Genomic DNA, 72,089 nt, shown 5'->3' on the forward strand with positions numbered 1-72,089 from the left:
CATATTTGTTCAGCTCATTCACAACTACACTTATTCATAAATTAACTCTTTTTTCCAAAGAACTTTACAAGGTTTCTTCTGTTCATTCAACCCATTCTCACTCCCCTTGGCATCAGTGGGTAGCCCCTTAGCGTCATAGTTCAACGCACCTGGGGAAGCCCTGTAGCGTTATTTACGAACGCTAAAAGCAGGTGTAGGATATAAATAACAGAAAAATACAAGTGGTTGGGGTGAATGGGTGCACCAGAAACCAGACTTTCACCCAGGAGAATGGAGTTTGTTTCCCATGTGAAACAAAAAGTCAACATTGATTGTTTTTAGTTAAGTTACGTAGGTTACATAAGTAGCGTAAGTTATGTTACTTATTTTACTTAATTTACAGAAGTTAAGCCACGTAGGTAAAGTAGTTATTTAGACCCAAACCATAAATTTAACCGAGTAATTTTGTTGCCTAAAGCTAGCCAAATTGTGACGTTTCACAACATTAAACATGTGCCATTACATATTTATTATTGCTAACTCAACCGGATGTTGCACAGGTATTCTTGCAAACTTGACCGTGGAGCCCTACACGTCCAAAAATGACGCAAAAGTTGTACCCAGGGCATTAAAAAGCAATTCCAAGGGGTCTTGACCAAGCGTCTGTATGTGACGAGTTGGGAGTGAGAATGTGGCTCATTTACAGGCACACTCATACACCGGTGGCAGCGAGCTGGGTTCAGTGTCTTACCCAAGGACACTTCCACGCGTGGATAGGAGGGAGAGGAGGTCGAACCCTGTGAGCAGTGGACACCCCGCTCTACCTCCTGAGCCAAAGCCGCTCAAATCAGGTTGCATCTGACGGATATTCTTCCACTCTTATAAGTGGTTAGCAACAAAGCTTACCATGGTTGCCTCACCCCCTCACAAAGCAAGCAAATTTCAAAATTCAATTAAATGAGCATAAACATGCAATAAAGCAATCAATAAAAATAAATCGATCAATGTAATTTTCAATATGGTTTTCTCATTGGAATGTTTCTAATGCGCAAAATAAAATATTCAGCACAATGTTTATAAAATCTAATTCACTGTCCTCCTTCTGGTCATCACAGGATGTGTGCCCTGGAACACAGCAGTAGGATACTGTATTGTGGCTATTTTCATTTGGGACAGGCTTGGAAAAAGCCTGAGGGAAGCTATCCACCCTCCTTATGTCCGAACATCCAGCTCATAGCTCACATCCCGCTGCTGACTTGGCTGTTTTCCAGTAGGGTTTGTGGCGTGCTTTTAGCCCCACTAATGTAGCTACCTATGTAGGTTAAAGACCCCCTCATGGTCGACAAACACACCAGTGCCTGGGGAGACATCTCAAGGTGAACGCAGTGTTCTGATCATACACTCCCCCTTCAGAGGTGGCGGGAACAATAAATAGGACATTAACAACAATGTCAGAGATGAACATTTCCGCTGTGATTGATTTATGTGGAGTGGAGCAGGACAAAGAAAACATTTAACCATGACAAACAGGCAAAAGCATTTTGGTTTTCTCTTTCAGATATCATTTATGTTGTAAAATAATATTAAAATAGATCGCTTATTGCAGCCGGTCTGGCACGTTCGTTTTACAAATAACTGTGAGCACATGTAGGAAAGCGAGTTTTGCACCCTGAAAGATGGGACCTCCATTTAATCTTGCAGTCCTGTCTGCTGTGCTTAGGAATTTGCAGGACCCTTAATTCCCTAAATGAGCCAAGAAATCGATAGGAAGACTACTGGCCCATACTCAGTCTAATTATACACATTTATCACCAATCACCGCCTCGGATTTGAATACCAACCTCTGGGACACTGTTGTACTGTGAGGCAAAGTGACAGTCCACTGCAATCCAGTTCATCCGTAAAGCAAGACTCAGCAATGTGATATCAGGATAGGAGCAATTATTTGCAGTGCTGATGGATGAAGATGAGAGAAAATAACCATGAAACCAGAGGGAGAGAACAGAGTAGAGGCCGAATGTCTTCTGGATAATCACAGAACATCCATTTCAGATTGTATGAGACCAGGCAAAGCAGAACAGCACATCGCTTCCCACACTTATAGCCGTTCAAAAAAAAACACTTTAATTGCAGAAATTACTGTGCAGCGGGAAGATGCAGAGATCTGTCCAAAACAATATTGAGTAGCTTTATCGGGCTTTAGAGATGAAAAGCAACAATGTGATGGCGTGCTCTTGGCAATAGAGTTCCTGCTAATACCTAGTCGATATGAACTAAACCTTTACAAGTGCAGACCTTTTGCTTCCAAGGAAGGTGTTTCTTTCTCCACTTAAGATAAATCTAATTTCACACAATGCCAAAGATGGTTGCTCAAATACTTTTGCATGGCTGTTTCTTTCCTTGTGTGTAGTATGTTTAACTTTGTTTTCGTCTCCGTTCCCAACCTGCTTCCTGACAGGTGTTACATCAACCGGTCACCTCAAGCCCATACAACACATAGTTGAAATCTGGGAGGTATGTAAGCTGAAGATCACATCTGTGTATTCTAGCTGCTGCTGGGTAATGTTTATATATTTACACTCCTGGGGCCGTATTACAGAAAGTTCCTATCTTAAGTCTTAAGTTAGATATGATTATGATTAGATAGGAAGAGTCTAAGATAGGATTTTTCTCAATTTGGTATTACAGAAGCAAATCCTAACTAACTTTAGGAATCCTATCTTATCTTACTTCATCCTATGTTATCTCAGGTTAGGAAATCCTAAATACTCAATCCAACATCGGTTATCAACCTTGCGTTTCCCAAAAGCATCGTTGCTAACTACGGTAGCAACTTCCTTGGTTGGAACTATGCAGACACAACTGTTTCCCGAAACCCTAGTTCAAACTACGGAGGTAACTAAGTTGGTAACTTACATGGTACGAACCACTGTTAAGTGACGCAGGTGTTCCCCAAAACCACAGTTCCAACAAACGTTTGCACCAACTGTCGTTAAGTTGCATAGTTCAAACTACAGCTCCTGACCTGCGGTTAGAAGCTTAGTTCATAGTGACTACGTCACAGATAGCAGAAAATGCAGTGGATTTAATGTGTTTTAAGCAGGGATTGTTAGATAATCCTGCTGTACAAACATATTTAAGGTGAAGTTTTTTTTTTAAATGTAGTTATAAAAGTACTTTTAAATGTTGTCGGGTCATGGGTAAGGTTGCATTGATTCAGTACTAAGTATCTTAGTATAGACCATCTACAAACAGCAGGTGTTTTTCTCACAGATTACCCATCTATTCACAATACCTTGATTTAATATTAGTCACCAGTACAAAGATTAAAGGACAAAATGGAGAATGTAAATACATAACTTTTAATATTACCTTCATGTATACATTTCTAGGCCTCTGAAGACCATGGGTGTTCTCTAGTCTTCATTACAAACATAAATATAAAAAGGGACAGCATAAAATTCATGAAAGTACTGTAATGAATAAATCCCTGAGAGCTTTCATTGCCATTATGACAAAGGGCTTTGAACCTGTGTCTGTCTCAATAGAGAACATTCACATGCTCAGTCACTTATTGCACTGAGCTATTCTTAAGACCTTGATACCATTTGCAGCCAAGGGAATCATAATAGTGTTAAATTGTTAAACTGACGATACTTGCGGATTAAATTTATTTCACTAAATGTCTTGTAGGCTAATAGTTCTTAATTTTTTCTTCTAAGTTATAGCCTATATTTAGGTTAAATAAAATGATTAGGTTATATATTATTTATATTGTTGATTTCATTAACACTATTGTTGATTTTCTTGCTTTGCTATACTATAATATGAAAAGCCTAAATAATAAGTTAGCACAATAATGTCACTTAATATCGGTCACAACTGACATAGGCTATCTTGACAAGAATATGACGACGTTTTGTGAGTTTTCTGCTGTGAAAGTCAGACAAACACACCTGGAAACATGTTAGTTCGAACTATGTTGGTTCAAACTAAGTTAGTCTAAACCATGGTGGTACCAACAAAGTACATGGCCATTTCCTACATCTGAAGTACGATGCATCGTACCAACATAGGCTGTGTTCAAAACAGAAGGCAGTTGCCTCGCTGCCTCGATAGCGTAATAGACAGCTGCCTCAGAAGGCATCACTTTCAAGTGAAGGCAGCTCTGTTTACATTAGTTTCGAACAGCCTTCTAGGGCAGTACTTCAGCATGCTTGTCTCTTCTGGCTGTCAAAAGAGACGCTAGCCTTAGCATCAGCTAACAGACGCCTCAGAAATCATACTGAAAACTCTTGGTTGGTTACAGTCACGGGCTAATATTATAGTTCAGTGTTTAGTTCTTGCTAGATTTTCAAAAATCGAAGCGAGAAAACTACTAAAAACTTGTACACAAATATTTGTGTACAAATTCAGCTTGTTTGTCCACCATAGTCAGCATCAAGTCACCATCGATGCTGCCTTCAAAACTGGCCATTACTGGGGCAGCTTGAAGGCATTTCAGTAGACAGGAAGAGATTGTTCGAGCCGTTTCAAACAGCACTCGATGCCTTAGATGACTTTGATGACTTAGAAGTGTCGAGAAATCCAAATCCTCATAACGCTAATCTGGGGAGATTAAAGATAGAGAGGGCTAAAATAGCGGACACATTCAACGCCGCGCTGATGCTGTCAAAAAGAAAATAAGTCCATTTACAATACGATACGAATAGAAAGGCAACTGTTCTGGTCTGAAGAGCAGATGAAACCGCTAGTGGCTCCTCCTGTGCTCCCTCACTGACCGGTGCAGAAACCCGTAGGCTACTCTTCTCGGGAAAGTTAATAATAACGGTAAAAAAAATAGGCTAATATTAATAATAAAGGCTGCGGGTTTTAAGATTTTACTAAGTTAGGATGCTTCTGTAATACACTTTTCTTATCTAAAGTTAGGAAAGTATATTGTCTTGGAGTTGTTAATCTGTAATGGCCTTTTTCCTAAATCAGTTCCTAACCCTTATTACCATGGTTACCAAGCAGTTAGGATAGGATCTGCAGGTTAGGAAGTTTCTGTAATACGGCCCCTGGTGGGGTTGTATTAACATTAAGGAAAGTTGGAAATGGGGGAAAAAAACTATAAACCACCATCAAGAGTGTTTTTGCAGTGATAAAGCGACAATGATTGTTTTGGAAATTGGAGGGCTTAGAAACTGTACAAGAAACAAACTTTTAAGCAATTTATTTAAAACGAGTTCAACAGGAACATTGGACTCCAAAATGTAAATAAATGTGCTTTCATACAAGCAGTAACAACAAAGACCAATAAAGGATGGTTGGGGCTGCTGGGTAAAGACCTCTAAGTTAAAAACTCATTTTCCCAGTCCTTTGTCAGGACACACCAACAGAACTACAAATTGTTTCGACAGCAAGCACGCTGTGGCCTTGAATTGCAAAGGTGCAAAATATAGACATGAGATAAAGAGGACATGTAGGATACTAGGAGTACTAAACTGTGACACTGAAGTCGGCCTGCTTTTTAAGCAAATAAGAACATTCGGGAAAAATGAGCAAAGGCAAAACACTTCCCACTCATCAGTCAATGGAGCAGTTCCCTACCTTCAAAATTTCCTTATTACAACTGAAGACAGAGAGAAGACAGGAAGGGACAAATGGGAAAGAACAGAGCAAAGCAGAGGAACAGAGGCAACAACACATAGAGAAAAGAGGGAACAAAATAGGTTGTTATCTTCAAAGTTGAACCAAAATAGTGTTTTCTGATCACAAACATTGTGCAAGGTACAAGGTAGATTTATCTATCATTTTACAACATGGGTGTTTAACGAGATGAAGTTGTAGTTCCCTTTATGCTACTCACAAAAAGCAAACGTTATGTAGAAAAAAGATGGTGCAAGGCTGAGGATGAATTTAGGACTCTTACAGCCTGAGGAAAGAAGCTGCTCTGAAGTCTGGTGGTGCAACAGCAGATACTTCTGTATCTCTTGCCAGATGGTAGCAGGGTGAACAGGCTGTGGCTGGGTGGGTACTGTCATTTAATAATAATAATAATAATAATCCTTATTTGTAGAGCACTTTTCAAAAACAAGTTACAAAGTGCTTTAACAAGTGTAAAGAATAATACAAAAAAAGATAAGAGCATGAAAATTTAATATAAAATTAGTAAAATACAATAAAATAAAAGGGATAAAATAAAGTCAAATAAGATTGGGAAAAGCTCTCCTATAAAAGTATGTTTTAAGAAGGGACTTAAAAGAGTTCACTGACTCAGCCGACCTGATTTCCTCGGGCAGGCTGTTCCAGAGCCTCGGGGCCCTGACAGCAAACGCTCTGTCCCCTTTAGTTTTCAGTCGAGACTCTGGAACAGACAACAGACCTCTGCCCGAGGATCTCAAGGTACGTGCTGGTGCGTATGGGACTAAAAGGTCAGAAATATAACAAGGCGAGAGGCCATGAAGAGCTTTAAAAGTGATCAATAGAATTTTAAAGTCAATTCTAAAACATACTGGGAGCCAGTGTAATGAAGCTAAAATAGGAGTAATGTGGTCATATTTCTTTGTTCTGGTTAAAAGCCTGGCAGCTGAGTTCTGGACAGTCTGGAGTCGATCAATAGATTTTTGGGTTAAACAGGTGAAAAGGCTGTTGCAATAATCCAGGCGTGATGAGATGAAGGCGTGTAAAATGGTCTCAGTGTCCTTAAAAGTTAACATAGATCGAATTTTAGCTATATTTCTAAGTTGATAAAAACATGATTGAACAAGCTTTGTGGTGTGCTGCTCGAAATTTAAATTACTATCAAACCAAACACCAAGGTTCTTTGCCACAGGCTTAATGTGATTTACTAGGGAACCAGCAGATGGCAGTATTTGATTTGCCATCTGCTGAGACCCGATGACCAGGATTTCTGTTTTGTCTGAGTTCAGCTGGAGGAAATTATTTGACATCCATTTTTTAACTTCACAAAGGCAGTTGTTAAGTGAACTCAGCATTCCAGGGTCTGTGGATCTGACGGGCAAGTATATTTGTGTGTCATCAGCATAAATATGAAAAGAAATGCCATGTTTATGGATAATATGTCCAAGGGGAAGCAGATACAAGGAAAACAAAATGGGTCCTAAGACCGACCCCTGAGGCACACCATATTTAACTGGACAGAATGAAGAGACATAGTTGTTTACAGACACACAAAACTTCCTATTTGACAGGTAGGATGAAAACTATTCTAGGGCAGTACCAGAGATCCCCACCCAGTGCCTCAGTCTGTCTAACATGATGTTGTGATCAATGGTGTCAAAAGCAGCGCTAAGGTCCAGGAGTACAAGGACTGAGCACATACCTTCATCAGCAGACATTAAAAGGTCATTGGTGACTTTAAGCAGGGCAGTCTCAGTGCTGTGGTACTTCCTAAAACCAGACTGAAACTTTTCAAATAATTTGTTATTTTCCAGCACAGTGAGCAGCTGTTTGGACACAATTCTTTCTAGAATCTTTGCAATAAAAGGCAGTTTTGAAATTGGTCTAAAATTATGTGGGAGGGAGGGATCTAAACCAGGTTTCTTTAAAAGTGGGTTCACGCAAGCCGTTTTAAAATAATCAGGGACACAACCAGTAGCTAGGGAGCTGTTGAAAACAGAGATCAAATGGGGCCCAACAGAATCTATTACTTTCAGTAGAATCTATTACTTTCAGTATCCTTTGGGCTCTGTGCGGGAACCTCACCTCACCGATATCACTGATGCTTGGTATATGGGTATGATGCTCTGTGCGATTTTAATTACCCCCTCAAGAGCACCTCACATCCTGGGCCTTGCATATAGCATGCTAGTTTGTGATGTTTCCAGTCAGAATGCTTTCTGTTGCTCCTCTGTAAAATTGAACAGGAACCGGGCAATTTTGCCTTCTGAAGTTTCCTTAAGAAATACAGCCATTTCTGAAATTCTTTACCAGCGTGGAGATGTGAGATGATCACGTCAGGTTCTATGTGATGCTGATTCCCAGGAACCTGAAACTGTTCACCTGCTCCACCTCAGCACCACTGATGTAGACAGGCGTATGTCTTTAACTCCTTCTTCCTAACATCAACGATCAGCTCCTTTGTTAGCAGTAGGTTGTTCTCTGAGCACCATTCAGCAAGATTGTTGATTTCCTCCCGATATGAAGTCTCATTGTTATTTGAAATCCGGCCGATGATGGTGGTGTCATCTGCAGACTTCACAACAGAGCTCTCTCCATGTTGGGGGATGCAGTCGTGGGTGTACAGCATGAACAGGAGGGGGCTGAGCACATAGCCCTGGGGGGCTCCGGCTTTAAGCACTAGATTGATGAGGTGTGTGGTATTTAAAGCCAGAGTGCTGAGTTTGCTGATCAGTTTCATGGTGGAGATTGTGTTGAATGCTTAGCTGAAATCAACAAACAGCATTCTGATGTAGAAGTTGCTTTTCTCAAGCTGAGTGGAGAGCAGTGGATCTGTTGGTTCTGAAAGCAAACTGGTCAGAGATGTTGTTCTTTACATGCTGGAGAACCAATGATAAGTTAAAAATATCAGTAACAACATAAATTAGCTGACTGGCATATGCTTTAAAGCTGATAATATACGGTGCAACTTTTTGAGCAATGTTGCTGGGCAATCTTGCTGGTGGCAAGTCCGACTATGTTTTGAATGCGGTGATAGCGGTGGTGCGGGGAGGGTGGCAGAGTGATGGGGGAAGGGGATTACGGTAGTAATCTTTACTCACTACCATTGACAGCAACATTACCCAGCACCATTGCTCTAAAAGTTGCTCCGTGTATCATCAGCTTGAGTACACGGCCTGTTATCAGGCCCAGCAGATTGTCTCATATTCACTCTCAGCAGGACTTTTGTCATATCTACTGTCTATACCGGCAGTGGCCAGTCCTCTCTGCTTCACCTCCTTGATGCCAGCTTTCCATCAGGCTCTGGCGGTGCTGTGCTTCCTTGTCACCTGATTGAAAAAAGCATCTTCTCTAGCTCTGGATAGAGCCCTCACCTCTCCATTCATCCAGGCTTTCTGGTTGGGGAATGATTTTATTGTCTTTGTGATCACCACCTTTGCTTATGTATGAGGTCACTGATGATGTATACACCTCAAGAATTATGTGGTTCTCCTGGGTGGCAGCCTCTCTGAACATGCCAGTCTGTGTACTCAAACAGTCCTGTAAAGCTGCTGTAGTCTCATCTCTCCAAACTTTGACTGTTGGGTGTAAGTAGGCAGGAGAAGCAGAGAAATATGGTCTGATAAACCAAAATGGGGAAGGGGGAGGGCTTTGTAGCTGCCAGAAATGTTCAAGTAACATAGTCAAGGGTATTGACTGTTACAAAACTGATTCTTATGATCAACTAATAGTAGTTTTTTAAAGTTAGGGAAAGTCATGGTAATGGTTACAATACTGACCACTGGTAGAAAACAGGATGCAAACAGCAATCTTGCGTGTCAAAGTCATACATTTTGTTGACAGTTTTATGATCTGCCACAGCTATGGTTACTCTTTGGTTCGGTTTAGGCACAAAAACTACTCAGTTAAATTAAAATAATAGTGCTCATGGTTAAAAGAAATCATGGGATGCTAACAGTGAAAGTCACATGTCCATCTACCCCAACCTTCTCCTGGATAGGCTTTAACGTCATGTCATTAGTCTGGGCAGATTACGGTCTCCATATATATGTTTTGGGGATTTTCAAAATTAGACTGCTGGGGTCACGACTCAGACATGGTGACATGAACAGCATTATTGATGGGTGATAATTATTATTCATTGGTTTAGGATGGCCAATCAACCTTCCCTTAAGCCTGAAACAGTGTGTATGCGCATTTGTGTGGCTACAAGGTTAATGAATGTGTGTATAAGTGTCTTTGTGTAGATAAGCATCAACTCAAACTTAATTGTATGTAAGCTTGCAGTTCACAAATAGCTGCACATATTGTAGCATATTTAAGTGATTCAAAAGGATTCATACAAACTATATATGGCCAGTTTTTAATTTTAAAAATCGAAATACAGTATTGCCTAATGTCTGTTTTGAGCTGCTAGTTCTACTGTTTAAACTGGGTGTACATTTAGCATAAAACTATGCATAAGAAGAAAGTGCCAAATTCTTCTCTGTCCTCTGGCAAACCCGACCTCGTTCGTGGATAGAAAATGTCGACTAGACACTGGCAGAGACATTTTGAGGGAAACAGCGAGAGACAGGAGAGACCTCTACTCTCCTTCAGAGCCAAAGCCATGAGAGGCAGTGAGCAATGTGTCTGTCCTGAGGGAATTATGGGAAATGAACCGTTTTCTAAAGGCCTAGTATGTCCAACGGGACACAACTTCAGGCGTTGCTGCCAAAGTGTCACAACAGTGGCAGGCCACAAAACATCGACCAACATAAACACGGACTGTACAGAAGCTACTAAAACATACAAAGAGCAGTCGAGCTACATTCTGGTTCGAAACATTAAAGGAAAAATGTTACCAAATTGCACAAAATATCTGTAGAATATTAAATATAATTATTCAAATTGTAGAAATAATATTTTAATGCTCAATAGGTGACCAAAGGATATGCAGTTTTTGCATTCACAGGAAACACATGGCTTTTAACATCATGCATCAAAGCCAGCTGACACTCAGCTGACCAGACCGATGATATTTTCCGGTGACAGCTCTCCTCTCCCTGCCTTTGCCTGGTGCCGGTGCACTGTTGCCATGGGAGATGTTTATGTAAGCCATGCCTAATCCTGTTAACGGTTGCTGTGGCTACTGCGCAGCATAAGTGTTCGGCAATGCCGCCCTGCAAAAAATGTCCTTCCTTTGAGTGCAGAGTTTTATTTTTATTCTGGAAACAAGTGAAAATGGAAAATGGGAAGAGATTATTTAAGGCATTTTGGATTTTTTACATAAACACATGATTTGCAGCACTAAAGCTAGCTAATTTTACTTGCTACAATCAAAAAAATCAAAATGAACCCATTTTAATCTGTCATTCTCCTAACCTAACATGCTCCAGTAATATACACATTAATTTGAGTGTACAAGGCAATTGTGATTGTGATTTTGGTCTAGTTAAATTTAAAAATCACATATTTTAGTGTCTTTAGTGTTTTTTGCAGATCAAACTGTTATAGATAGATCCTTAAATATATATATATATATATATACACACACACACATATCTTCTTGGAAACATCCCCCATTGTCTCCCATAAGATGGATATTCTTGCATGCAACATGCCTGCACATTTGAAATGGTAGATATTTCGGACATTTCTAAAAATGATTGACCAGCAGTATTAATGATTCAACATCATCTTTGCGCCAAGAACGGGAGACACAGGCAGAAGTTACGCATAGCTGAGCAGGACCCCTGTGATCCAGACTTGTATCGTCATCTCTGTATAGTGTAATGCTGTCACTTAAATTGACCCCCCCCCCCAGACAATCTAAAGCATCATGGACCATAAACCCCCACCTTAACTTCAACCTTCACCACTGTCATAAAAACATAACCTTTAAATAATTTTTAGATGATCATCCTTCAATAACAGGAGCATTATTTAGGTATTCCACCATCTTCTGTAGGAAAGAGATGGCAAGGGAGAAGTCTAAGCCTAATTATCCCGATTAAAAAGCAGAGAGTATGAACAAGTCATACAAAAGAGAATTATACAGACACAAATGAAGAGAGAGAGGAAAAGAATTGGGAGAGCTCATGTTAAGGCAGACGTGGATGATGAGACATCACATGTATGTGGCCTATATGCCTCTCAAAGGAGATTGGACAGGGAACCTTTGCAATGCTGTCTCCTGGTTTCCTCCCCCTATTCTCTTGACTCTCTTTCACTCCATTAGCTTTATTAGTCTCTTGGCTGAGGAATCAGGCTATTGTACAGTTACTTGGTCATGAAGGTCAACAATAGATCCATTGTGGCTTTGATACTCTTCTGTAGGCAGTTTTAGGATTTTCCAAAACCCACTGGTGGCCTCTGCAAGTAACACAGATGAAAATTAGTTTTTAGCTACAATGTATTTAGTGCAATAAATGTAGTGTGCATTAATGTTGTAAAAATAAGCCATTCCAGCTGCATGGCTTTAAGGATGACAACATCGAGTCTGTCGGTTATTTGGTCGTTCCACCACTTCCAGATTTAAACACCTCAACAAATATTGGATGGATTGCAAAAGAAGTTGGTACAGACATTCATGGTACCAATTTGATGAAGACTACTGCATTTGGTGATCCCCTGACTCTTCCTCCATGACTTATTTGCTTTTAGTAAAATGTCCCGACAGCTATTGGTTGGATTGTAATGAAATTTAGCACAGATAACCCAGGTGCCCAGAGGACGATTCCTTATAATTTGGATTATATTATGACTTTTCATCCACCAGCAGATCAAAATTCAACTTGGACTGTTCAATAGCGGTTTGTTTAATGCAAAACTAATAAAATTCAAATAACCCTCAGCTGTTCCTTGTGCTACTTAGCAAATGTTAGCATGCTAACATAGTGAACATGGTAAATATTGGACCTGCTAAACATCAGCATGTTAGAGTTGTCACTAGCTGTTAGTTATCACTAACTACCTTAGCATGCTTACATTAGCATTTATCTTAAAACACTTATGTACAGCCCCACAGAGTTTTAAATATAGCTGTAGACTCTTAGTCATGTTAAAATTTATTTTTTAGAAGTGAAAACTTCTGTCACCTGTCTCCAATGCAAATGAGCTTAATTCAAGATCTGTACTCATACTCGTGAGTGGACGTGCCTCTTTTCCAAAAACTTTCCAAAACAAAACTAGAGCACCGCAAAATCCTTAAAATTTATTACTTCAGTGATACAAAATATTTCACAGATTTCTAACCTGCATCTGCTACCCAATCTGCATGAAAATGCAATAACAGCGGACAGTCATTTTGATTGTTTGATGGCAGACATAATGTTTGGAACAGTGTAAGCAGCAAATGTTTCTCACCATTTCTGACGCAGAAACCAACATTTCCCATAATGCAACTCTATAGTCTGTTGTTAGACCCTCCTTGCCTGGTAAACTCCTTGCTTTCAATTGAAAATGTGTTTCCAAGCTCAAGCTGAGACAACCCTGAGGACATCGCAAGGGGTTGTGCAGCTATTTTCACAGACTGAATGGTACTCTCTATGAGGAATAAATTGATCTTAGGGAATAAAGTGGTACTGATTAAGACAGGTCTAAAACTATTTTTCCTGCAGTTTTTTCTCTTTCTCAAAAAACCAAATGTACGCACACCCCCCTCACCTTTCCTCTTTTCTGTGCCAGCACTGCACAGCAGACGGGCCTCGAGCCCATTAAACACAGTTTTGTTCTACTCAGTCCTCATCACTCTGATGCATCTGCTGATCACAGCACACAGGGGAACATTAAAACACGAGCTCCGCCAGTCGCCAGGGGACCACAGGGCCCCTACCTCATCCCAAAACTTCCTGAAACCTACTACCTTTCTAACTCCCTGTTCACACCTCCTGTGCAGTTGGACTTTATCTGTTACTGGAACAAGAAAGAAGCAAAAATTCCTGAAGGCATTTAGATGTCAATTCTCACTCCTAAGATTAAAGATGAACAGGGCCATTGCCTGACCTCATACTCAGAGAACCACATTTTTCTACACTCGTGACTGTCAGTGCAAATTAAGCTTTGTTGTGAACTGGCTTAATGCGAGATAAAAAGGTAAAATCTGTGAGTGACCTTGGCAAAGTTCAGCTTACTGCGGAGAAAATAAAGCAAAGCAAAAGAAAACTAATTCAGTAGAAAACCTTTCACATTCTTGTGACTTCAAAAATATAATGCCATCAGTGTACAGTATACTCTCACTACGCCATCACTGGAGAACACTGCATGACTGCATATTGTACGCTCTGGGCCATAAAAGGCAAAACTCAGGACAAATCACATTGGAATGCCTTCAGCTTGCAGGTAAAAAAAAAAGAAATCACCCTAGTTCAGCACAGCCAACATTTTCTCATTTGCTGTACTAATGAAAACATGTATAGGCTATGGATAAGCAGTTTTGTGTTTTCCATGAGAGCTCTAGTGAAAAGGACTGTTGACTTTTACCAGCCAGCTCAGCACAGCAGCTCAGTCATGTATAACATTTTCAATCGTGCAGGTCCATGTACCATCACTAGTTTAATGTTGAAGCCTGCAGTGAGGTTTAGGAAGGGCAAAGGAAAACCATTTTGCTTCCTCACCTTTCCCTCCACTCCCATTAAAGGTCAAAGACCATTTGGCTCACTTTAGACCAAGTTGGCTGCTGGCAACTGCCTAATGTCTGGTTTAAAGCTGACAGACTGGCTGTCCTGGTATTTTTCCCAGATGCCAGGAGCCAGGGGCGCAAAACAAGATTTAAATCTTACACTACGCTCATTAGAGGAGAGATGAACCAGCAGCAGTCAACCACCATTTTTGTGCCAGTTCAGCGGTAGCAACAGCAGGGCGGCAAATTTGAGATGGAAGCCGTGCCATGAGACGGGAGGAGGTTGGATCAGAGATCCAGGCATGGACACGTACAAAACAAAAATGTGTGGCACTTCTTCTGTATACATTTGCTGTACATTTTAACATTACTGGTCAAAACCAAATGTAGAAAAGCATCTGAAACATAGAGGCCTAGGCCCCAATCTAAAAAAGACCCAATTCAAAAGGGACCTGAAGACAGTCAAATGCACTCGATTCAAACAGACCTAAATAGAGAGAAGACGCTAACACTATCAAAAAAAGGTGGCATTACATGTCATTTCCCCAGAACTTCACATTTCACACTTTCAGTCTCATCTCAAAAAACACACCTTACTGCACACCACATGTTTAGAGATGATAGTGAGTCCAGATAAATTGACACATAGACCGAGACCCGCTGCAACGGAACCCTACATGGAACCAATTAGACTAAATAACCCATGAAGTCATCTATCTGAAACACATGTTGGACAATTCAGCATGATCTGGGGGTTTTCCTGTATCACCAGAGACTGATGTTCTGGCAATAGAGTTGCTCCAGCAGCATGTGGCCGAGTTCCAAACTTCATGTGAAGTACATGTTGAGCCAATACCAACTAATGGGGACAGCACAATCTTAATGTCAAAGAGTACAGGGATTTGTGGTTGCACTGTACTATAACTCTCTTCTCTGGGTGACGCAATACATTTTGTTGGCAAATTTTAATTTGATGTAGTTTTCTCGAGCAGGGAAAACACCCAACAATATTTTACACTCTAACTACACTCCACTAACATGTGGCTGTGGTGTAAATGATTGTCATTGAAAAAGTGAGGATCATGGAGGTGCCTTTTCAGGGACTAACTTGTGGATCAGAACAGCATGGAAGCCAAATGTGTTACGTCCTACCAGGCTAATTTAATTATAAGTGCCACTTATTTTCTCATTCATCTCCCACACAGCTTTTCTGTTGGGAGAAGCTTTTGTGGTGAATCCGCCTGGGAATGTTCTGTGGATGCAGAGTGCAATGCTTTAAAAAAGGAAGGAAAACAGGTGATTTGATTAGATTTGATTAACTCATGACTGATTCCAGAACTGCTACAGCTACAGATGTGTTCCTCTGAATCCCACTTTGTCAGCCATCATGTCCAAAGCTGCTAAAGAAAATCATACTTATTATTGTTTTTGAAGAGGGTGAATTCAAAAGACATCCAGTTTTTATTGAAAGGCAAATATCATCCTGATATCATCATGGTGCTTACTCTATAGTAACTGTATAGTGTGAATCTTGTCCTTACGTGAGAATCTTGAGATATTTATAGCAGTATGTTTTGTAATGTAATCAGTATATGTGCTTTCTAATGCATTATTGAGGAGAAATAAATATTTATGATACAGTCGTGGCACAGTTTTGCCTTTTGCTACTTTAAGAAATCATGCAACACATTCACTATGACCCACATGCTGCTAAAAAAAAAAAGTCTCCCTGTCTAATATACACCTCTCACCTTCTATTACTCTTCATGCATGGGCAAACACGCAAATACGCACATCACACACATTCTGTGCAGATCAGCAGCAGCAGCGGTTCTGTGTTTTCAGGCCTACTGGAGGGTTTGACATTGTATAGTTGAAGAGTGTGTGATATGAAGAGTGACCTAAGTGTGTGGAGGGTAAACGGAGTGACTCCCCGGGGGGCAGCTTGTTCTCTCTAGCCCTCTTTTGGAGTTCAGACAAGTCCCATGATGCTGCGAGATTAATGAAGCTGCACTGGCACTGTGATCCCTACAGGGTACACATCCACACACACACACACACACACACACACAGTCAAAGGCGTACATGCACACACACTATTCATTCCACATTATGACAGTTTTCATGCACCTGCACTGATATGAGCTTTACACAGTTCAAGTATTGATTACACTAATGGTGGTGCACACTCAAGAACATTTAGGAAAACCTTAAACATTAGATTTCAATAAGGATGTTCTAATTTAAAGGTACTTTTACATCATGTGTTTTTAACCCATCTGAAATATTAGCTTCAGGTAGAATATTTGCTTTAAAAAAAAAAAGAAGCATATTCTAACATAGGTTTTTAATGGAACCTTGCCTGCTATTTCAGCATTTAATAAGTAATAATCAGTAATTCACCATCCTCAGGATTTGAGTCTTCATCTGAAAAGCTCAGGTAAAACAGGCCTGGTTGTGTCTGTCTCCATCCTCCAGTCTGGCAATGCCACAAGCAAGCTGCACCAGAGCTTGGGAGAGTTGGGAGGATGTCGCATTAACGCATGGACTAATCTTACACCTGCAGTCAGGCCTGCCGTCTTACACACAGCAGCACTGCCTCTCTGTGGTCAGAAATGGGTACTACAAATCTGCAACTGGCAACCTCTCAGCTTGTTTCAGCTTTAAAACTAAAAGAACGGACATTGAGGCAAAATATCCCTCAAGGTTAGAAAGTACAGTATACTGAGGTTTATTTGGGGCCAATAATCACAGACACATCACTTCTGCTATGATGATGTTTGACATATCACCTACAGTAAACGTTTTGTAGTAACACTTATGTAACTTAAGTGTAACATTACTTGGTCATTGTCTAGTCCTATTTTTTGCCTTCATTGCATGTTCCTGTGGTGGGTGATTTTTTTTGAAAGTTCAAATACAACAGATGGAGGAGATCTTGACCTCAACAACAGGTGATCTTGTGAATTCCAGATCCGTGTTTTAAAGGGATAGTTCAGGATTTTTAAGTGGGGCTGTATGAGATACTGATCTCCGGTAGTGTAAAATAGTGTGCTGCCAAATTTATGTGTAGGAATGTGGAAGTTCTATGGTTGAGAAAATGTAGCTCCGAAGGAAACGGCTGTCTGACAGCAAGGTAACACGCTGAAAATATTAAGCACACAGCGTACACTTGAACTGATACAGATTTATTTTGGGGGACCTTCTTTTAGGAGGCCAAAATATGTCCACAGCAGTACATTGCTTAGCTTCTGTGCGTCTCCAAACTGGGGACGGACTGACCACCATTTACTGCAGGTAATACACCAACGATGGATAAGTACCTCATATGGCCCCACTTCAAAAATCCCAAACTATCCCTTTAATTTGCGGCTGCTTTTCCTGAAAAGCCTTTTCAAATTCAAGGTGAGCTGTGGCCAAGTGCAGGGAGAAAAAAACCCTGCCGCCATTCTCTCTCCAATGCCAATGAGGAAAAAAGAGAAATATCCTTGTAATACATAATTGAGTTCACAGTGAATGAACACATTTTTATGTAAGGACAGATTCTGTTCAAAAAACTGTGCAGTGGCTGGTTGGGACGGTAGCATGGCAACAAGTTGCTGGAACACTCTGACCAATCAAATTGTCTGGGTCAAACTACTTTTTTACATCTCTTGATATCACCGTAACCAGTTTCTTCCTGGGAGCAAATTGAACTGGATTGAGGAAAGGAAACAGCTACTCTACTTTTAAAACACATCCATTTTGAATATCTTGTCAAGACTACCCTGCTTTGTAAATTGTTATTAGTAGTAGTGATTGCCTCCATTTCTTGGAAGCTATAGTTAATTAACATTATAGCCTAATTGATTACCACAGGTAAATGAAAGTGAGGTGATGTAAGATACAATAATGGTTTTCTTTTGTTTCCTTCAAGGGCCTCCTTCAAAGTCAATTTTCTCCTTGAAGCATATATATTGCCAATAACCAGTAGTGACAGTAGCAATAATTTTAGTGATGTTGATAGTGCTATTAAATTAACAGACTACTGTGCACATTGAGGCCAAGGTAATGTAAATGGTAAAGGCAACGTTTTTTGCCACTCATTCACTCATCAGTAGAAGCAAGGTACCAAGAAGAGTGCTGGCCAAGCAATTTGGGGTTCAGTGTCTTGCACAAGGACACTACGTACAGGAGGAGGTGGGCCCAACCCTGTGATCAGTGGATGGCCTGCTCTACTGCCTGAGTCAAAGCCGTACAATAATAAAGCGAAAAACAGTTCTAGTTGGTTGATATTTAGAGAGAATTAAGGGCATTTTGAGGGCAAAAGTGCATGCCAGAGAGTTTAGTTTGAAATGCAAATTTAAAAAAATGTGGCAATGAGCTTATTTTTCATTCTTTAATGGCATTTCTGATCGTAAGCACAGCCTTTCATACTCCCAGAGCCAACATTCCTATATCCTGGAAAATCTCAATGCCAAACTATAAAAAAAAAACAAGCAAAACAATTTTTTTTTTTTATTTGGAGTGCAACAAAGCTCAATTCGTGGTCAACTACTTTTCACTTGTTACCACTCATGGCAATTATCCATGGACTTTTATGTTGTTTCACCTTTACAGCAGAGGTGGAGACTGGCTCACTCTAATAACCTCCGATGTCTATGACATGTTCATCAGTTAAAATGAAGATTGGTGGTAAATTTTACATATTTACAGAACAATTGTCACGATAGATAATTTTACACATCTGAATATAATGTATACAATTATTGGAGCAGCGTTTGGTTCTGCTCAAGTGACCATGCAGGCATGTGAAACAGTCAGTTGTTTGAGGCTATTAACAGCCCTCAGAAAAAGACGGAATGTTCTTTTTGTGCTCAACCTGACATGTGTGATCTTCTGTTACATCAGCTCCCCTGCTGTAATGAAACACCTCCACCTCTGATGGTACGCAGAAAAGAGCAGTCGCTTAAATCTGCGGATTCCAGATGATAAGGAAAGGTGTAATGATGCATTAAGGTAGGATTATTAGCAGTGGCGTCACTGTGGAACCCATCGTCCTGCAGGAGGATGCTTTCCTCTTTCCCATCAATGTAAGGGTTACAAAATATATGTTGAGTGCCAGCTGCAGGAAAAACATAAAAAGTAGAATCCCACAGTTCGGTTGGCTCGGTGATTACTACACGTAAGAGCCGTGCTCACCCTGAGCGCTGCATGATACATGCACCCATAGCAGTAGCAGATGGCCAATATGCAAAACATCGTTATAACAGATGGGGGCCCAAACACCAGCATGCCGTCTTCCCGGGAAAATATGATGTGTTCTTTGATGGCAAAAGCATCACACAGGAGCCTGCTGGTCTGCTGTTGGAAGCTGAATCTGACCCACCATGAAAGCTCCCTGCCCCACTGACCAGCCAAATAAGTCCAATGCTCATGTGAATATTACAGATATTGATCATTCTTAGGTACGAATATGTAGCGTTCTATGGACATTAGAACCAAAGTTGTCTGGGATGTTGGGGGGGGGGGGGGAACGCAATAGACAGAACTGTGCTACACACCAGTATCCATGCATCTGAGATTTCTTACGCATAACAGAAGACAATACAAACAAAGCAGTTACAAAGCTCATCCCAGCACCATAAAATGATATATATTTTTTATCAGAATGTAATGTGGTTGCCATAGTAGCTGCTTATATCTCAAGGCTACAAAGAAAAGAAATCCATTTTACTGTAAATGAAAAAAAGGACACAAGAAATGTAAGGAAAAATGCCAGGAAAGACAGATGGACATTTTGTGCACATCTTGATTCCAATCAGCTGTACTTGTCACGTTGGATGAACTGGAGCGAAGGAGCTGTTTGAAGAATTCAGAAGTAGATGTTGCATTTTCATGCTCAAGGGCCAAACACCTTGTCTGAGGCTAAGAAACTCTTGAACAGACCCAACGTTGGTAGGAGGGGACATGAATTAATCAGAGGTTTCCAGGAGACGCGGAAAAAAAATATTCCCACTGACAAAGAAAGGACACACTTTGGTATCATTAGTCAGTAATGCAAATGCTGATGATTCTATTGCTGACTTCTCTGCAGTCAAGATTACATGTTCTTTCTTTTATATATAAATAAATGTGCAATCACAAGTCAAATAAATTCATGTTGACATTTACCTGACAACTGCATGCGAGTACAGACATACTGATAGGTAATATAATGTGTCACATTCTTACACTTGTAGTAAAATAATAATCTTTTTTAAATATTCAATGCATATTTCTGTGTAATTAGAGAAATGTGCACGTTTTTAGTGTTTATATATAATTATCTTCTGTTCTTGCACCTAATAGATAACAATTAAAGAAAAAGCTGTGTGCTCCAGAGATGGGAAAGCTGCAGATTTTCAAAGCTATTCAGTTCAATTGAGTGGGCCTTTATTGGCTTTACTTTGCCAAAGCAAGTAAATACTTAATAAACTTGGAACAAAGACACAACAGACGATTGCAAAGAGTTCATCAAAGATGTAGCAAAACAAAGCAGTACCAGGAAAATTCCTGAGAATCAATATACACCAGTAGTGCATGCTAATTGTGTAACATCACATCTCAAAATGCATTTTTTACTCCTGTTTGATAAAATTTTGCTTAGTACTATTGTTTTTTAAAAATGTAACTTATTTTGTGCGGTGTTTTAAAGATACATTTTACAAAGTACAAGGTAGATTTATTTGTCACATTATAACAGGTGGTAAAGTGAAATTTTACCTTCTGCTACGTAAAAAAGCGTAAAATACATATGAGGCAAAATGTAGTTTTTCAATAAAATCACTTTTTAATAAATCGTTTTTTTAATTCCTTTCTGTCAATGGGCTGTAACCTCACTTAGAAATTAACCACACGCCTGTTTTCTCTGTTGCTTGGAACAGCCACTATTCTGCTTCATATGTGAAGGGATCAGATCGGGTTCTAGCTGCATGCGCCCTCCCGAGCATCTCTCCGACTACAGTGGCGTCACTGTGGAGCCCATCATCCTGCAGGACTACAGTGACAACACCGCAGCTAACGACATGCATTCCACTAACACCACAACTGACTCCAAGCACAGCACAAACTCCAACATAAACTCCACGTAAGGATAAAGAAAAACAATAAAGTTGTTGAAGCCCGTCAGGCCAAATGAGAATCAGATCGATGTCGGGTGAAAACCACAGTCAACACCAGAAAGGCTTGAGTCATGGAGAGATCTCCACAGAACCAACATAGAGTTGGCTTTCATCCTAACATTACTGCAACGCATGTGAACTAAATTGTGATGATGGGCTTTAGTTGGCTCAAGTTAGATAACGTTAGCTCGCTGGCTAATGATGAGCACTTGCTAATGTTTTCTGGTGCGAAATACTACAATTGTTTGGCTTTCCACATCACCTTACCAGCAAACAGGATCCATATTACTAATCTGTGTTCCACTAATAATATGCCAGTATTATGCCTTGATTTATGCCTGCAAGAAAGGATGTTCAAAGCAAATGCGGAACGATTTGTTTATACTAGCCTATAGTGATGCAAAGTAGGGCAGCCAGCTAACATTAGCATGGACCTACCACTGTTTGTTTCGTCACCGCAACGCTAGTGGCCGCTGAAATCTACATATATAAAGAAATGTTTGAAATGACATGTTTGAATAACAGTGTGACAATGTGAAGGGGGGTTGCATAAGAACATGCAATTATCAGCTTAACCTGCAGCTACCATTGGTTTTACTGAGCTTTATTGTGAGTTTCAGCTGATTGTTTATCCATCCATTCTGTAACTTTCCTGTTTCGGGTTTACTGTCACCACTCTTAGAGTTTTGTTTTTGGTCACAGCAGGTGACTGTTTTTAGCTAAAAAGATAGCTTAAATTAGCTAAAATCCCACTGCACACTACTAGCTCAGCATCAAACAACAAAGATCTTGTGCTCACAACTTGTTAAAGGTACAATTTTGTTCTCCTTCCAAATACCTGTACAATTCTGCCTTTAATAAATGAATCTAAGTAACATTTCCATCACAGTGAATATTTTGTTAGTCAAAATAAATACTCATACAATGCCAGAGCGGAGAAACACACAGCAAGTAATGTAACTACAATTAGGAGGGTTGTGGGTGGGCAAACTGTTGCCACTGCTGCGGCATAGCTAACAAAGCTAACCAGTTGGGATCAACCATCACAGACATAACAGAAAGACTGACAAAGCATTATTTGATGAAAAAGTACCCGTTAGCGTCCATATAAGACGTCTTCATGAGACACCCTGTGAAGACTGGAAGCGCTAGTAGCTAGCTAGGTAGCTATGTTAGTATAAAAGGCGTTGACAGCTTCCCAAAGCACCTTACCCTAACCCTAACCATCATTGGGGTGTGTGCCTAAACCTAAGTCAGCGATTGTATGCACGTCGACCAGGTAACCCTACAGCTGTGCACATTAGCCGATGTGCTGGCAGCTAGGGTTAGCCTCCTTTGTGTTGCTACATTGTAAGATTGTTGTCATGACTAGAAATTAAAAATGTACTGTTGAATAAAGTATTTCATATCTTAAGTATATTCTTATTACATAGTTAACAGTTTCATCTCCAGTGATTAAAAAACATTTTGTTATCTCAATTTGAAAGATTTAGGTAGATTTTTGGTAACCTTTGACTGAAAGAACCACTTGCATATGCAGAACGGATCGGGCAGGCAGTACGGATTTGGCACAGACAATTACAACAAATAGATGGGACAATACTGACCTATCATTTCTGTGAAACAGCAAAACTAACATTACTCACCTGTCGAGCAGAACCAGAGCAACCTCCGAGTCGGCAGGTCATATAACTTCTTTCACAGTTAATACTCCCCAGCCCTTTTCCTCTTTGGCTGTTTCTCCAACACCTCTCCTTCTGGACAGTGCCTACAGAGTTTACAACTTTCTCTCTCCCACTGCTCCTGTGCATGAGCACAACTGCTACCTGTTGCTGATTGGCTGGAACAATGTTGTGGGGGTCGCTCCGAGCCACTTACTTTGTGTTGCATTTACAGACCCAGGGCTGTGTAGAACAAAACGGATTTTAATTTCAGAGAATACACAAAACGTAGAGCTAGCAAACCCTGAGGAAATATTTGCTGAATTTAACAAAAGGTGTACTGGACTACAGTCACTTACTATCCTTTTAACTCAGTCAGTGAGTAAAGCCCATTAATGCCAAAATCATGACTAAACAATGCAAAATGGTGTACAAATCTATATTATTGTCTTACTGCGCTGGATATGGGTATAAAATAACAAATAAATCACCATAAGATAGGCAGACACTGTAATCTCACTAAGCTAAGCTAATCAGCCAAGCAGGCTGATACATCAAACTGGGGCAGTTCACTGTCCTCTGCACAGTCCCAGCAGCATGAACTGGGCTCAGGGGCCCGATTGTGCAATTTTCATGGTCAAAGAGTTCATGAGCCTGTTGGTGCCATGTGAGCATTTTTGACAAGGGTGTCTCTTTAGGCAATGGGGCTTCAACCATCTAGTGCCTCCATGAGGCCAGCAGCCAGACTGAAATAAAACACCTGTGCTCCAAGACAGAGTTTCATCACAGAAGTATGGAAGAAGGGAAAATCTTTTATATTGCATGTCTCTCTGCTTAACATTTTACTTATGTGATGAATGAAGTTTAATTGGAGGAGGTAGTATGTGCAAAAGGTCTCTCCAGCAGAAACAGCTGATCTGGTACATCAAGACATTTGTATGTCTTCCACATTCACCAGTGGTCTTGGTCCCTCCATACCTGAATCAACTGGATGTAAAATAGGTTTATATTATTTAATTTTTTTTTTCCTTTCTACAAAATGATTGAGCCAAGAACAAAGTGTTATTTCTCTTTAAGCCGAGCTGCCCAGCAATGGTCAAGCTGTGCTTTTGCTTTGAAAGGAGCTAAATGTGGAGGCTTTGCACTGCAATCATTTTTGAGATGCACAGAGAGAGAAAATATGGTGGATAAAACAGTCCTGTTGGGCTTTACTCATGACGCACAGCTTCCTCTGTAGCCTGTATAACTTTACCCTGCTTCAACAGCAAGCTGCTCCCGTGTTACTGTCACAATAATTCTTTGCGTTGTAAAGATTATTTAGATGCTTTAGGAATACTCAGATTGTTTTGGCTGCCTGTGCTGCAAAGCAAGTGGTTTGGTTGGCTACATGTCCATAATAAAATTTACAGGCAACAATAGTCGGCTGGGCAGCAAGCGTGGTATTTTAAAGTGATCTTATCAACACATTCAGGGAGATTTAAAAAGGAAAATAATTATAATTTATTATTATTAGGAAAGATAATCAATCAGCAAAGCAAATTGCATTCCCTAGAAATAACCATGTTGCAGCTGTTTCTAACCTGATGAACAGCAGATAAATATATTATTATATTTATACATGAGTAGGTTTGTCATTTTTTCTTTTACTTTTTATGGGAGTAATTGTACTTTTTCTTGAGTAAAGATTTTGAGTACTCTACCCGCCACTGGCCAGCAGCACCAGTATTAGCGCTGACATGGTGAACATACGACAGACAGCAGAGATGAGGTCAATAGCAGAACAGAGTCAAAGCCAGCACAGTCCAAAGCACCAGTTTATGGTAATATTGATGATGATGATATGGGGTATTTAGTTATCTACTCAAGGGCTCAGCTGAAGTGATTACTTTACTTTAGGGGTGTTAGAGGGATGTTTCTAGTTTTGAAAATGTATTTTAAAGGCTAATTTAGTTATGTACTCTACTTGCCTAAATTTCTCAAGAATGCAGGAATAAATGTCTCTAAAGACCCAGAGCCCCGACAAATGCTTTGTCTGGAGAGCGGGCTGACCAGGGACAAACTCCTGGGCCACTTTTTGGCCTCTGTCTGTGACCATCCTTGACCTTGAAAACATGTGCCATAATGTGTGCATGTGTCTCTGCTACGTGTCCACAAACAATTGAAAAGTATTCAAAATGTTCACACAAAGATGAGCATCCTGTAGTATTTTAAGAGGAAGAAGACAGAGGTCACAGGAGGAGGAGTAGAAAAAACTGAGGAGGACGAGATTGTAAGTTGTATGGATAGCTAGTAGATATTGGTAGTAGTAGTATATTCTAAAACTCACGTAGTAAAAAGACTTTATTTGGCAGGCTGCATGTCATCAGAGTTTGCTTTGAAGACAGTTCTGTGTTCACATTTGTTGCAGGGAGAGGCAGGGCCAAGTGAGACACAGGGAATTTCACAGACAGCTTACATCAAGTGTAACATTAGGATAACTAAATACATTTATACTAGTTACATTAACTAGCAGCTGTTCCATGGTTTTATGGTATGTAGTCAGTTTTGTTCTAGTGATATTATACTCCCTCTCTCTGACCCTCTCCCTCTTCGAGTTTTTATAATATCCCCTCCTCAGTCCATTCTCCACCTTCTGTCACTACAAAGACACTCTTTCAGCCACACTAATATGTACATTCTGTTTTCAAAAGTCATTAGAAATGAGCATTTAAGTGCTTTATTTAAAAGAAAAATGGGGCAGGGGGCCTGAAAAATGCCATTGCTCAAGGAGAGACCGCAATTCCGCCCATTATGGTAATATTAAAGTGTTATTCATTTACGCACTGCTTGTCACACAGTAGCAAGCATATTATCATTTGTAGTACTAATTGGAGGATGCACTAAAAAGCCAATAATACTAAGCATATAAGCTGCAGTCACTACAGAGTAATATAGTAGGCTACAATACAACAGTTTATTTTCGCGGGTCGCTGAATGTTAATTGTATATTGATTGCACAGTGTGCTTTCAGTGTATATATATTTATACATCTATGTTGAATGTTCTACAATACTGCATCTGTTATTTTATATTCCTTTGTGTTGCTATGTCGACCGAAATTTCCCATATGGGGGATTAATAAAGTTATATCTCATCTTATGCCCTGATTTTAGGTACTGGCATTAGTGTCTGGAGTGAAAATGTTCCTAATTTTTAAGGTTTATGATGCAGACATAGTGGGCTGAATAAATCACGAAATATTCAGGACAGCACATGCAACATGCAATCATACTTCTCATTTCTGCAGCTCTTCCTACTCTAAGGACTCTAAGAGGACAATTGCACTAAAGAACTTAACTTATAAAGACTGATTGTTTATACGAATGGATCATTTTGCTGGAAGAGCTAATAATGGCATGTTTTGGAGACTGTAAATAATTAATTTACCACAAAAAAACCACCCACAACTCTAATTTGATATGATCAGTCACCAGAGATATACAGTAATGTGAAATTCAACTAAAGTGTATAATCTCAAAGCAAATATGTCACGCTGACAAAGTTCTATTTTCGTTGTACTGTTTGAAACAAACATGGTGGCTCTTCTAGCACAAAGAACAGGATTCCATAGATGCTATCTCATATCATAGTAAAACTCCTTAGTCAAACACCTTCATTTACCAAACAAAAAGCTCACAGCTCCTGCAAAATAAAAAAAACACCACGACACATTTACTCACCTAAGCAGCCTCGACTTTCAACAGCGACTGAAATTTATTTGAATTAAATAAAGTCTTGTACATTTCACAGCTATAGGGGCCTACACAGTAAGCAAAACAAAGTCTACTCTTTGTCCATGTGCAGAACTACACCACAGGGTAGTTCGAGACAGTCATCATGTGGAGAGAAGAGGGCCGAGGCCAGAGAAATGACTCCCCAAAAGATCGGCTGATGTGGAAAAAGAAAAAGAAGATGAGGTCCTCAATTTGTGTGATGTCACGAAGCATTTTCATGCTGATTCCTTCTGAAGTTACACATCCACCATTAAAAAAACAAAACAACTGACAATCTGCAAAATATTTCACCAAATGACCATGCTTAAGATAGCTTAAGTTCTTTGTAATGAACACATAAAGACTGAATTCATTATATTTTAGAGATATTGTATGGTAAGCTCCCGGTCTTCTGTTTCTCCCCAAAGTCGACATTTAACATTTCATTTTCAGTTACTGATATTTACGCAATCTACTTTGGAAACGTCTCTTGGAGATTGCAGGCTTCTTGAACGTGACATCACTTCCTTTCTCTTCACCCTAAGCTCCACTGCTCCACCCCCTCACCAGAGCTGAGGCGGCTGGCGCAGACCTAAGACAGCACAGCCTGCGAGTTCTTGAAGCCCACCAGGTTGTCCACGCTGACACTCCTCCTCACAGCAGCTTTACTCAGGTCCTTGTACTGGTCCTCGCACAGCCTGGAGATTGCCTACAGACACAATCAGAAGCACAAAACTATTACTACCTAAAGAACAAAAATTACACTTTCACCTACAGTGTGAATGCAGCCTGAGAGACATACTGACCTCCAGTTTCTGGGCCCGTTTGTTGCTCAGCTGCTCCAGAGGGAAGCCGAGGTTGTTGTCGTCAGCCAGTGAGCGCAGGTCAAAGTAATACTTGGCGTAGACGCTGGCTGGGACGTTGATGTTGAACTGGAGCAGCTCCAGGAAGTGGCGCTCCATCTCATTCCTGCAGAAAGCAGACAATCGGTCAGAGCATTCAACATTTTTTTCAAAAAACAAATTGGTCTTAGGTTACCCAATTGGTTTTTGTTCAATGAACTTTCCTAAATGAGAATTAACACTCACATGTCCTCCACTGTGATATCTTTGAGGATCTGGCAGTAGTCGACGTTCCACACAGCCTGGTCATCCCAGACCTTGGAGGCCAGCAGGATGGCACCGAGAACAATTCGCTTCCAGTTACAAGGACAGATGTCCATCTCAGCGTATGTCAACAGCCTTTCCAGGTAGACCTATCGCACACAGCCATGAAATATAATAATAGTATATTTATGATAATCAGACTCTTGTAATGTAAATCTTGTGGTGTAAACCTACCAGAGTGACGATGGCACACTCAGCGGTGAGCTGTGCAGAGCTGAAGAGCGTTCGAATGAAGCGGTAGATGAGTTTGTGTTCAGGATCTACCACAGAATAATCATCTGGAACCTTATCTCGCTGTCGGAACAGAGCGTCAACATCATTAGTAATCAGCGCAGCGCGAACAGTAAAGAATGTTGTCAGTCAACTCAACTCACCGTTAGAGGGTGCTTCTTCTCATCGAATATATCCAGCGAGCGGTTTGAATCTCTGTAGGAGCGGAACATTAACGAGCATGTGTTAAATATGCATTATGTGATCTCTGTCCCACTGTGCAGAACGACCATCACTTCTTCGTGGGGGTTTAATAGTGTTAAGAGATCAATACCAGCCTGAACCTACATGAAATTTCCATTCCGCGATGAACGCTTACAGGTGACACATCTGATCTAAGCTACCAGTGATTTGATTTGATTAAGTGATTCACTACCTTTCACCACCTAAAGTTTCTATTGGATTTATATCCTGATGAGCTAGCTGACCTTTCTCCACTGACAAAATGTGTGTGTTATTTGTCTTATTAAAAGGCCTCTGAGAGCTCCAATGGCTATGACGCCAAGAGGTTGAAATAACTCCAAGATCATTAATCTTTTTCCTAACTAAGAGATATGATACCAATGGAGGTTGATGAAAACCCCAAGGAATATATTGTTTTCCTAATGGCCATAAAAAAAAAGTTGCTATGATGCTATAAAAAAATTGATTCTTCATTTGTGTGTTTCCTAACTATGGTGGCCCGTAGGTTTCAGGCCTAATACAAAAGCCACAACACGAATACAAAAGCCACAACACAATTATAAAAGCCACAACATGAACACAAATACAAACGCCACAACACAAACACAAAAGCCACAACACGATTATAAAAGCCACAACACGAACAAAAAAAGACAACACAAATACAAACGCCACAACACAAACACAAAAGCCACAACACGATACAAACGCCACAACACAAATACAAAAGCCACAACACAATTATAAAAGCCACAACACGATTACAAAAAGCCACAACAGCTGTTTAATTCACACAAATATCCCGCTGTATATTATTTGACCAGAACAGAAGTATTACTTATTTATCAAACGGGTAAGAAGTTCTTCTTCCATGTAGGCCTACATTTACTAATTTGGCAGACACTATTATGCGGAAAAAGTCACCTGAAAAAGTTCAATACAATTCGAACCCAGACCTCCTGAATGTGGGACGGCTACACTGCCGATGTACTACTGTGTAGCTGTGTTCCGCGGAGAGTAATCCACTGTTACTAAGCGTCTCTTTCTTGTCAACTTCCGTTGTGGTTTTTGAATTTGTTTGGTGGCTTTTGTGTTCGTGTTGTGGGATTTGTGTTCGTGTTGTGGCTTTTCTATTAGGCCTGAAACCTACGGGCCACCGTACCTAACTATCTGACTAATCAACTGAATACTGGCCACTACCAAGAAATTGCTTATATGCCATATGCCAAATATTCAATTATTAGTTTATTTCCTAAGTAAATATGTAATAATTGGGCACAAGGAGAACAGTATAACTACACAAAACACTGTATGATATTTCAAACTTCTCCTACCTGTTTTTTATGTGATAGTATATGGCAAATGCGACGCTGGAACAGAGAGAAATCAACAGAGACAAGACAGTGAAGCACTGGATGTGATTTTAATCTTTTGCATTAAAACAAGCGCTCGTATCTTGCGTCTGCATTTGCACGACATGTCTGTAGTTTCACCGACTGATACGTCGCCACTAGTATTGAAGGACATCTTGATGTTTTGTCTGCAGTTCAGAAAAGCTGCACATTTGGTTTGTTTACACCCCTGACTTGCACCATAAGACACTGCTAACCACACGTTAGCTGGTTAGCTTCCAGCTGGTTCATTTAAATGAAAGTGTATTTTGAGTGTACTGAGATATTTTTGAGTAGTGAAGGGAAAATCACGTCACACTAAAATTCTAAATGTTAGACTATTCCTGTGAAGGTTCTCAGTCACCCAGGTCATAGTCATGCAAGGGCGGTTAAAATCAAGGGCAACTGTACTGGTTGAAGATATCTGAAGACGTGAGCTGAAGAAGCCGAAACAACTTTGAGTATCTCCAACCAGTCCAGTTGCCCTTGATTTTAACCGCCCTTGGATATTCCAGTGAAGATGTGCAGAACAAGACAGAGGTCACTTACCATTTGATCGTGCTCTTGAGGTTGGGCTGGCTTACTGTGCTATCATCAATGAATATTGTTGAGCAGGAGCTGAACTTTTTTGTCAGGAGCCCTGGGGACATATGCTAGAGGAGAGATGATAATGTAACACAAAAGATTAAGAAACAAGTAATTTCAAGTGAAAATTCTTACCTAAAAAAAATAAGCTATTGGCATTTCTGTTTCCGATTTGTTGTTTGTGAGTGTATCTTTCTCAGTCTTACTGAAAAAAATCACTCTGTCATGCTAAAATCTGCCAAAACCGCCATCAAGTACATGAAGACCTGTCACTTACATGATTCATGTAGTTGCTTTTTCTTTTCTCACGCACTGAAACTGGGAGGAAAATAAAAAAGTCAGTGAGATTATGTGTGCACAATTATTGAGTGATGACATCTTTAACAGAGGAATACTGACCGTCGGTCTGCGACTTGTTGAGGAAGAGGGTGCTGGCTCGGGGGTGGTCTGACGGGTTGGCCTCTTGGGCCAGTTCTGTAAGATGCAAGTATGAAAATGAAAGGGGGGGGGGCGTTTTTTAAAGCACCGCACTAAATCGGGTCAACGCACAATTTGTATGTCCCATGAGTCTCGATAATGGTTTTACGTTGCTTTTGATATTGTAATAAACTGTAGATAAGAGATGAGTCTGACTCATCACAAATTATCTTTAAAACTGTACCCTTTTCTGTAAATGCTGTGAACAACACCGGGGTACACATTCACTGTATAAGGGTCTTTTAAACATAAGTCCCCAATAAATATAATCATCACCCACCATCAGGCAGCTCCCTGTCGCTGATGTGCTGTAGGTAGGTCCCAGTGTCTTCACTCACGTCCTCCGTGGTGGTGATGGGACACTCCTCCAGCTCCACCGCCCTCCTGTGGATCTTGGGACTCCCTCCAGGGGAGATGCAGCAAGACACCGAACCTCCCATCGTTGACCTACAAAAGTCCTGCTACAGCCAGCACCGTTTCCCATACAACTGAGGAGGAATCACCTACAAGTCTGACTGACAACACTGGGCCGCAGGGTGTCTGCAACTTACGTAAAAGTTTAATCTAAATCTTTTAAGTGGCGGTCAATAACATGCAACACCAAAAAGAATAATCTGTAACTGGATTTGTCTGGCTTTCAGATAAAAACCTACATGTAAAGCTTTAAAATGATCTCATTTTAGTTTAGTATATTAGGGACCAGTTTAGCTGCAAAGTGAAAGATCTGGCTTCAGAGTAGAATGGGATCTATGTGATGACAGCAAACAGGGGATTTGCAGAACAGCTGACATATTCAGGGCGTGTGCGCAACATAGCACTGGCGCACTTTAATAATGCCATGCGTGCACTGGATAGTTTTGGACGGTTAATATCTAATATCAACTCATTTTACTGTTTAAATGCTAACAATACCAAAGTCACAAGCTCCTCTTTCTACCTCCATGGCTAGCCGGCTAACGCTAGCTTCCGCAGCTCAATCCATTCCTGGCTTCTTCAGCAGCATGGATCAATCCATTTTCACTGCAGTTGTAGTCCCTGTCACAGTGAACGGCTTTCCAAGCAGACTAACGTACACATTCACTGACTGGAAAACAAACTCTGGAGTTAACTAAGGAATAGGAAAGGTGGCGAGTGTTGGAATTCTAAACAAAATAGCAAACGTTAGCTTTCATCTCGCCGCATTTGCAGGAGACACGTCTTGGATGTCAAATCCTCCGAAGCTTTTGAGTTCAGAGGTAACATCCGGATGTGCCTTTCAAACTAAATGTCCTCATAGTGTGTACGTTATAGTCTCATACGGTAGAATGTGATTGTGTAATAAAATGTAAATGCAGTCAATTTAACACAAGCGTGTACATTTTGAGTGACTGACCCTTTAATGTATTTAGCACAACATGCACCATAACTGCCTGTAATGCAGAAATCATTGTAACTAACCAAAGCCAGTGCTTTAGGCAGCATCTCTCAGTGAAATAATAGAAAAGGCATACTTTACATTATAAGTGTAACACATGAACAATGCATGTTCTGAGATTAAAGTGACACAGATACAAAGCTGTACGTTTAAAGGTGGCTGGTAAATTCTTAAAAGAAAATGAATCTCCAAAAATGAAAATACACTTCTGGAAACTTCTCAAACAAGTACTTTAGAATAATCATATAGCCAAAGTTAAAACCTACAAATATATTTATTAACATTATATTTAATACTATAAACAATTATTGCAAATATCATAATTCTGAGGGGTGGAAGTCAGTATTAGTAGAAAGGAATTTAAAGGACAATTGAGGAAAGTCAAGTTTAGAGCTTTTGTAATGCACATATTAAACTAAAGACTATTCGGGTTTTCTCTATTTACTTTTTGCCCTTTCTTTTGCTTGGTCGTTTCAAAATTTAAGCTTTAAATTCACCTCACTCTAGGGTGCGAGAGACCTAAAGTGAGTACATTTATCTGAGTTTTATTTTGAGTGCAGGAACGCAAATGAAACATAAATTACATTGCGGCCATGTGTTGTCAGCTTTACAGACCTGGTGGCCTTCATCTGCAGACACCGCCCCCTCCATTACGGAGAAAACAAGCCGTTGAGAAAAACCTTGCGGGCACGCCCATTATGAAACCGGGCTTTCCCATTGGTCACTTTCATCCGAGCTGTTATATCATTGGCTGAAGTAGCTCATTGACGTACATAGGAGACTGGGATCGATGTCTCTCACGCTACAATGTCTGCTAAAACAAAGTAGCTTGTTCCGAAGTAATGAGGCAGGAAATTGGTGTGATATTTTGGAGAAAATAAAGACGCTGGAACGAATTAAAAGAACTGGACACTGAGGGTCATACATCAGTCCACAAGATGGCAGTAATGAATCAGCCAGGCGTCTTAAATCCTCAAAGAAGAAGAACCGCATTGCGCATGCGTAAAGGACAAAAGGTATAATATGACTGCTTAGTGCGGTTTCTATTTATTTTACAGCATGGCCCTTGTTCCGTATGTCGAGAATTCTTTACCTGCGCTTTCCAAACTCCACAATTCATCAGCCCAGTTTCGGTTCGCCAACCACGACCTCCGTCTTGCCCAGGACTGGAAAAAGCTCGGGGTAGCAGCAGTTGTGTGGGATGCGGTAGGTGATATATTAGTGGCAACGTTACTACCGTCCATCATTTATTACTACGTATTTGTTCAAATGTTCATATTCCGTCTGTTTCCAGGCAGTTGTCATGTGCATGTATCTGGAGCTGGAGAAGGTGGAGTTAAAGGGGAAGGGGGCAATTGAACTGGGAGCTGGCACTGGACTGGTGGGCATTGTAGCAGCCTTGCTGGGTGAGTACTGAGTACATTACTGTCCAATTGAAGACTTGTGAGTGGAAAAGATATTTTAGTATCCCATCCTGAAAGTAAAAATCCATTAAATAGTGTTGGCAAATGCATTTAAAAGTATTACACCTAAATATCAATGTTGGCCTTGGAAAATTTATCAGTCAGTGTCACATTCCTAAACTTTCTAGGTGCTAAAGTTACCATCACTGACAGAGAGCCGGCCTTGGACTTCCTCTCTGCCAACGTGAAGGCAAACCTGCCCCCAGACTCCCAGGGATCTGCGGTTGTGTCAGAGCTGACCTGGGGCGAGGGCCTTGAACGTTACCCGGCAGGGGGATTTGATCTGGTGCTGGGGGCAGACATCGTTTACCTGGAGGATACCTTTGTGCCGCTGCTGCAGACTCTAGAGCACCTGTGCTCGGACAGCACCGTGGTGTTACTAGCCTGCAAGATCCGCTACAAGAGAGACACAGACTTTCTGAGCATGCTGAAGCAGCGGTTCAGAGTTGAAGAGGTCTACTATGACAAACAAAGGGACATCCATTTGTATCAGGCTTGGAAACTGCCACCTCAGAGGGATTTGTGACAACTACCTAGTCAGTTTTCCTTCATTGACTGCCTTCTTCTTTGTAAAAATTTACTGTTTTTGCATAATAATCAAATAAAGTCTTTAAAAATCAAAGATTACCAGAAACACATTTATTAACAGCTGCCAAAAATGTAATATTTGAATAGCTCTAACATAATGCATTGTATTATACAAGTTGGTGCTGACATTTAGAAAGTGTGAATACAAAATTAATGAAAAGCAACATAAAAAAAGCATACTGTCATGACAATACATAACATCTAAAATAATACAACATGGCATGCCATTATCATGAAAATATCCATTTTGTTCACTGTGAAGTCATTGTTTGATTTGGTCGCACTTTACACTCCCTTCGCAGGGTGCCAGAAGGTGCAATCGAGTCGTACTTTGAGATGTGACGCTCCACACAACTGAAACTAAATCAACTGTTTGATGATGCCTTAAAAATCACTAACAAACAAAACACTTGTGGACGCTTTGTATCTAATTTAGCAGTGCTACCTAGAGGCAGGTGATTTGCAGCAGCAGGGTTTGCCTGTTACTGCTGCATGAGCTTTTCCTGTTAAATCATGTTAAACGTAGTAGGATTGTGTATGCAAGGAAAGTGCGCATTCCACTCTAATCCTGTAAACATAATTTGGGGACAGCCTCCGCTGATGCCTTAACAGTCACCACTACAGAGAGGGGTCCTGGTATCTCAGATTCATATTAGAAAATGTATCAACCTCCACCTGCAGGCATTGTTTTTGCTTTCGCTTCACTGATACAGAATTCATTTAGACTTTTCAAATAACAGAAACGTGGTGACATTACATGTTCAACGACTGTAAAATACACCAACATACCAGCCAATGCGCCATTCCAGGGACGGGCCGAGTCGCTCCAAAAATTTGTTTGCAAACTATTACTTTCATCGCAAAACAAGTAAGGCTCATTATTTTTGTTTTTTCTTGAAAAATAATCCAGGAATTAATAACATGGAGAAAAAAAAATGGATTGAAAAATCCATAATATAAAAATTTTAAAATACCACTTATAGCACAAACCATAGTTTATCATTTTTTTGTTTATATTGCATACTCTGGTGCATGAGCAGCAGCTTATTTCCATTTTTCTGAACAATTTCTATCAAAAGGAGGCATATTATGCCATAGGGGACCCCGTTTACAACTACAGTGAACAGCAGGAAACAAAATCCTAGTTTGAAATCTAAACTAGTCTGCTCCTTTTATAAATCTGGGGACGTTTTAGTTAGGATTGGTAGAAATCAAAAACAATGAGCCTCAGCAATATGATCTGGAACATGCATTTTAAAAACAGCCTCTTATCACCATGTCTTTTTAAAGCTGCATTTAACATAAAAAACATTTTACAACCCAATGTAATGGTTAGCCTTTTTTGTTCATGTCGTATCAAGGCAAAGTAAATTAAAGCAAAATAAAAAGTCAATGGCATTATGCAAGCTGATAATCCAATACATAATAAACCAAAACATAGCTAAAAAGATAAAAATATCCATGACACAGCCCATCTACAGTTCAGAGCGTTAGTAAGTAACAGATGTTAATGCAGGAGAGCAGTTACAATAACAAACGTTGCACACGAAGGTAACCTCTCCAAACGATCCAAGTGTCTCGGGGAGATCAAACTGTAAAAAGTTCCGTCGCTAGTGGTGATGGTAACTGAGCAGTCCCTCGTTGCTGGTGATGCTGCCTAGTTGGTCCAGGCTCCAGGGACTGGAATGCTTCCCTTTGGTGGCGTTACAACAAGAACATCCTCAATGTCTGTTCTGTCGCTTCACCACAAGGACCCTGTGTAGTTGTACTCCCCTCAGCATCCATTCTTAATCTTGTCACCCCTTTTCATGGGATTCCTTGTTGAGTCACAAATTTTTCAGCAGTTTTTTAAAAAGAAAGCAAACGAGTAGAAAAGGGGAAGTGGCATCCAGATGCATGGCTCTGTGCATAGTCTCTGTACATGGGGACAGACGGGCACCTGTTGAGCCCCTGGCAGGCATTCAGGGACGTTTCTACTCAGATTTGTGGCAGTACAAGTCTTTAAGGGCTTTCAGTTCCTCGATGAGGGTTTTGTTCTGGTTCTCCAGCACAGCCACGCGGTTTTCCAGACACTTGACGTATTCCTTCTTCTTCCTGCGACACTCGCGGGCTGCCTCCCTGTGTGACACAAACACCATGTGTGAGTGTATGTCTGTGGTAAACGCCTAAACATGTGTACAAGTACATGGCTACATTTACTTGCCACTCCAACCAAAATGCTCTTCGATATTTGGAACATTCGTTCAGGAAAACCTAAAATGAGCACTAGTCTGTTGTTTCCCTCCCTACATTACCGGAAACGTAAGACATGATGATGCAGACATAGTGGTCCACTGACATAAGCGCCACAGACAGCTTTGCTTTAATTGTAGCATCCTTTGATAAAGTGACTGGATCATCATCCACAGGTATAATGTTGTTGGTCCAGTAAGTATTATTATAAATAATAAAATAAAATAATAAAATAATAAATAATATTAATCACACTGTCACAGAACAGAACTGTTTGCACAGTGTCTTATTTCTAGATGTCAATCTTAGTGGTATCAAAGAAAACAGCAATATCCTGGCAACACTGAAAGTACACACACCATTAGTCAACCTCAATACACTTACCGGTTTTTCATTAGTCGGACCTCCCTTTTGCGTGTGACTTCCTCAGTGCCGCCTCCTGAGCCCAGTGCAGGCGAAGTCGCCATGACCACCCCAGGAGTGATGGCGCTGGTGGGCGCTGTGCGGATCTGATAGGCCTGGACATCCCCAGAGGCCGCTGACAGACAGACAAACAGGGCTTTTTACTAAAGCGATCCAAACATTTGAAAATAAATTCACATTAAACACTGACTGATATTAAGCTGATTCTAATTAGTATGGTTACATGTTCAAAGTGTATTGCAGATTTCATTAATTGATCTTAAAGCTGGAGTAGGCATTGAAGAAACTAGCAAGAGACAGCTAGATTTTAAGAGTATCCAATCGAATAATTCCCACCCCATCCCTTCAGGCCTCCCTCCAAGGCACAAAGCACATAGCACATTTTCACATGCAGTGATTACACAGGTAGAGTGCACACAGACAGGAAGGCAGACGGGCAGGTAGGTAAGGTGGCCAATCATTTCATTCAGACTGAATTATATCATTGGTCGTGCTTTTTACAGCCCTATGACAGCCTCAGATACCAGATGTTTTTCACTTATGTCAGAGCATTTGATTTACTGATAGCTGTCGTGATGTCAAGAGAATTTCAACAAATATAACAAAATATGCTTCTGAAATAAATTGCCTACCCTCAGCTTTAAGTATGTTTTAACAGAACATCATGTTGAATTATTTCCCCACCTTGTACGACCACTTGGTTGCTGGGTACAAGGATCTGCTGCCCGTCGCTGGTCTGGGCGTACTGCAGGATGGTAGCACCAGGCTGGGCTGTGGTAGCGTTGGCCATAGTCAGTGTCTGCAGGCCCTGCACTCCATCTGTGCCATTATTGGCCAGCTGGATGGCCCCACCCTGGGTAATGGCAACTGCAGAGGGACACCGTCATGTGTTACAATTGGTCTCAAGTTAAGTGGTGTTCTCCAAATCCAGTGCATTGGACATGGAAAGTGGAGTGCAAGGCGGCAGCTGCAAGCAAACACAAATCCTAGCTTCAAAATGTCCTTTCCTAAACATGTGATGTCACTGATGTCTACATCTTTTCTTTACGGTATAAAGCTTAAACACCACTAACTGCAGCAATGACCAACTGATTTTCTAAGTGCAGTGTTTCCCATTAATTAAAGAGCCCATGGCGGCCCGGCATAGTTTCAAAATTAACCGAAAATATTTTTACACATCTCATAACATTTCAGACCTCTAACATGTTTTGTGGGCACTGCTCTAAGCTCGCACGCTCACACACTGGCATCTGACTCAAGGCAACCGCTTTTCTTTTGAAGGTAACTACATTAATGATGTGTTTCTGTCACTTATTTGAAAAGGCAATAAAGCTAGTTGCACCTAAATTTGGAGTGCACACGTTTTCAAGCCTTTATGGTAAATCCACTGAAACGGACCAGTGCAAGATGACAGGCAGGTTAGAGATTTTATCCTGTCATTTCCTCTCTTTACAAAGACTAATGTTGCAGATTCTAACTTGAAGAGAGGATATGAAGTCTTCATGTTATGAAATTCGAGAACCACATACAATATAATTTATTAAATTGGGTCAGACTTGATGAATTTAGCGTGAGGAAACATGTGACAACATCCAGTTTTAAAAATAAAGTTTATACAGTATGGAAATAAGATCAATTGGATTATATTCACAGAAAGTATAAAAAACATATTTCATGTCTACATTAAAAGTAAAAAAAACAAAACAACAACAATAAAATGTGAGAAAATAGAATAAGTAATTTCCCTAGTTGTTGATTTAGGGTTTCTAGAAAGACATTAAATAAATTTGTTGACTTTTGTTGCCGTTTCATCAACATTTATAGCTATATAATGGGTTTAGGAACATTTTACTAGACAGGGTTCTCAAAGTTAAATTTAAGACTTTAAGACCTTTTTAATACCACCTAGAACTGAATTTAATGCCAACTTCAATGTCGTATAATGGAAATCTGTATGAATTTTAAGCCTGAGAAAGTTATTGTTTATGAAGTTACCTGAATTTTGAAAAACATTTTATTTTAATACTCACATTCATATTTAATAAACTATAGCTTTTTGGGTGTGTTTGTACTCTGATAACATAAAATAAATCAAGGATGTCACTGTGTTGAAAAATGGTGGGGATATAGGGGTGCTGGCCTTCTGAACTTGCCCATTCTGAGTCGACCATCTAAAGTTAGCTTGTTAATAGCACTTCAGAGACGCTTTGTTTTCTTTCCTAACAACTGACTGATTCGTGCACTCCACAGTCCAGAGTGTAAAGCTGAACACTGACGTGAACAGTAGGCTAATGTTACCTGTACTGCAGTATAACATTCAAGTCACACCAAACGGAGTAAATTGTAATGTCACATACACAAAAAGTGTTTATTTATGATGTTTTGGCATTTATTTAATCCAAGAAAGGACAAGAAATTTTTTTGGACCTTTGTAAACGAAATTTAATACTTTGAAGGCCTTATTTTTAGAATGAAATTTAAGACTAATACTTTTAAGACCCCGCGGGTACCCTTCCAGAGCAAAACATTGTTTACAAGAGTGCAAAGTTCTTCATAGATAGACTCTTCAATTCGCTTTAAAATGTACAACATTTTCTTCTGGGGCGAGGGCATGACCCCAGACCCCCCGGGAGGGTCCAAGGCCCACCCACCCATAGTCTCTTAAAATCCTGTGGGAAACACTGATGCATTATACTATCTTCATGTGGCAAACCCCTCTGTGCAGTGTATACCAGTGGCATCCCTCTCAAACAAAATGCGTCCATGGGCTTGAATGTGTGTCCAAGACAATGCCTGCCTAATCATACAACAACAAGCCTGATTTGACTGCTAGCAGGAAATCAACAAACAGCACTTACTGTACTGGCCACTGCTGGTCTGATAGATGGGAGTGGGCATGGTGACTGTGGTGATGGCAGGTGCTGTGTCGTCCTCTGACTTCTCTTCTTCAATTCGAGGCACTGCTGGAACGTCTGACGATAAGTCGTTCAGAATCTTCCTGTGTGTGTGGGGGAGGGGGCAATCGCAGAAAAATCTAAGCAAACTTTTTTCCATTTTTAAAATAACATGTCATACGAATGTATATTCTACTTTGGGAGAGGTTGCAAGTGAAGCTTTGTGCTCAAAAGTAACAGCAGCTGATAAAATGAAAGAGCATCAGTCATTCACTTCTAAACTCCAACGTGACACATGATTCAGACAAAAGATCAATAAATAACGGGACAAATGAAAGAGGTCTACATCTATGAGCACACGAGTAATAAATCTAGAGAAGTGATTATGGTGCGTTCCATTTGACATGGGAAGTCGGAATTTCCGACTTCCAGGGTCTACATTTCAAAGGGAACGCCCCCTTAAGTCAGAATTCCGAATTCGGAAGAATCGCACTACCCCGACTTCTTGATCCAAGATGGCTGTCGGGGTATCAACAGTTAGTGAAAGTTCTAGTTTATACTGTTTATTAGCACTTCTGTGTACTTGTGTCTCATAGAAATGTTCGTACACAAAGTGCTGTCCAACAGCTGTATGTGTAGTATGAGTAAATACCGCACAATGCATTTTTTTTTTAAATCAACCGGCGTATCAATAGCTAACCTGGCTAGTTGTAAACAAACAAACAAAAAAACCGACGGCTGGCTGAGCGCGGTTTTCCAACTTGTTAACTGGAATACTGTCAACTCGGGTGTGACATCATTCCCATCTCCGACTTCCAAGGTAAATGGAATGCACCATTAATATATTTCTAAAAAGATGTCATACAGACCTATAAGAAGGCCGTCTGGACAGGATCTCTCTCCTCTTCTGAGAATCTGTCACACTGTCTACAGACTCCTGGGAGTCCTCACTCTCAGCAACAGTAGAAATCTGCAAGTGAACAATAATATTACTTTAATGTCATGTGTCCTTGCAAATATGCTGCAATAAAGGTGGAGACATATGTGAAGAAAATATGACTTCAAACTTAAAGCTACTATCACAATGTTTTTTGCAAGGAATTATGTTCATAATGGCAGTTATTAAGTTGATTTCAGGGACAAAGTAAATTCATATCATTTTTTAATTCAAAATCAAACACGTCAGCATTCAGTGATTATTTTTATGTGCAATAAAACAGAAGGTGGTTATTCTGTGCTGTAATGGAATGATAAAAATCCTCTCACCTGTACAGTCTGGACTTGTGGGGACTGGATGACAGAGGGCTGGGCAGCTTGGATCACTCCGTGCACTTGGACTGTCTGACCGTTGGGTAACTGCACTAAGGTAACGGTAGGACTGCTGGAAGTCACCTGGCCTGCAGCTATGGATGCCTGCAACCCATAATCATACACTATCTGTATGCAAAGTTATATATAGTTCTCAGCAGTGGCAAGTGGCAACTCTCTTTTTCAGAGAGAAACTTATATTACAAGGTGCACATTTAAAGTGATGATTAAGATTTACCTGGGCCAGGGTGATCTGCTGGGCCTCAGACTCCGAGACAGCTGTTTCACCACTTTGCTGTGTGTCTGCACCAGCCTCCATGGTCATTTAAAAATCTGCATAAAAGTAAGACACTGCTTGTTTGTACGTGTATCACCATGCTTAACAGTGAACTGTGCAGCACAAACAGTGAGAACGTGGTACATGGTGTACAGCAGACAGTGGAGGTTGTCCACAGTGCTTGTTGATATTCTAAAAGGAGGGTGTGGCATAGCTTAACATGCTAGCATATAATTATTTTATTAAACACCGTAACCCGAATTTCCTTGCAGAAATAACAAACGCACTTCATAATTTAAAAGCATATAGCAGATGTGATATTCAACACCTGATAACATAACGTTAATGCTACATTTAACTGCCCTCTCACTTCCCCATAAACGCCGAAGGCTAAAGCTAACCTGGCTAGCCAAGGAGTTCTCGTTAGTGTTACCAACTTGCAGTTAGCATGCAGCTAGCTTGAGCAGAATGAGCTTCATTGCTTATCTTAGCATGCTAACTAGCTAATATGAATGCATTCAATCTTAGCACAGTTAGCAGCACTTTATTTAACATTTGTCAACGTTCAACTTCAAGTGTTTTCCCCCAGTTTCAACAAACAGTTTTGCAGTTTGGAGCTTTGCTGTAACATTTAAATGTAGTCCAAACTAACACTGCATTGATTAATAATGTCAGGTTGCTAGCTGTGAGCCTAAATGGAGGGAAATGTCTGCATGCACTGTATGCCAGTTTTGTTTGCAACTGGGGCACCCACTTTCACTAACGAGTTTGTTGGCTCAATTGTAGTTAAACACACTGTTGACATGAATTAGCTTTACACGGCTAACTGCTTCTGTAACTTATTTCTAGAACGTTTATTTAAACAAGAAATATTTAAGCCCACTCCCATATTTATACCTATGTCTCAGTTGTGTTGCGAGCCACCGAGCCTTGCAGAGACTGACTCATTTTGTGAGCCTCTGCAACACGGCCGCCATGATCTCTTTGTTGGCTTTGTGCGGAAATTAGGCGCAAATAACTTCTCTGGGCAGCCATCTATCTGTTTAGCAAACATCGGATGCGTATCCTCTTACCAACACAGACTCGCTTCGTCACTCCCGGGTCTACGGAGCTCCACTTTTATTCAGACCGACACGTAAGAGACCGCGTCAGGCTACACCTCCGTCGCGTCACCGAGAACAACAACACAGAGAGGAGGACGAGGGAGACGACGACAGAGAAAATCAGCTCTATCGACAGGACTCGAGTGAAAACGGAAAAGGCCGGAAAGTCACGAAGGCTGCCGAGGAAACGATGGAACGCCACGGAGATAGCCGATAACTCATCTGAGCATGCGCATGCTTGCGTAATTTTTGAATCTATATAAAAAAAACTTTTGGTTATTTGATTGTTAAGAAGATGACAAGTTAATCATAACAAGCAAAAGTCTCTTGCGCGGCTCCCTACATTGTGTGGATATACTCGATCCTTAAAAGTTTTTTTAAAGATTACTTATTGTGAAAGTTTAATATAATTTAAATTCGATAAAATAACAAAAATAATATTGTCAATTGTCTAAATGAATTATTTGAATTTTTCTGGCAATATTTCCCATCCTCATTTTGGTGACATTTTATGTCCTTCTTACAGTTGAATTTTTATAATGAGTATGGACTTGTTTTTCTTGTGAAATAAACGATAATTCATCATCTATTCGTTTAATTCATTTATAGCGGTAAATCATATTTATCCTCTCTACACCAATTAAACTTTAACGTTTAAGATATTATAAATCAGATGTTAGTTTTGATTTATAAAACATTTTCAGACAGTTTTTGAATTCATGAGCTGCATTGCAGTTGTTATGCACATGGTGGCAGCAAAATCCTTCTTTATTTCCAACCACCATAACAGTCAACACTGACACTGCCCCAATATGTTGTGTTTAGGCACATGTTTCTTTCATCCCTGCCTGATATGACCAGTTAGTTATCTGTGTCTGAGATTAGTCTTAACTGTGATACTGGCTTTGTACCACCCAACCACACTGTGACTTTAATGAGAAACCAGTGGGCTCCAGCCCTGTATTACTTCTTATGTACTATTTACAGCCCTCGTGATTCACATTACATTCGCTTCTCATTGGTCGTCAAATCTGGCCATAAAATGTACTCATTAACTCTGTCACTTGGTGTGTGAGGACTGGTGCTGTAGGAATAAAATGAGTTCTAAGCTGTGGCAGCTGGTCAAATCCTGCGGGGAAAATGAGACTTCAGACCAATTTATGACCATCATCTCTGTGTGCGAGGTCATTTCAGAGACCTCTTAACACACACACACACACACACACACACACACACACACACAGGCACACAAATGTCAAACATACCCATCTTCGCCTATCGAGTGATTAACAACATCAGTGGTGAAATCATATTCCCTGCTACTGCTAATCCAACTAATCTTGTGTCCTATATAAAAACTGTTTGAATAGTATCTCTCAACAAACATTTTGCACATTTCTTTTCAAAGATCACCGATAATGAACAGTGCAGTTACTAAAAACTCACAGCAAATGTAATAAATATTTGTCACAAAGCAGCCCTCATATCCTGGGGATCCCTGTTCCTGAGTCCAGTGACTTGACTGCCCATTGATTTCCCTTAATAATGACCACAAGCTAGTAGCCTGAGCAAACAATAATTAGCCTGCAGCCCTACACGAGAGGAGAGGTTTCATATATATATATATATCGATCTTGCACAAATAATATGAGTATTGCCAAAATGTATTAATGCAATGTTATAAGCTTTTTACATCATTTGCTACTGTGACACCTGCTAATGTAGTTACTGAGTAAACTAGAAACAGTATAACCATCAGAGTAGTAAAAATGAATGACAACAATAGATTGTTTTCCCAATGAATAAATTATAAAATGTCATAAAATACTGAAAAAGTCTCACTACATTTTCCCAAATGTTCAAATGGTTCGTTTTAACCTGAAAGAGACTGAGAATATGAGAATATATACATTTCAGATGCTAGAACAAACTATTTTTTATTACAAATACAATTATAAAAATTGTTTCCAATAAATTTTCAGTGGATCAACTAATCTTCTCAGCTCTAAACTTTTGCATAAATACATTTTAATTCAGCTTCCTTTGTCACTAAAACCCAAAGCCTTTCACATTTGCTGTTGAAAACACATGAACGCACAAACACAATCAAGGCTATCCTTGCATTATTCACTTCTTCATCACCTCGCCATTGCGTTTCCTGAGTGCATATCGATGCGGTCAGTGTTCCTGGTGATTAAAGCAAATCTGAGATTCTGACTGCTAATGCTGGTGAGTTCTGGCACAGAACATCTGATTTGCAAAGGCTTTTACCAGAGCGCTCTGCAGTATCCCCACTACAGCAACAACCCTGGCTGTAAATCACTGTTGAAACACGAACAAACAGCAGAGTAAAATGATGCCGCAGACGTCCAAAATGGTGTAGGAGGAGCAGGATAGGAGTTTAATCTTCAGAATATGAAGTAGAGACCTGACTCCAATCCATAGCCCTTTCCTTTTTCCTTAAACCCAGCTGTCAAAGCCCCTGGCTTAACACAAGCCTCCCAAACCCCATCGACAGCAAGCCCTGACACTTTCTATTTCCCCCACTTTTTGTGTCTCTCTGCTCCCCTCTTGCCTGTTTCTGCATGTTTGTTTTTTTTCAATCACACACTCATATGAAAAATCATGACCCCCATCTGCCTCATGATCCCAGGACGGCATACGTATGAAGCACCCCCCTTCGGCATCAGGCATGTCTTCTGCAGTACTGAGTGTATTAATAACATGCCTGATATATTCTGTCAACATTGCCGTCGAATTTTAAATGCAGTCCTCAATCAAACCAAGTGGAAATATCATACCTGCCACTCAAGCAGGGCATTGTGGGAGATGTCAGCTCGTACGGGCGTGCAGGCCATGTGGCTTCCAGAGAGAGGCTGAATATGAATGCGGAGGGGGGAACATGCGGCGCATTTGAATACCACTGACCTTATATGCATGCTTTTCATCGTAGGTTGAATTACCTGAATCACATATGAACCAGTGCACCTGGCTGGGGTTGCCATGGATACTGGGCCCCACAGTCTGTCTCTCTCTATCATGCATGCACTCACATAAGCGAGGTTCTCAAGTCTGGAGATGCGAGTTTCAGAGATATCCAGTAAAATATTGTGTCGCTGAGGTGCAGTATCAAGCTGCAGCTGCAAGGCAGGAGAGTTATCTAACACACAGAGATTGTGCTGACCCAGACCTCTTGCTAATCTAGGCTGTAGGCAACACAGTGTATTGGACGATCTCAATCAATCCGTCAAGGTGTCAGCTCCTCCCTCCCTCTCTATCTTTTCCTCCTGCAAGGATTTTTCGCCATGCTCCCTTCCCCCCTGCTTCTTCCATCTGACTGAAGGTTAGGTTCAGATTTTTTTCAAATGTACCTTAGAACAATACCCACATGCTCATGACGACATTAGATGAGTTATTGGTCACTAGAATCACTCCTCCTCTGACAAAATCCACAATCCTTGTTCTGTGCAAAAATTTAGTCTAAGCTTCAGCGGTCTGAGTTAGGCAAATCAGGGGGGAAGTATTTTCATAAGCGTTTTACTCTTTGTGTTTTCACGGACAATGAATGTTAAGGTAGTGAAATGTAGATTTGTAGCTTCGGATCAGGTATTGACCATGATGTAACCAATCCACATTAAGAACAGTTTCTTTGTCTGTGTACATTCATTCAAGCCCCACATTAGTTTTCAGTGTCACACCTACACCTGACCTTGCTTAAAAACAAATTCCTTCAGTTCAATACAGTGACTTACACAGATTTTGGAAACAAGGGACTAACAAGGGATTGGTATTTGGTATCAGCAGAATTGAGGTATCGGAATCAGTATCGGGAAATAAAAAGCCAGAATGGTGCATTCCGAAATTTGACTTGGCCTTGTTTAAAACAATGACAGATCTGCGTACAAAAGGCAGCACCAGCATTAATTTTAGTGGGACCAATGCATATGGCTTTGGCAAAAAGCGCAGGCTCACCTTTTTCCACAGCGCAATGCATAATAATGTTTTTTACATGACTGTAGCTGTGATCCTATGTACATCCAGGAATAGTCATCACTATATACTTAACAGTCTTCAATCATCATAGTCTTCCTGTTCCTCTGTGGTGCCGGTGTGCTTTCTTGCCATCAAACATCACATAAAACCAACAAATACAAATAATATCTCTTTCAGAAAACCCTCACTGATAGATACTAGAAACATGCCGGTGAAGGTTGCCAATTTCTCTTGCTCATTTTAAGCACCATCTTGTGGCTCTCAGTTCAATTTTTGTGCCACTGCAGCAGCATCTGTAATTTTCTTCTTGATTGCCAGGAGTTTGAGACTGGTCCCCGGTGTTTTATCATGTTTGGCTTCACACACAGGTAGACAAGCTCTGCCCACACTCTGCTGTGTTTGTCAAAGCAATTGGAGTTTCCAACAGCAGCTGTCTCGTCCTGCGAAGGAACCAGAAGTTGAGGCCGATCCTTGAATCCTTCCTTTTATTAGGGTTCTGTGGAGAGAGATAACTGCTCATTCAAGTATTCAAGCTGGAGGTAAAACACATTGTCCAAGCCCTATCAGGTTCCACCCCAACACACACAATATTTTCAAAAATACTGTGTGATCTAGAAAAGGAAAAAGTGTACATTCACATGTATCAGCATCAGATCAATGTCAAAACATTTTATGTGAGATTTAAAGGAGGGAAAAAGAATCCTCACCCTTTAAGTACAGAAGTGCATTTTTTATATTTTAGCTTTTGATCCATGGCTTTCTCCAGCTTGTTTTCTTTCTTAAACGAAAATCGACATTCAATCCCCCCTGTTGCCTTTTTTCTTTTAGCGAGCCAGTAGGAGGGCAAGACAGGGGTAAAAGCAAAAAAACACACGCATGATGGGATAGGTGCTGGAGTTAGTGTGTGTGCTCAAGTGTGTGTGTGTGGACTTGCCGCAGTGCTCCTTCCCGTCATAACATGTCATTCTGGACACTATTACTCCCAACAGAGGCAGACACTGCAGCTCAGTGACACAAAGCGTAAGGTCATCTGTCAAACAGAGAAGGCAAGTGTGTGTGTCCATGCATTGTGGGAATGTGTGTATCTTCTCCATCTAGGCTTGACTTGGCATGTGATTGTATATGTGGTATATGATTATCCATCCATCCATCCATCCATCCATCGTCAACTGCTTATCCTGAGTACAGGGTCACGGGGGTATATGATTATGTGTGCCTTTAAATGTAGCTTGAATGTATTTCTGATTAAACGTGTGTGTGTTAAGTGAGAGATATATAAAGACCCTGGGAAGCTGTCATTCACACAGGCAGAATACCGTTACCTTACACACCCTGCTCTCATCCCTCACCTTCTCTTGCTGCCAAGTTCAAAGGTTGCCATGGCTAGCGACGTCCCAGTGGGAACACAATGTGCTCTGCCCTGGAGCCATCAAGGCAAGCATGCTTGGCGGGTGGGGAAGATATTGTGACCTTTGACCCGTCAAGGTCTTACCAGTGGAAAAGAGGAGCGGGGGGTTAGCGGAACAGGGCTGTGCCGGGTTGTAAATTCAACTGATCCTCGCTGAAGATTGGCGTGGGGTTATGGATGGAGTGGCCTTATAGCTTCTGAGCCCGGGCGACGCGTGCCGGCTGCCTCCTGGATTTCAGAGGGCCCTGGGCGAGAGAGATAGCCGCCCCTCTAATCCGCCAGAGTCTCACTCACCTTGCCTCCTCCGTGTTCCTCAGATAGTGCATCTTTTGTGTCAGATCTTTGCAGCTGTCACCGCCGTTGCGTGTAAGGATGATGCCGGCTTTGTGTGGGTTTATGTGGGTGTAAATGTGAGACAGAAGCACAGACAAATACACATAAAAAATGATAGATGTGAGAGTTACCTTTCCAACCCACCATCCCCCATCCCCCTACCCCCCTAAAAAAGATAGTAAGCTACCCATGGGATAGGGAATGTTGCAAATACCATGTTAATGTGGAATATTTACTCTAGAAAAGGAGCATCAGGGTCTTTGACAAATCCTCTGGTGAAGCTATAGAATCAGAATTAGTCTACAAATGACTCATTTTACATAAATAATCAATTTGATTAACAGCTTCAGTAAAAATCAGAATTTCATTTTGGCCAGGAACTAGCAGAACATTCACTTGCTTTTTTACGAAGCTTTCAACCGCTTTCATTTTTTTTTCAAATGAGCACACTCCATCCTCAAATGACTGACTGTGTGATTTCTTTGAAAACTCCAGAAAAAACCTTGTAAGTAGAACTTGTGTTAAGAATAGTTTTTGAAATTACTACTTGAAATTGAATTTTTCTATTTTCAATGTGTATCACATTGTTTCAGTATGGCTCATTTTCATTCTGCATAGCACGTAAGGTTGGAGTTAGCTTGTCATAAATATCTGAACATCTTTTCTGTTTCATTTAGGGTGTTCAAATTGTGTTTTCTTCAAAATTAGACAAACATGCCCCAGTTGTATAGTCATGTCAGATAAATTAAAAATCCAATAAAATCCTAAAATGCTACAAAAATGTTTGACTTTAGACTTTTTTCTTTCTTGACTACAGAAAATTTGACTTTGTCAACATGTAGTGTGCATTTTTAATGCTTAAATTTGACACAGAAGTCTAGAAGATGTAGAAACATTTGTGTAGCAAAAGAGCAGCCAGAATGTGTGTGTGTCCATGGCTGTGTATGCATAGGGGAATAGAAGGGGACAGTCAGGAGAAGGGTTATTTACTGCGCTGCCCAGGCGACCTGTCCGTCCTCACGTCCAGCCCCAGCAGATTAAGATGCAGCCGCTGGCGGCTGCCAGAGTGGGCTGAGATTGATGGGGAACACGGGGGCCACAGAGGCCCTGCAGAATTCTGAACAGAGCCTGTGGGTAGCAACCAGCTATGCTGCTAGCAGACAGCAGCTCGTCTCTCCTTCCCGCTCTCTGTCTTGTCACCCTTTTTTCTATCGTTTTTCTGACTTTTCTTTATCGCTCTGTTGCTCTTTCTGGCATTTTTTTTCTCTCTGTCACTCCGCTGCTTTCTGCATCCCTGTTTTTCTGTCTCTCTGTCACTCTATCGCCCCACTGTGCCCCCCAACCAGTCTCACAACCCCCCCCCCGAAGACGCTGTCTCAGCAGCTTTAGCAGATTTGGATGTCATGAAACTGCAGGTGTGTCAGTATCGTGTGTGCGTGTGTATGGGAGAGGGGGCAAAAGTGAGGAGGAATATCCTCTCAATAAATAATTCTCTAGTTAAGATGGGTAGTGGGGAAGTTAACTGTGAGATATATGCCTGTGTGAGTGCGTGCATGTGTGTGTTTAGGAGTGTTAACATGGATCAATCGCAGCTTCTAAGCTGTCTGCACAGCTGAAGAATTTCAGCTGAAGGGGGGAAAAAATAACAATTATCTCAGTATGTCAACATCTGCATGTGTGTTTGCACTCGCTGGTTGTTTCAAAAGTAATTTTGATGTTGCAGTGATGGAAGAGGGAAAAGATGAAAATGGAAGATGGATGTGTGTGTGTGTGTGTGTGTGTGTGTGTGTGTGTGTGTGTGTGTGCTGAACAAACTGCACTGGCAGGGTTTTTGTTGGAGTCCCCAGGGCAGAAGACGTATGAGTCAGCGGCCAGTAGGATTTATAGCCAATTGATTAAATTAGCATTTGTTCTGCTACTGGGGCAGCAGCCTGTCAGTATAAACATACATTGAAACACACACTCCCTCGTGGGCAAACACACATGCACCTGTACACCAACTGCAGTTAAGGAACGCGAGGAGGAGAAGCAAGACAATGAGGAAAGGGGGAGGAAAAATCCACCAAGAACCAGTAGACAATTAGCAATGGTGTCAGTAAGTCAACATGATTAACATCGGGATCACTGGGATGTAAATACTCGAAGAAACACGCACTGCACTCCCACAAGCCTCCTTCCTAAGCAGCTCCTTCATGCAATACAGCAAGTGAGCAAGGGGGTCGCGCACACCGGGTTTGCTGACAAGCCTTTTTATGACATTCATCAAAGCCATCTGCCATTTTCCGCTCAATTAATTTGTTATGGGAAGTGGGATCAATTAAGTGCGCACTGTAATGGCTTTATATCCTTGTTTCCCTTTTATAGCCCAATATTTTCTGTGCTCCACTCTGGCATGAAAAGGCGAAATCGATATCCCCAGCTATTTTCCCCTCCCGTGGACTAATTTGTTTTTGCCACTCTCTTCCTGGCTTGATAAACTGGCTGTAATGAAGGGTTAGGGTGAGGGGACAGACTAAACATAAACCCGCACTCGGGCCAACAAGCAAACTGGGCATGCTCTTCCCCAACGCAGCCACTGAATCCAAGAAGACTCTAATCTACTGAGATCTCATTTGGATGTCAGGAGTAACGTCGTTTCCCACAGTTAACTGTAGGTGCAGTAGTATCAACAGGGATTGACCTTTGCACAGTTATCATCTGATACATTGGTCACCCATAGTGACAGTGAGTGGCTTAGGAGACGGGGATGATAAGGACAATGGGCGGCTCACTCACGACAGATAGTTTGACAGTGACGGGTGGGGCAGCGTTGGCTCAGAGCTCCATTAGTACGAGTGTCACGAGTCGCCGGTGTACCCGCCTCTCTCACCTCGACCCCTGCAATGTATTGATCGCTTCCCCATTAAGGCTGCTGATGGGCTTGATGATATGATGAAGAAGTGGGGGGAGTGATGTGTTTAAGTGTGTGCATGTGCATGACTTCGGAGCAAGATGAGGGACCAACATTACTCCTGTAGCAGGCCTGGTGACATTGCCATATTGATTTTGACTTCATCTGGTTTGGATGTGCTTTAGAGGCCGGGTCTTAAACCAAGATGACCAAAGTGTCAGCTTTTTTTGTTACAGTGGGCTTATAGGGCCACCAAGGTCCCAACTGTACGTCCATGAGCTTAGCGTTGCTATGTTAAAGCTGAAGCTTGATTTATACTCCTGCGTGGGGTCTACGTGCGTAGCTACGCCGTAGGCTAAGACATTTATAGTTTGTCCGTGTGTCCATTAATCTGCGATTACACCCCCAAACACTAGAGCAGGCTAAGTTCCGGTTTAGCCCTCCGCTAACGTGAATGGGGGTAAAATTGTAAACGTGCAGCTGGTGTAGCCTTTTTAAATGTTATCAACTGAATGGATCACATTCTGATAATGAAACGAGTCATTTCGCTCGGGTTGTGACGGTCAAATATATGGATCCACCGTGTTACAGCCGCCGTTTTGGCCGCTGGTAAAAGTTACTTCAAAGCACGGGCACTTCCTGTTGGCTCGGAGGCATTGCGAGGCTACCCAGCTGACCAATCACAGAACTTATGGTCGGTGACGGCGTAGGGTAGGAGGCTACGCCGTCGATTTGACGCAGAAGTATAAATTGCACCTGAGGCTGCGTTTTATTTAGGGAATGAAGTTTTGAGATACTGATCTGGCGTCTCATGTGACGCTGCTCAGCCAATCAAATCTGTGCATTCCGATGCTTGCGAGTCGAGTCCGCGAGATTCACCAGAAATCTTTTGGAAACACACACGAATTGAGGAGACGAAAGGGAAAAGAGATTTCACATGGCTTTTAATAAAGAATGTACAGATTTTTACATGTACATTCCTCCCACGGGCAGTTGAAAACCAGAATATCTCATAGATCTCCAATGCTAGCTGGCAGGAAAACTAGACCTCACGTTTCTCACTGAACAAGAGAAAGTAGGGAGTTGGTAGCTCTGTAACAGGGAATGAAAGAGCAGAGGAAGCATTACAGCTGTTCATTTGTTATGATGTGTTGAGTGTTGTTAAGACTACACTTCATCACTTCAAACTACACTTTTTATTTCATTGTTTCTAAAAATTAGGCACTTTATTTTAGTTTACTTAAATTTAGAATTTATTATCATTATTATTATTATTTATTATCCCTCCAGTTTGATGTGAAGACTGAATGAAATATTTGATTTGACAGTTGTTGATATCGCATGATAACGCAAGTTAGTCGTTTTGATGTTCCGGACTTTAGCTTTGGGAAATTTTCTCTAACTGGACCCCTTTGAATTCTAATTGAATACCCCTACCCTATAGCATTATTAGAGAAGTACTTCCTCAGTCTTTTCATTGGTTTAATACTCAAAAACAATCTGCTATATCACATTTGATTGACAGCATAAGTAAACAACCCAACAACTGCCATCAGATTCAGATTAAAGTGTTACTAAATCCTGATTAGTATAAAGACAAGGACAAACACAGACACAACATGGATATAGAAAATTGTGAGTTCCCCTTTACACAAAGAAAAGCGTACTAACGCCAATGATTGTTCTGCTGCAGGTTTTCCTTTTACCCCAGAGGTCACAGTCTCTTATTGTTTTCAGAAGTGCATTAAAGCAGTTGTTGCTGCACTGGCAAACGTAATTCATCATTTGATGGATGATGACCCTTTTCATTTCTACCAAACATAGCTTTGCAGCTCCATAAAGTCAAAATCACTTCATTTGTATTGAAAGTAGCTCCATTCCACTGGAACTGAATGTGAAGAAATCAATGCACTTCCCCACCTAAATTTGCTTGCCACTCTGCTTGAAGTTTTTGTTTTGACACTTCATTGCAGCCAGAAGAAGTATGTAACAGTGCACCATAATAGAAAACATGAAAACGGTGCCCATTAATGGATTTTTGAAAACAATGGGAGGCTTTGAGCTCTTGGGGGTAAGACAAACCTGCAGAGGAACACAGTAGCACAAAACCGTCGGTGGGTTAGACCTTGTGTACGGTGGGCAGGGAAAAATAAACAACACTGGTGTTATCTTTTAAATATCAATAAATCAGTACTGCATTAATTAATTGGAAGTTTTATTACTGTAAACAAATGAGACCAGTTACCAGCCTCTACTTCACATTTGTATTGTGGGCTACTGGGTCACAGTCCGCTGGATTGCTTTACAGCACAAAATAGAAATTAATAAGCACATTTATTCCATGTCCACTACGTGGTTTCAACAAGAAAATACAATTTACGTGTAAAGCGTAGTTCACACTATACGATTTTAAGCCCGATTTGCCCAGTGGTGAGCTCGACGGCCGTAAGGCTGTGATCGAGGGTAAATCAGCAAACCATCGGCGGCCGCCAGTCGTTATGCGTGAACTACTCAACGACGCATCTAATATGATAATGAAAAAGAGTAATGATAGCGAACCAAAACACAGTTGCTGGCTGCAAAACCAAAACAAAGATGAAGGACGCTGAAACGCTCCGTACTCCTGAGATAAACTGCAGAGTCAGTTGATGACTCTCTGTGTGTGTATCACTTTAAACAACCCTTTGCACATTACAAATGATCACCTGACCCAATGTTTACAGTATATAAAAATATAGATTTTAGCAGCTTTAAAAATGTACCAAATTTGCAAAGAATGTGTACGAGGTCATGCTTAATGCGGGTCTGAGATGAAGGGTCAGCCTGCTGCACACAAGTTTCATTCATAATCAGGCAGCCAGCGTTGGCTGCAAGCGGTGGGCGGGAGGGGGAGCAAGACTTGGCTGCTTGTCAAGACCAGCCACAGATTAAACTCCATCGATCCGACTGTAATTTATTTATCAATTCAACTAAAAATTAAACATTGACCTCGTTCTTTGAAAATCCCCCTCTTTTAATCTTGTTGGACATAGTGACTTGAATACCAAGCGAGTGGTCAAATGTGGGGTCCTTCCATTCCAAAAAGTTAAGCAAGTGTTGGTGAAACAGCATCTTTCTCTTTCCATCCTCCTGCTTTAGAGTTCAAAAGCAAGACTATTAAAAGCTCAATACTTTAGCTCTTGCTTTGCTGCATCTCCCAAACCCTTAGGACTTCTACTTCTGACTATAAACAACGAATACATTTCTCACCGCCACGTCAAAACCTCAGTTCCTTTCCCCACCATTGGTATTCTTGTCACTCCTGCCGGTCTTCTGATCTTTTCTTCCCTCTCTGGCTATCACTGGGTGCTGTCTTTCTGGGTGCTGTTACATACTGTAACTTTCTTATCACCACATCAAAGACTCGTCTCTTCTCTACCCCACCCCCCCGTCTCTGCCCTTCTCTGTCCCCCCCGCAGGTTACAGATGTGCCGGGTTTCTCTTAAAACCTGAATCCTGCTGACTGCAAAAAACAAACGTTCATCGCATCATTAGAAAAGCTTCATCCTTCCCTCTCCTTCCTCTCTTCTCCCTCCCCTCTCCTTCCTCTCTTCTCCCTCCCCTCCATCTTTCCCTCCCATCTCTGCCTCCGCCCCTACTTGGACAGAATAATAAGGTTACTTCCCTCACGCTCATGTCAAACAGCCTCTCCTCCCTCGTCCCCTCACCTCGCACCCTGCTCTCTGTCGTTCTCCTCACCCCTTCCTGAACCCTCCCCATGACCGGCCCTGTAATCCAATTAAAAGCACATTAGGGCCAAATGAATAGCAGTAGATTTAATTAGCTGCTGACGAAGGTTGGCTGGATAGCTGGCTGGCTGGATGTTGGGTGGGTGGATGGGGCACAGAGGCACATGGGGGAGACGAGCACTGTTCGCTTTTACTCTGCCGATGTCAAAGGAGCGTTAGCTGATGAGTTGTTGCAGCTTTTGCATGCACATCCACTGTGTGTGAAACAGAATTTTTCAAGTTCGGCCTGTAAATGTGCAGGACCATAATAAAAATGCTCTTGAAGGATGGGTTCATATCACATCACATCCATACTGGCTGTGTGGAGATCATGTTTGGAATATCCAGTGGAAAAGATGGGGGACTAAATTCACAGTCCTCATTGTTGTGCAGAAATGCATTCATTCAAGTTCAACTGAACCTAATCAGTTAAACTATTTTTGTACAAAATTCTCCCTTTTTTCCCCCTTGTGTCCTTGCTGAGCGGTGGCGGAGGAAGAAGGAATGCAAAGAGGGAATATCACTGCACCTTTGGAAAATACCCTCTGAGTTTGACTAACTCACACTGCTGAAGCGCCATATTACATTTAGCTGCACAAAAAGAGGACGATGGATTTAGTTCCCCATCTCTTGGAATCACATTAGGAAGGGATCTTTTCATGGCCGGTATAATAGGAACAATCCCAGCAACCAATAACTCTTATAATGTAGTACATATTGGCATTTTAGTAGTGTTTGCAGACAGACTTGAAAAAATATGAATGTTACAGATAATATGTTACGGAGAAGTCTTTTCACTGTCACATCTGTAGACTTGAAAGATGACCCTGAAAAGCTGTAAAGTCATATGTTCTAAAGGCTTATTTCTCCACAACATATTCACACACACCGCAGATTGAACACACCACAAAGCTTTGCCTCTCATGGTTTGGGCTAGCTTTTGTGTTCACTTTCCAATGACTTTGTATGCAGTTGCATCCTCTCTAAATTTTGCTTCGCATACACACTGGACACTCCTTTCTAGCTTGGCTGGAGGTGGCGTAATACAAAATAGAATTTGGCGGCGTGTTCCTTTAAAGTCAAGATCACATCACATTTCAGCTTTCCTCTCTCGTCCTCCCCTCACTCTAGAAACTGGATGCAACCTTTCCCGCTGCAGCTTCCCAATGTGCACAGTCAGCAGAGTAGTCAGCGTAACCCATAGTGGCATTTGCATCATGCCCCTCTATGTGTGTGTGTGTGCTTGTGTGTGTTCAGCTCCTAATGAAGAGAGACAGCCTCTGCTGGGTCCCCTTTTTCCAGCCACCAGGGGTCTCAGGTACAGTAGGTGGACAGTTGGTGTGTGTGTTGGTCCAATGCCTGTCGGTGTGTGTGTGTGTGTATTTGTTCATTTGTTCAACATGTGTGACAGTTTTTATGTTTGCATGCATGCAAGCCTGCTTTTGAGCATGTGTGCTTCTGTGTTCGCAAACGTGTACATACGTGTGTATGTGTGTTTGTGAAATGAGATCCAGGTCCCGGCCTCTCCATTTCTCTCTGCAGGTAATAAAAATATAGAGTGCCCTCCACATCCCTTTATAGAGAGAGAGTTGAGACCGCAGCGAAATCTAGGACAGGCTCCATTGATTTGGAGGCTACAGTATTACTAGCCATCACAGCCAAGGCAATATGAGAGGCCTTTTTTAAATCACACAGCTACCTCGAGCCCAGAGGGACAGAGAGGAGGCATAGAGAGAGGGGGGGATAATTGGGAAAACCATCCTTATTTTGTTTCCTCTCCCTGTCATCCCAGCCTTGTGAATTTTTATTACAGAGAGAAAGAACATATTTCACATTTCTACTTGCAGTTCTTCTTGAACAATGTCTTCTCATATTCATATTCATTCTGACAATCAAATCTCCACATCTTTAAGAAGACACAGAAGATGTAACATGAGTGCCGTGCAGCTCTCCGCATCACAGTCCCCTGGTATTGTGATCATGTTTTCTTTTTGTTATTTGGATTGAAATTTACATTTTCATTTAGTGAGTCGGGAGAACGTGCTGGTGTGTGTTATATCGCTCTTGGGTCCATTAAACCTGTTAAAAGCCCATTGTACTATTCCCAAATGTCAATCAGGAAAAAAAGGAGCATCCTGCTCTCAATTTGGTTTTCATCCAACATCTGTGACTGGTACCATTTCAAGACCTGGGCTTTTTATACTTCAAAGGTGTGGACAAATGGGGAAAAATGTTTTCATAGTGTCTACTTCTCCTGGATTTGGCTCTTCCAGATCTCAGTAGAGCAGTAGAGTATTCTAGGTCAGGCCAGGAACCTACCCCCTCTGTCTGGCTAAATAAGATAAGACCCTGTCATTGTATCCCTCCGCTCCACAGCCCGGACCGCATAAAATATTCATGGGCCACAGCAGACTCTTAAGTAAACTGGCCAATTTGTTGCGGAAGACGTGCATTAAGATTGGCCGGGCCGATATGTGACTGGCCCCCCAGGGACGGGCCAGACAGGGGTGGGTGGCTGCCATTTTGGCTCTCCATTGTTGCCAACCATCAGAGCGGTGAGAGATGGGGAGCAGCACGTGGCGGTCCGTCTGTCGGTAATGGGCTGGGTGTGAATGTGAGGGCGGGGCAGCAAAGCAAGAATGGATGGGAGATAACAGGAGGTCACAAGAAGCTGTCTTTTCATCCAGATGCATGTTGAGAGAGAGTTAAGGAGGAAGAGAAGAACAACAAAGGATAGAGGTGGAGTCATGTTTGAATGACAAAAGATATGAAGTGGTGTGCTTAGGGGGATTTGATTTGGAATGAGAAGGACAAACCGTTATGGCTGCTGATAGTCATATTGTGTGGAGGCCGCTAAAAGCATATGGACGAGTACTCTGCAGTGCATGGTTACAACTTATAATAGATCATATCACAGGGACAAATAAACAAAAAGGACATGTGTAGAAGCGCACACACAATCACACAAACACAAATTGTTCACTGAGCACTTATATACTAGAAACTATAGATTTCAATGATATCCCATCTCCACATTAAATCCCCCCGAGGACAGAAGTTGACAAATCACTAAAGCACATTTTTATTTTGCTTTATATGCGCAGAAGTTGAGCTGTGGCTAGGGACAGACACAACTTTACGCTCAGCGATTCCCTCTAGGGCATCCGATGGAAATGAGCTGAGAAAGCTGTCTGCTCGAGAAGAAAAAAAAAAGAGGAAGAATAGGAAAAAAGTAAGTAGATGAAGCTCATAAAAACCCCAACTCGTAAAACTGCGGATCTGAGAAGTGAGGATTCCTTGAGACGGGAGAAGTAGGCGAGGACGGGGGTTGCCGTAATCCTCGAAGGCGGCGGAGGTCGAGATCACGATCTGTGGCCGCCGAGCTGACGGCGGGGACAGAGATGGCAGGGCGCAGCAAGGACCTGGCACAGTTATTAGGTCACTTCCGTAGAGGATGTTTAGAGAGCGACCCGGTTGCTGGGTGACCCCTGACAGCCTGCTCGTCATCTGGCACCGGGGAACTCTGGGGGATTTGCGGGAAGCTTGTTGTGAATATCAAATGTGACATTCTGCCTTTCGCTTACAGAGGAAAAAAAAGAAGAAATAAAGGAAATAATTAGATTTGATTTAATTTATCCTCCTTGAGTTGTAGTTGAACTTTGCAGCACAAAACTGCATTTAAATCATTTGAAACCTGCATTCTCTGCATGGAAACAGCATATTTCTTACACCCTCTGAGAGGTTTGATTGTTGCCTCAATGGGCTGGATGTTGAATGAGTCCATTTACATGCTAATAGCCATGCAGGGCAATTTTCTTATCATGTATGTAAATGAACACATTTGCAGGATCAATGTTGGCCAAATACAAACACTAAACAATATGCTGACTTCATGTTAACGTTTCACTTTATTTATTCATACAGTAATTAAACACTGCCGACACACAAGATTCTTCGCTGATAGGCTCGTTAGCATGAATTAGCTCTAATTAGGAAAGAGAATCAATCTATCACACCTGTGTTTTCTTACACTTCATGAGGATTTGATTCATTCTGCTTCTGTAACATGGACACCACCTGTATTAAATTGCCCACATTCTATAACAAAAGACATATGGCAAACATACAGTATATACATCCACATTTCCTATGTGTGGGAGTTTTGAGACCTGTATAAAGGAGCAGTTAATAAAGTAGGAGTAGAAAATGTATGAGAGAGGGACAAAAAAAGATATGTATGAAGCCAGTGTGTGTGGGTGTGGATGAGGATTATTCTGAGCTCTGCCATCTGTAAACAGGCGGACAGGTTTGTTCCAGAATGATGAGACAGAGAAAGTAAAACAGCATGAATAAACAGTTAAAGTCAGCAGAACGCATGCTTTAGATAAGAATAATGATTGTATTTCTGCATTTATGTTGTTTTTTATTGTGGTTTTGTATGTGAGGAAGGAATAAACATCTTTCCTATTTGTGTGTGAAAGAGATATATAAGAGGTCCAAGCTGCATGGCACAGATTTCACACATGTGCGGTATCACTTGCTCTATAGTAAATGTTCTAATTGTCTTGTGCACTATTTTGCACACATTTCCCCAAAATTCATCCTGTCATATTTGTTATATTTGGGAACTTTGGAAACTCTACTACAAAGTTCTATCTGTTTGCACAAAGTTTGGCTGCACAGCTGAGGCTGTAATGACTGGGCCACCAGCAGACCAGTGAGGTGAAAGAGGCTATTAAATAAAAACTCAGTTGCCTATAGCATTATGTAAAATTGCTGCTATTAAAGGCAAAGACAGTGACTATATAAACTGTCAGCTGTCATGTTAGAATGGAATGAAATCCTCCACATGCATCCGATCACATTTTCATAAAAAAAAAGAAAAACTGTTTTTATATGACCTTGATTATGCATAAGTGCATAACGCATAAGCAATTTGCAGACAAGAGATTCATTTTTCTGTTAGTGCTCAAGCAGCATTACACACACAATAACAATATGTACAGATTAAAATGATAATCTTTTCATCATTCCAATGAAATCAGATCCTACTTTTGATGCTATTTATGCCCGTCATGTTTTCAGCATTATCCATTCAATGCATTTACATCCTGTAATCCCCTTTCTATATAGTACATTACATTGTTATCGGCAGAGTCCGCCATTTCCCGCCCTGGATTCGTATTGCCTACCAATACATGCTGACAATGTGGAAGTTGTTTGGTTGCACTGCAAACAAATCCACCAGTTGCTCTTTTGTTGTTTTCCTGACAAAGCAGCTGCTGAAGGCGTGTTGGCTGTAGCATGAAAACGTACTTGCTGTTACCATGGTAACCATAGGTGTTGCTAAATCAACCAGGACTGAAATTTTAAGGATGACAACTTTGACAACAGCAATATACTTGAGATAGTGTTATGTTCATTATCTTAGCTCATCGCTTTGTGCTATTAAAGCCAAACATAAAACTCCAAAAACTTTAACTGTCAGTTCAGTCATGTTTTATGATGGCAGCACTACGAGAAAGGTTGAATATTGCAAATCAGCCGATCATTCTGTGAATTGTGCTTGTCCTTTTCAATTTGAATTTTGTCAAATTCAGCAATAAGATTTGCGTGAACCAGCTTGCATCTTTCTATTTTATTAAAGAATGACATTAACCCAGGGAGCACTTATGAAGCCTAATAACAAAAAACAATATTTGCCAAGTGACCTTGACTATGCATAATGAATCTTTTGAATAATATGCATAATTTGCACACTCTTTGTGACGACTTTGTCAGAATGTGTGTGTCTGGTCATTTGTGTCTGTGCATGTGAATTTACAAGTAAATGAGAAAGTGTATTTGCTCATTTGCTAAATATGTTTGTGTCCATACCTGAAAAGAGTTGGTGAAAGTAGGTTTCATAATTCATAATAAAGGAATGTGTGCCTGTGTAAAATGTGTGTGTGTGTGTGCGTGTGACCGATTCAGAGGTCATTCCCATAAAAAGTAGAGGAGACATTTTGAGTGAGGGAGGAAATCCAATTAGGACCCCAGTACAGTCGTGGTGGCATTTAACAAATAACTCTCCTCTGACGCTCTCAGCAGGGATCGGGCGAGCAAGTCGCAGCACACTAATAATAACACGCTCGCTCTAAGTTATAGTCTTATACTGTATTATGTCTCCTACATGTCTGGAAAGAGTTACGTTTCCATTCGCGCCTATGATGAAGGCATTAGTCAACACATATACTGTAACGACCAATCATCAGTGGTTTTATCCATCATGTGTTTATGCATGTGCACACATACCCACACACTTGAAGATGCATCCGTGCCCTGAAATACGTGTATTATTCCAAGGTGGATAAAAAATCAATGAAAAGCAATATTCCTATTGGATTTGGTTTATGCCTTCGACCTATTTCTGTGAGCCGGTGCGTACATCATCTGTGCAGTGGTGAGTGGATGACCTGCTAACCTCCATCCAGGGTCACCGCATTAACGCTCGCTGCTGCTCCTGAGATAGAGGGTCATTTACATAATAAATTCTCAAGGAAAATTGATGTGGGTTTGAGGTGGATGTCCACTCAAAGTGCCTCTTTTGAATTTCGATAAAACAAAAGCCTAGTCCTCTTTGTGCCACATGCTGTATGCTGATTTCTTTCCTGCCAGATGAAAATAAATACACCAAAAATAAAAAACACAGTAGCAAATAAAGAGTTAATCAATCACAATCATTGAATAAAATAATGGAAGGACATTTCAATTTTGCAGGAAATCTGGATTGCTGCTTTATGGCACAAAACAGGAATATGTTTTCAAGTGTTACATGCATGACTTGAATCCCATTCCAGTGTTGTCAAACAATACTGACAATTTAATGATCTTTTACACTGGATCCACTACATTAGAACTATTACAAGTTAAACTCCAGGCAGTAATGTTGTTTTCCAATATTAGAATTAGCATTTCAGAACTTGCCCAACAAATGAATCATCATAACCTCAAAAGACACACCTTGTGATGCCCCAAAGACCAAAGCCCTGTGTGTCAACCGTTGCGTTGTCTTTCTGTTCCCTCCCACCCAAGTGTCTCTGTAACCCATATATTTGAACCCATCGTCACAAAGTGACATGGTGGCAGGAGACCGACCTGGGAACTCGTGGCACCGCTCGTCTGGGAAGATAATGAGTTCCCATAGGCCAGAGATAGGGCACGATAGTGTGCGTGTTGTGTGAAGGTGTATGTGTGTCTCTGTGTCTTTCCTTGTTATTGAAGTACAGAGAGATAGAGACAGTGAAATTTAAACTTTAAACTTCAAATCGCCCCAGTTTGGTGAACCCCCAGCAGGATTTGGCTGTAATGAGGACTGGTTCTGCTCTCGCCGGCTCCTGCCCTCTGTCAGTTTCTCTCATTCTCTCTCTCCCTTTCTGTCTCTGCTCTCCACAGTTGATGGTACAGACAACAGATCACTCCCAAGAGACCTAGCCCTAAAACATTATCCATCATGTTGACAGCAGTACAGCTCAAGAGTCTTAAAGTGAAGAAAATATCATGTACTACACAGAGATAAACTCCTCCTTCAAGCTCTTCTACACTGTTTTTCTTTCCTGTTGTGCCACATCTTTTTCACTTTCACTGACAGAGCAAGCACTGAAGAAGCAGGTAATGTTTCGTCGCTGAAAGGTTGCAGGTTCAATACTATTGATACAAAAATTACAGTTTTCATGATGAAGTGGCACTTTAAATCCATATTTATCTGACAGGTATTGGGCACTACCACTTTGGCCAACAACAGCAGGAATACTGTGATACAAGTCAACAGGCAACTGCTGGTAGTATGTCATCCTGGCTGTATATGTCCTTGTAAAAATAAAACCGTACACAGACAAGTGTGCACAAAAAGGAAGGGTTGAGATATATGATGAAGAAAGGAGGGGGGGGGGGGATATGTGAGAAAAATATTGCTTATAAATTTCATTCATCATTCATTTGGTAGTTTTAAGAGAGAAATGAAGTGAAACCGTAACTTCCAGGTTCTTTTCCCGAAGTAAGAAAACCTCATTCAAATCTCTTTGACAATTGTAATACTGCAAATAACTAAAAATCCAGTTTTAGAACAGAGTCCTTCTCAGCAGTATGCTGTTTGTTTTGCTCCATATGTCGGCATAAAGATGGTGTTTAAATGAAAAAATATCTAACATTATTGTTTATGCCATATTTTTCTGTTTTCATAGGCCTTAAATGAATTCCATCTCCCAGAAGCCCTAAACTATCATGTGTAAACGTCACCAGCTCAACTAAAGAGGTGAGGTCATGGGCCATTCAAGGGACTGTGGTTAGCTCAGGTGTTGGTGGATATTATGGACATGAGCAAAACAACATTATGCTAACATAAGTACCCACCCTGATCCCATAGTACATACTAATACTGAGCTATATACCATTTTACATAATAAGCTGGTTTTGCAGTTATTACACAAAAGAGAGCACCATGTTCAACCAAAGCTGTAATCTTTCTGCTGCCTATCTATTTTACATGTTTGCAGCTGTGAGTACCTCCTCCACTTACAAACTACATGCTAATCTCTTTGAGCATGCTCAACACACCGATTGAAACGTTTCCTGTGTTGACATACTCAAAACTCAACTGTATCACCCGACAAGAGTGGACAACACTGCAGAACCCCAGATTACATTCAATAAAAGCCATTTTTTTGTGCCCAATACCACAGTTTTTAAATTCTCAATTTCTGCCATATCTGTGAATGAAAATGAATGTGAATGTTTGGGTTATGGAAAGATTATGGTTTTGCTTAATAAGTCATGGTTATGGTATGGTTAGGATTGGTCAGCAGCATAACATAATAGTGATTGGCCCTGGTGCAAATGTTTTTCTTGTGCCCCTCGTCCCAAAAAGCACGTTCGCATAAACACTGGCGCACAGACACACAACGCCACACAATTGCAAACCTGATGCCTCTGATCGGCACCACGGACAGCAGCTGAAGTGCCAAATGCAAATCTTACAGCCTGCCCTCGACTCAAACCTGCTGTCTCTGACTATCAAACAACTAAAACAGCTTAAGCCAGCCTACAGTAACAAATCAGCTCAATGTAGCCGACACAGCATGTAAATAAACACAGAACAAAAAGCAATCAAGAAACGCACAGCAAGTCATCATGCCATCACAGTATAAATGAATGGATGACAGCACTGATCACAATCCACGTGGCAATTGTCACTGTCCCTTACCCCTTTAATCAGCTGGGCCCCGATGCATTGCACTGGGTGCACAGTTGGTACTTACGCCACTGGTTAAGGTTAAGGGATAAATCATGGTTACAGTTAATATAAAGGCAGAGGTCTATGATGAGAACACCAGCTTCCACACCCTTACTTTCTAACTTCCTACCTAAAGGGCACACTGCTTTCTCCACTGCCGCTGCGTTTTTGCATTGGATGTAAATCATGAGGTGTGGAATAGTCCAATGTGGGCATATTGCCTTGTGATACTGGGCTGGAAAACCTTCTCAGAATTAGTACAAAGTATGAAATTGGGACACAACCCTAGTTTAGATGTTGCATGACCTCAAGGCTAATGAAACATTCTACAAACTTATTGTATAATTAAAAAATGCATGAAGTTTTCACACCACACAAAATGTGGCCTGAAATATTTGAACAACTTTAAGAAAGTGCACTTGGCTATCTTGCAAGACACTCAGAGCCATGCAGGAAAATTCAAGAAAGGAAGACTCAAGTGCACCTCATGCTTTTTTCCCCAAGTATTCTGACTGCATTCAATTACGATTTTTCCAAGGTCTGGGCGGACTGAATGAAGCTGAAGGTAAGGAGTTGGCAAAAAAGAGAAGTGGAGAGAGGATGGAGGCCAAATGTGTTGAGGTGTGTGACGACTCTGTAAGGAATGATAAAGAGACAGAAAGAGAGACTGCTGGTTTTACTGCACCAAGGCCGACATGCTTGAATTTATGGACATGATTGTGTGTTTGTGCCCTGTATGTGTGTGTGTAAAGACTACAAGGGTCCCAACTCCACTGCTGACCTTGTGAAACTCCTAAAAACTTTGAATTCATTCAGTGCAATGACAGTGGCGATTTCCAGTGGGTTTATTAAGTGAAGAGCAATACATGGACATTTTAAGAGCGTCTTAAAAGACAGATGTGTCCTCAGACACTCTTGTACAGCAATAAATCATGACTGTGCAATCTTCAAGTTATTTTGTTATTAAATGTCGCAGCTTCATTCTTTGATGTGTCCAATTTCTTTCTCTGCAAAGAATTTGCGAGAAAACAGTTTATCAGCAGTGTAAAATGAGTCCACAAAAAGCCAGTGCTCTTTGATACAGACACTGATAAATTGTGAGATTTTGAAAAATTACATTTTAGACATGTAAGGGTTTTCAAGACTTATAAACCATCTCAACACACACGCACACAGGACATGAACTTTGACGTGCAAGGCAGATTGCAAATAGTGAGGCGTTTTAGGGCAGAGTTCTACATTAAAATCAAGGTTCATCAATATGCATATATAATAAAAGCTACTGAAGGAAATGCGTGTGATTGCTGTAAGCCACGATGTTGATTGCTGTGACTTCTTAGCCAGTGTGAAAACAATTGACATTATAGTTAGATTAAAACATATTATACATTAAAGGTACCCAGCTTTTGCAGAAGTTTTATGAGGAAGGAAAACCAAAACACATTCTGGTCCATCAAAGTGAAAGTTAACAGAAGTTTTATTTGCCAATTATTATCTAGCTTACTGCAAACCATATTTATTTTCTAAGGCTGCAACCTCTAGTGGTAGAAAAAGTCAGGTGATGTAGTTTGAAGAGCGACAATATCCTTGTTGGGAGGGCGGTGGGGTGGATGGACCTGAGGTCTTGTACACCTATCACTGGACTGGCACTAGTGTTGTTTTGGAAAATTATCTTATACAGTATGTCGTTTTGGGACACTTGAAAATCTAACTATTTTCTCATTTCGGAGGACGTGTTGCTTTATTTGACTGGTGTGCAACACAGCATTTTGAAATTGTTAATGTTAAAAAATATACAATGACAGCGATACAGTATACAATGGTGATGGATTGGGCATTATGAAATTTATTGCATTAAATAACAACAAAAACTATATATGTCATTATAATGGTCTTATTCATAACTTGATTAGGGTGAAATGCAGTGCATTTTGAAATCTGAATGGCTTCTGTATTGTACACAAGTGCTGAGATACTAATTATTACAGTCGCTTGGCTCCATAGAGTTCAAAGCATTATGTAACTCATAATAACTCATATATATCATCATAGGGCGCTTATGCGCAATTGTTTGTTGTTTGAGTTTGTAGAAACAGTGATAGATATATGACAAAACAGACACATGAGTCTGCACAAAAGCTGTAGGAGAAGATCCAAATCAAATGTGTTTTAAGTTTTAAAGGTTCAGTGTGTACGTTTTAGTGGCATCTAATGGTGACACTCACCCCTCCCTTTGCAAGCGCGTAGGACACACTCTGTCTGCTCATTGCTAAATAATCCTCCATTTGTCCTAATTTTTATTCTTCTAACAAACCAGATGACTACTACTACTACTACTTCTTCTTCATACATATTCAATGTAGTGCCGAAACACGCTCTGTAGAGTCGTTTGTCCTTTTACTGTAGAAACATGGCAGCGCAACATGGCAACATGCATGTAAGAGGACCTGCATGACTCATTCTAAGGTAATAAAAATGTAACAGTTCATTATTTAACATCACTGAAAACATAGTTATGGATCTTTTATTGCATTTCTGTCGAAAGATCCTCCTAAATATTACACACTGGATGTTAAAAGTATGTTTTGAAGGAAAATCTAAATTACATTTACATTTATGTAAGTGTATGTAAATGTCATGACAAAGAGTAAATCCACACAAATGTATCCACAGATTCATATTTAAACATCTGTGGCAAAAATGCGGCAATTTTGTGGCAATTGTAGTGTTGCATGAGCAAAGAAGAAGAAAAAAGAAGAAGAAAAATAATAGGAAGATAAATTCAAGACAACATGTGAGTGATTGCTGCTCACAGCTAAGAAGTGGAGAGTCTAATGTGCTGTTGGGAAATATACAGTAGAAGGAGGTACTGTATATAATAACTTCAATACTCCATTACCAAAGCCTGATCTGAGCACAATGATAAGCTCACGGAGAAGTCAGTGAGGGGGAGGTGAGTATTCTATTCACAGCAGAGGAAAGGAAAAAAAAGAGAAATGAATAGTCAGAATGTGACAGCAGAGCAGCAACCTTGAAACCTTAGGTGGGCGAGAAAGGAGCCTGAGGGGGCTTTATGTTAGTGAGCGAGAGAGTGAGGGGGGATCATAGGCCTATTGCTGAACAATGACAAGAGCCTCCACGCGGGGACAAGGACATGTGTGACTTCAATTCTCTCTCTGCTAAAGAAGGGACGCGGCCTGCATGTCTTCACCCCTGCTGTGCGAAGAACATAGAGGAACATGGATTTGAGATTCATTACTGCACATTCTAATCTCAAAGCATGACACATGTGGATAATGCATGTCAGTACATATACAGTATGTGCACATAAACACACATACATCAGCCTGGTCTCATATGATGTGGTGCCAGCAGGATACCTCACAATCCATTCTGCAGGTTTTAGCTCATTTAACATTTTATATTACTTCTGGTGATTTTTTAACACATACTTTAATTTGTACATTGATTGATGATGTTTCTTACATATTCAAGCTTCATGTCAGTCAAACTTGAAACTAGCTTGAAGTGGAAAATCTATCACAGTGAACCTCTCTTTGTCCTCATTATTTTGCATAAAGTTTTGTTACTGTCACACTGCCGTTGAGATCATTCACTCTATATAGGTACCGTCATTCATAAATGTCTTACATGCATAAATTCTTTATTTTATTTTTATTTTTATTTTTTTAGATGACCTTTTCCCTGCACAGCCACAAACTCAAAATATGCACACACTGGCGCACACACACACACACACACACACACACACACACACACACACACACACACACACACACTCCTTCTTTCCCTTTAGGATAGCATCCGCTGGATGAAAGGTGCAGCCCCCTGCCTCCCCCCAACCCCTCCTCTCTCCCCTCTCTCTCAGTTGTCAAACATCAAAAAGAAGTGTGCTGTCTCCAGAAAGACTCACCCAGGGCTCATAAGGGAGGGGATGGGTTTTGGTGTTTTTTGGGGAGGGAGGTGGTAGATGGAAAAAGAGAACATGGCCTTATTCACGCCCCACACACTCCCCTTGTGGGCGAGGACAGGGTTCTACTGATTAGTGCGAGAATGCTGTAAAGAAAGAGAGAAGGTGCCATGCTGCTGCCGCTAGCAAAGTTACACAGAAGGAGAGAAGTGTGTGAATGTGTGTGTGTGTGTGTGTCAGTAAAAGGGAAAGAGAGAGAGAGAGAGAGGGTGAAATACATGGGATAGTGTGCTGTTGCAATGATTAAGTCATTTCTTATACTCGCCTTTGAGTGTTATGTCTTTGAAGCTGCAAAGAAAAAGCCCCTCCCACACAGACATCATTAAGGAACAGAGGAATTGTCTCTCAAGTTGGATGAGGAGGATGAGGAGGGGTGGCGGTGGTGGGGGTGTCAAACATTTCATCCACAAAGACACGATGCGACAGATTTGTATCGCAATCTTGGCATTTTGTTGTCTTTGTTCTGTTGCACTAACATGTCTGTGGCACATTTGGTTAGCTAACGGTTCTGCTGCATTACTAAGGGCTAATTTAACAATGTGGCATCATCTTCTAAATCACTGCTTAAAGCATATTTTTTACACAATGTGTTAACTCCTGTCTGTTTTATTCTTATTTTACCCTCCAGTAATCATTATCTGAGTTGTAAAGGTATAAGCAGCAGCAGCAGTGTTGGTGCTTAAATTAGTGAAGGAAGACGCATTCATATCCTCTACTAAAGTAAATGTAGCAGTACTGCAAAACAGACAATACTCTATTACAAGTAATAATTCAGCATTCAAAACTGTACTATAAAAATACATCAGTGTTACAATCAAAATCTGCTCAAATGTCTAAACTAAAAGTAGTAATTATAAAGAATGACACTTTTAGCTTAAAATAGTGTTAAATTGTTTCATAAGTTAAAGTGTATGCAGTGTTTTAATGTTGAAGCTGGTCCAGATGATGCCAAGTTTATCTACTTTATCTATTGTTTATAGTTTATATTTGTAACAATGTATAGTTTTTCATGAACTTATAATATGTTTTGTTCAGTGCATAAAATCTCTTTAGCGGTGAAAGTAGTATCAGCGCTGTTGGAGTCAACTACGTTGTATTATTTGTAGACATTGTAGTAGTAGTAGCAATAAGGAAAAACAAGGGAAATTTTATAAAGCACATTCCGTTACAAAAAAACTTGATATTAAAAATCATGCAAGCACCCACCCAAACACAGTAAAGAACCCACATCTACTCACAAACACACACATAACAGAAAAGAAAAAACATCACCGTGCCAATGATTGTACCGTCATTGTAACTTACTTTGTGTTTACTCAGTGCAACTATTAAAAAAATATAAAATCTACATTAAGCGGTCGGGGCAATTGACAAAAGGGCCATACACTCGATCAAGTCGGATAACAGTGATTTGTCCCTACACCTGATAGCATGTAGGGGCAAAGTTCTGCCCCATAAGCTCTGGTGCTTACTGAAACAGTGCAGGTATTATAGAAAAATGCTGTTTATGCAGCATGTATTTTAATGCTAAAAATCCTAATCTTCCAGACTTGATATGAAGATGATATGATATCCTACTAGATGTTGCATAATGACCACTAAACGCCACTTGATCCAAATAACAGGTATCTCCAGTCTAATATTGCATCTCTATGTGGCTTCTATAAAAAATTGGACCATGTGACTAAAAGACGGAGAACATAACCGGTTTGTTTGTCTTCCTTTATCCGTGGCAAGATGAAAAGAACACTGTTAAGTCTGATGTTGTTGGTTCTCTTGCCGTCAAAATGAAAGACTCCTAGACTGACAGACACAAAAGGGCTTTTTGAGATTTGTTGCATCTGCAGGAAGCCGCCTCTCCCTCCAAATTTGCCACTTGACAGTGATGGAGTGCCTGTCTAATACAATGATGTGTTGGTCCACAAGTGTGCACGCAGAGGCGCACCCGCAAACACAACTGGGAGTGTGTTCAAAGACTAGAAGGCTGTCTGACAACATCATTAGTGTGTCTGTGTCTGTGTGTATTACGTCTCCTTTCTTCTCTATCTTCCCTCTTTCCCCCTCTCCCCCGCTTTCTTTCTGTTGGTCTCTCTTGACGGGAATCGTGGGGAAACAGGTGGAAGAGTGTTCACAGGGAACAGACATCATACATTCCCTCAGTTATGTCTCAGAAGCAGATCAATGTGCTGGGGTGGAGATATGCGCTGCTACTGGGTGACAATGGGGAAAGCGTAGATAATTCTCTCTGCAGGCATGAAGTGAATCTAAGTCTGGGCCCAGGTTGTACAGTATTTCTCCCAGTAGACACTAAGTGCTCATCCTACAACTGTGAAGCTGCAACTGCAACAACAGTCATTCAGGCTTCTTATTGTCACATTACCCCCAAATTACTGGCTGCACACATGACAACAATTCACATGTCAACCATACACATCTAACCCTCTTTTGGATGCCATGTTGCTGTCATTTTCCTTTTCAAATTAGACTTATTTCCCTTAATAAAAGCAAGAAACAAATGGAAAACCCAATTTCTTGTGTTGTGATCCCACTTAAATGCAAACCAGAAAGGAGTAGTTTTCAGCAAATGACGATAAGTTGCAGCAATTCACTGGCTCCTGATATGCACTGCTGGCTGCGGACAACTCGTTTTGGCCAGATGATGGTGGTTAAACAGCAGTCAGTAACAACTGAAAATACAATGCAAAACCTTCCGTGTCTCTCTCTGCTGCTCGTATCGCTCCACTTAGCCCCTCTCACCAAACCCACAACAAGGGGCCCTTCGAAACCTCAAACCACTTAGGACTCGCTTGCCACAATGGAAGCCTCGGCCCTCTTTCTTAGACTCATCTTCTCAAAGATGCCCCTCCGACGCTTCATGGCCCTGGGCAGAACGCCCCAAGCTTCAGAGGCAGCTCACAGCGGGATGAGAGACTAGTACACCACTGTCCCCCCTCAAAAGTTATTCCCCACTGTTTGTCATCATGTCTCTTTGCCACTCGCCGATACGAGCGCCATGGCATCGATGAGCCTGAAGGGACAGGCAGTTCTTTCATTACTGCCATATGTTTTTCAGCCATTGTGTTTGCAAGACTTCTGAAGCCACGCTGAAGATATTGAGTGAGAGCATGAGCCGGGAGGGGGGCTGCGCAGTGTGTCCTCCTGTCTCTGGTTGTTTTGACTTGCGGTGGATTCTTGCAAAAGGTTATTGTTTATATATATATATATATTTTTTACAGATTATCTGTCTCATGTACTAGTGTCAGGGTTTAGTGACAGTTTGAGCAAACATGAAACAACTTTTTATAAAAGTTACCTGCCTGATCCTTTATAATCAGCCAAAATGAATACACTTCCAGTAAGTGTGCATGGATGTATGCACCTGTTTCATGCCACTAACAAATTTTCTTTTTTGCATCTATCTCGCACAGAATGAGAGCAAGTCTGACAAGAATTGAGAACCAGGCAATAAAAAGAGGAGTACCACAACAAAGGGTACAGAAAAAGAAGAAAGGGGAAAAAAAATTGTGCTCTTCTCTGCTGGGCTACGTGCCCCCTTGTCTCCACATGAGAGGCGGGCCTCTGATGAGGTGTTGATTGCCTGTGGGCACAAGTGGTTTCTCCAAACACTCTAAAAGTGGCCTATCCTCTGATTAGTTTCAAGTGTTATAACGGCAAATAGGCCCAGACACTCGACCATACATTACAGCATTGAGATAGACCATGAGGCGAGGGCTTTCATTAAAAAGGTGTCTCGTAAAGATCCGAATGGACCCAAAGGTCATTTTGAGAAGAGTCCAAGTTTTCGTGGGGGTGTTCATATCCAGAGCCATTAGCTGTTTTGCCGTAGTCTCTTTGAGTCACAACAATGTGTTCGATTACTGCAGGCCTGTAGGATACTCTT

At 41.0% G+C, this 72,089-nt stretch overlaps 3 protein-coding genes and 1 long non-coding RNA gene across 7 annotated transcripts; 1 reads left to right on the forward strand and 3 right to left on the reverse strand.

Annotated features, from left to right (window-relative positions):
• Positions 1-11,762: 11,762 nt before the first annotated feature.
• LOC119899579 lies at positions 11,763-23,110 on the reverse strand. Its single transcript, XR_005443873.1, has 2 exons — positions 22,995-23,110; positions 11,763-11,958 (listed from the first exon to the last, which is right to left on the reverse strand). It is a non-coding gene; the product is annotated as an uncharacterized LOC119899579 (long non-coding RNA).
• A 3,614-nt stretch (positions 23,111-26,724) lies between these two features.
• LOC119904538 (cyclin-Y-like protein 1) lies at positions 26,725-32,064 on the reverse strand. The gene is made up of 10 exons (XM_038721311.1): positions 31,114-32,064; positions 30,756-30,830; positions 30,634-30,674; positions 30,321-30,424; positions 29,715-29,750; positions 28,302-28,353; positions 28,102-28,221; positions 27,850-28,016; positions 27,568-27,730; positions 26,725-27,470 (listed from the first exon to the last, which is right to left on the reverse strand). The coding sequence occupies exons 1-10, from the start codon at positions 31,271-31,273 to the stop codon at positions 27,354-27,356; spliced, it is 1,035 nt and encodes a 344-aa protein (XP_038577239.1). The 5' UTR covers positions 31,274-32,064; the 3' UTR covers positions 26,725-27,353.
• A 1,030-nt stretch (positions 32,065-33,094) lies between these two features.
• On the forward strand, positions 33,095-34,332 carry mettl21a (methyltransferase like 21A). Its single transcript, XM_038721359.1, has 3 exons — positions 33,095-33,453; positions 33,542-33,653; positions 33,839-34,332. Exons 1-3 carry the CDS (start codon positions 33,307-33,309, stop codon positions 34,234-34,236), a joined length of 657 nt encoding a protein of 218 aa, XP_038577287.1. The 5' UTR covers positions 33,095-33,306; the 3' UTR covers positions 34,237-34,332.
• A 2-nt stretch (positions 34,333-34,334) lies between these two features.
• LOC119904544 (cyclic AMP-responsive element-binding protein 1) lies at positions 34,335-42,661 on the reverse strand. 4 transcript variants are annotated; one of them, XM_038721320.1, is made up of 8 exons: positions 42,506-42,661; positions 41,394-41,488; positions 41,114-41,284; positions 40,717-40,817; positions 39,812-39,951; positions 37,638-37,820; positions 36,915-37,068; positions 34,335-36,416 (listed from the first exon to the last, which is right to left on the reverse strand). In XM_038721320.1, exons 2-8 carry the CDS (start codon positions 41,478-41,480, stop codon positions 36,272-36,274), a joined length of 981 nt encoding a protein of 326 aa, XP_038577248.1. In that variant the 5' UTR covers positions 41,481-41,488; positions 42,506-42,661; the 3' UTR covers positions 34,335-36,271. The 4 variants fall into 4 exon arrangements, with proteins under 4 accessions (XP_038577248.1, XP_038577265.1, XP_038577256.1 ...); XM_038721337.1 differs by having other exon boundaries at positions 41,114-41,260; positions 42,506-42,660; XM_038721328.1 differs by lacking the exon at positions 42,506-42,661 and adding an exon at positions 42,330-42,492.
• Positions 42,662-72,089: the final 29,428 nt, after the last annotated feature.

Source organism: Micropterus salmoides, unplaced genomic scaffold, assembly GCF_014851395.1.
Source record: "Micropterus salmoides isolate LMB-PRFRI ecotype aquatic unplaced genomic scaffold, ASM1485139v1 Ms_hic_scaffold_1, whole genome shotgun sequence".
Classification (NCBI taxonomy): Eukaryota; Metazoa; Chordata; class Actinopteri; order Centrarchiformes; family Centrarchidae; genus Micropterus; species Micropterus salmoides.

What these genes read in the sequence shown, in the direction of transcription:
- LOC119904538 (XM_038721311.1), bottom strand. Translation starts at nt 31,273, where the DNA reads ATGGGAGGTTCGGTGTCTTGCTGCATCTCCCCTGGAGGGAGTCCCAAG. An exon ending in GATATCACAGTGGAGGACAT is followed by an intron (nt 27,731 to 27,849) that starts GTGAGTGTTAAT and finishes TGCTTTCTGCAG; the next exon opens with GAATGAGATGGAGCGCCACT. An exon ending in AACGGGCCCAGAAACTGGAG is followed by an intron (nt 27,471 to 27,567) that starts GTCAGTATGTCT and finishes TTGTGTCTGTAG; the next exon opens with GCAATCTCCAGGCTGTGCGA.
- mettl21a (XM_038721359.1), top strand. Translation starts at nt 33,307, where the DNA reads ATGGCCCTTGTTCCGTATGTCGAGAATTCTTTACCTGCGCTTTCCAAA. An exon ending in CAGCAGTTGTGTGGGATGCG is followed by an intron (nt 33,454 to 33,541) that starts GTAGGTGATATA and finishes GTCTGTTTCCAG; the next exon opens with GCAGTTGTCATGTGCATGTA. An exon ending in CATTGTAGCAGCCTTGCTGG is followed by an intron (nt 33,654 to 33,838) that starts GTGAGTACTGAG and finishes TAAACTTTCTAG; the next exon opens with GTGCTAAAGTTACCATCACT.
- LOC119904544 (XM_038721320.1), bottom strand. Translation starts at nt 41,480, where the DNA reads ATGACCATGGAGGCTGGTGCAGACACACAGCAAAGTGGTGAAACAGCT. An exon ending in TCCAGACGGCCTTCTTATAG is followed by an intron (nt 39,952 to 40,716) that starts GTCTGTATGACA and finishes CCACACACACAG; the next exon opens with GAAGATTCTGAACGACTTAT. An exon ending in GACCAGCAGTGGCCAGTACA is followed by an intron (nt 37,821 to 39,811) that starts GTAAGTGCTGTT and finishes GTCCCTCTGCAG; the next exon opens with TTGCCATTACCCAGGGTGGG.